General features: G+C 35.4%; 3 protein-coding genes across 3 annotated transcripts; 1 reads left to right on the top strand and 2 right to left on the bottom strand.

The window, feature by feature from the left end:
• Positions 1 to 22,553: 22,553 nt before the first annotated feature.
• LOC141388634 (filamin-A) lies at positions 22,554 to 35,983 on the bottom strand. Its single transcript, XM_073958688.1, has 4 exons — positions 35,655 to 35,983; positions 24,383 to 24,543; positions 24,112 to 24,310; positions 22,554 to 22,975 (listed from the first exon to the last, which is right to left on the bottom strand). The coding sequence occupies exons 1-4, from the start codon at positions 35,764 to 35,766 to the stop codon at positions 22,680 to 22,682; spliced, it is 768 nt and encodes a 255-aa protein (XP_073814789.1). The 5' UTR covers positions 35,767 to 35,983; the 3' UTR covers positions 22,554 to 22,679.
• An 8,925-nt stretch (positions 35,984 to 44,908) lies between these two features.
• gammaCOP (coat protein (coatomer) gamma) lies at positions 44,909 to 50,056 on the bottom strand. The gene is made up of 8 exons (XM_073958658.1): positions 49,824 to 50,056; positions 48,945 to 49,600; positions 47,559 to 48,669; positions 47,317 to 47,498; positions 46,123 to 46,297; positions 45,873 to 46,058; positions 45,649 to 45,801; positions 44,909 to 45,580 (listed from the first exon to the last, which is right to left on the bottom strand). Exons 1-8 carry the CDS (start codon positions 49,861 to 49,863, stop codon positions 45,450 to 45,452), a joined length of 2,634 nt encoding a protein of 877 aa, XP_073814759.1. The 5' UTR covers positions 49,864 to 50,056; the 3' UTR covers positions 44,909 to 45,449.
• Positions 50,057 to 57,691: 7,635 nt separating this feature from the next.
• Positions 57,692 to 59,184, top strand: LOC141390914 (NF-kappa-B-activating protein). The gene has a single exon (XM_073963848.1). It carries the CDS (start codon positions 57,811 to 57,813, stop codon positions 59,131 to 59,133), a length of 1,323 nt encoding a protein of 440 aa, XP_073819949.1. The 5' UTR covers positions 57,692 to 57,810; the 3' UTR covers positions 59,134 to 59,184.
• The last annotated feature ends 12,905 nt before the right edge of the window (positions 59,185 to 72,089 follow it).

The raw sequence follows: 72,089 nt of genomic DNA, 5'->3' as shown, positions 1-72,089 counted from the left end.
CGCTCATGTAACGGTGGCTGTCGTTTTTACGTTTTACATTCATTTTTCAATCGATTTTGATGCAAATTGGTATATTGAATTTTAAGCGGATAGAAAACTTATGTACAAAATATTTTCAATATAGGTTCGCGTTTTGGAATAGCCCCCACATGCCGGGTTCCCTCATATTGGGTATTTTAAAGGTTAAAGACAAAAATTGCAGCCGATTTTGATGCAAATGTAAATTTTAAGATGTTAGCGAATAAAAAACTTTCTCACACAAAAGCAGTCAACATAGGTCCACTTCTGGATGAAGCCCCACAATCCTACACATCTATTAAGGAGTAAAATGTCAATATTTTTTGTTTTCATTTGTATCTATAATGTTTATTGGTTCATTTAGCAGGTCTGTACCATTAATTTTGTTAATAATGTCTTTCAGATCAAGTTCAGGTCTGCACTGCAGTACAATTTTTAACGTATTTTAGTATTTGCACCGCAGCATCTAAAAATGTTGCACTATATGTAAATCACCAACATTTAGAGGTCAAAACTATGAAAAATTGCGTGAGGTTTCTTAATTTTACAGAAATTATCATTGTCAGAATTAGTGAGTCCATTTCTTCAAAACACAGTCAACAATGGCGTTCATTGTCGCGTTTACCTTCCACTTTTGGAAAATGCAACTGAATGAAATTCCCGAAGTCTTTTTAGAAAATCTTGAATATCTCCAAAGACCGCGCGATACCGCAGCAGTTTTATAGCTTTACGGACAGAGGAGAATCCAATCTATCAGATTATATATATCTTAACACGTGAATGTACGGAACTCACTTTTAAAATGTCCACGGAAAATAAAAAAAATATAATTTTGAAAACTTCAAAAAATCTCTTCTTTCCGACTAAAATTGCACGAAAACAAAAAGGGTTTTTGCATTTTTTAAAGTGTAAAATATGATAACTGTTTTGTACAATATTAAGAAAAATAAATCATGGCATACTGACTTACCACTTGTCCGCGCCACTCCATTTTTTTAATGAATCAAAAATACATGTCTTACAACAAAAAAATTATTAAACAAAAGTGCAACTTTAAGTGCATTTTTAAGTCGTTTCGTGGAGTAAATCTGCAAACTGAGTATGGACCATTTGCAGTGGAGTATTTAGCTAACGAATTCAATAAAAGTTTAATTAATTTCATGTACTTTGAAAATCCCTTAAAGTTCCACTAAACTTCCCAAATTTCGCACTGTGCGAGGACAAGTTGAGTGGAATATGCTGTGACTATGGTTTAGCGATGTCCAACTTTGTTGTTGTGTCTGTTCGTGCTTTATTTGCACTATTTAGACGGGTACGTACCTTTGCTACAACAAGGTGTTGTTCCGAGTCTATGTTTGCTGCTTGGAACGATCGTACATCTCTTTTTTATTTTTGGTTTGGAGACAGCCATGTGCCCTTCTGAATATCGCTAACTACCATGTTTTTTTTTGCTGCTGCGAAGTCTATCAGCCTCATTCGATTGTCAAGCGCAAATAAAGCTGATGTTGTAGAATTTTACATTTGTCCTTATTGTAACAAGTATTTCATTCGCTGGGGTGAACCCGGAGACCAGATTTTTAACCTCCGACCAACTACATCTGCCAATGCGTAACTGCACATTCTCCATACGGAGTGCGAACATTCCAGGTGCAGATTCACAGATCATGGTCTTTAAAACGTTTGCTGGGGTCAACTTAGAGGAGTTTCTTTTCCTTTGTTTTATCATAATATGTAGCTTTAGGGATGGGTTAGTAGTGCTACGCCCAATCCCAGTTTTTATTGTTCTTCTGGTTGAACGCGGACACATTTTAGCTCACAACTTTTAACGGGTGTTAAAGACAGTTCCCTGGTGACACCACGGGGAGGTCAGTGTCCACTTAACATGAAAGAGGGACCAAGATAAGTCCTGGGCTTTGCCATGTTAAAGCCGGTTAGGGCCGCTGCTTGGTATCCCCTACGTCACACAGGTACCTATGTATGTATATTATGATGAAACTCCACTTAAATGATAGCTATTATTTGGCAATAACGCAAACTTGCATTTGTACGTCATAAACATACATACATAAATATGTAAATACATATTTGCATACATGTTCATACCCAGATAGCATTTAGAAGACTGTTTTTTCAAAAATCACATTGAGGAGTCTTTTTAGAGTCCTTTTGGTGATCAAAAATTGATTAAGTCGCTTGTGTGATCAGAAAGGGACTCGAATGTGACTCCCTGTAATGATTAAAAAGAGTTCAATTTAAAATACAACAACAAATGTGTAGCAATCACAAATAAATCATTGAGGTGTTTAAAATGTGACAATTTTTTGTTATTTATTGTCACATTTTGATCATCTGGAAGATTGAAAAATGCTTAATCAAAAAAGGGTCATACAGGTGTTTGAAAAGTGATTATAATTATGTATACTCTGATCATATTTTGAACAGTTAGGTGATTAAAAACTGATTGTTTTGTTTTATTTTTATTTGGTTGTAATTATTTATAAATAAAAAAATAAAATTCTCATATACACTTTCTACAAAATGTTGATATAAATGTAACGTATAATATTAAAGGTACAGACAAACACAACACAACAGGTTTTGCCAAGTGAAATGAAGAAGCAGTATACTAACCACCAAGCAACATAAAGGATAATTAAAAGACATAACAAAGCAGAAAAGACTATAAAACAAAGGAAAGAAACAAAGAAGAATAAAAAGAAAATTTTTTTAATTTATTTCGTCTAACAAAAAGACTCATAAATGACTCCCTAAAGATTCATAAATGATTATAAACATGACTCTAAAAAGACTCGAAAAAGGGTCCGAAATTAATCAACAAAACACCAATAAATGATTGAAATACGACTCGAAAAAGACTCATTTGTGATTTGTTTAGAAGAGTCGCCTGAGGTTATGTTTTCCTACCGACAAAGGAGTCATTTATGATCAGAAAATGAGCTCATATTCTAGCTTTTTAATCGTGCAGTCGGATCAAAAAAGACTCGAATTTGATTAAAATTTTCAAAAAATGCTGACTGGGTACATACATATATAATTTCAAATAAAATTGTTGATTCTATTCATTTTGTCTGAGATCTTTATTTTCCGCTGATGAATTGGTAGTATGTATGTATATGTGTCTAAATATGTTTGGGTGATAACGGTTTTAGTTTTAAGCAAAATCTTGTAAGCAGCGGTCATCATCATTACAAGCAGTTCTTTAAAATATTTACTCTCTCGAACAATATGATTATCGTTGAGGTAACAATTGATGTACTGTGTATCAATGTGGGTAAGCGTATCTACCCAGTAGGAAATTGAATCTGCGATGACCATCTCATCAACGAAAATTTTCAAAATTATCTTTAAACAAGACAGTGTCACCAAATTTGTCACTCTTCCATGTGCGATGTGTGACAGTCTTAACGAAAATGTCTTGCAATGTGGCTTGGTACAAGTTAATGTTCATTCTATCGTCCATGAAGACAACTTCGCTTACCTAGTCGCTCAACTTATCGTGCACGAGTTTTGCGTCATTTGTGTGAAAATGTCGTCGATGATCGCAAAGAGCTGTCGTCGAGCCGTCTTTAATGGATTGGAGACAACTTTGAAGACACATAGCAGACAACTTCCAACTGGGTAAATTTCGTCAGCCACACACAAGAATATGTGTAGTGATCCTTATAGCTTTTCCACCAGAAATGCTTCTTTCATATTTTTCGAACCTGCACTACCTTGCAGATCATTGTACCATATCATATTTTCTCATCTAGAAATTTTAAAATGATGATCAGGGAAAAACCGTGTTCCTGTGTCAAGTTAAGTGGGTCTGTGCCCGCCTTGCACACAGAAAATTGTGAGTTTGTATCTCCCATATCTTTTACTCCTCTCCATCACCATCTTACACAATTAGTTGCCGCTGTTTTTGCATCATTGCATCGACCTCGATTTCGTCATCCTTGGAGATTCCTATTGAAGCGCCTTCCTTGTTACGGTTAGTTTGCTTTTGTATGCCACAATTCTATGTCACATATGGTGTTGGGCCAGAATATGCTGCATATGATCCTGAGGCATTTGTTTATGAATATCTTAGCTTTTGCTTGATGGTTGTTAAACACAATCCAGGTCTCACTGCCGTATAGCAGAAGCGATTTTATACGTGCATCTCTCCAGGTCTTCTAATTGTGACTGCATGTTGGATATCTTGTGAGAGAGAAGACAGCCCAGTAGGAAATTGAATCTGCGATGACCATCTCATCAACGAAAATTTTCAAAATTATCTTTAAACAAGACAGTGTCACCAAATTTGTCACTCTTCCATGTGCGATGTGTGACAGTCTTAACGAAAATGTCTTGCAATGTGGCTTGGTACAAGTTAATGTTCATTCTATCGTCCATGAAGACAACTTCGCTTACCTAGTCGCTCAACTTATCGTGCACGAGTTTTGCGACATTTGTGTGAAAATGTCGTCGATGATCGCAAAGAGCTGTCGTCGAGCCGTCTTTAATGGATTGGAGACAACTTTGAAGACACATAGCAGACAACTTCCAACTGGGAGATATAACCCGCATAATCTAAGTCTTCGAATTGTCGTGAGAGACTCCATGTTATGCCTCTTCTCTGAGTGCAGACTTCCATTATTTTTTCATACAGTACAATTGTGAACAGTAGGGGTGACAGATGGCATCGTTGATTTACTCCCGAGTTTAGTGAGAAACGGTTGGCTTATGTTCCCATATGGCAGTCCGTGTCGTCTGATATCCAAATTCTCTGTTTTTGAACTACGCCCAATATTTCAATGTGATCTTGATTTCGCCTTTGATGAGCAGCCAATGTAAGCTCCTCTTTTGTTTCTGACGTCTGATAGAGAGTTCTTGAGTCTTCTAATAACGCATATGTAATCTATTTGGTTGCATGCATTGCCGCTCGGTGATGTATATGTGTATTTATGAATCTCCTTGTGCGAGAAGATGGAGCCACCAATGACCAACTGGAACGTTTGACTCACTTCCATGAGTCCGAGAGGAACTCTTCAACTTCACCTTTTCTGAATTTTGTGTGGAGCCCGACCGATTCAGTTACTCCCTTCGAGAGTCGTCGTACGCACTATTTTAGTGATAATTGTTGAACTTTTGTGGGGAATGTACCGGAAGTAGTGGAACTTAAACTAAGTTGGAAAAAAATCTCGAATGCCAAATTTTTGACCTGATCGGTGCCTTTGTTCGAGAGTCATCGTTCGCACCAGCCAGCCAGCCGGACCCTCTTTAGCCCAATAACTGAGGGTGTAAAAATGGGACTTTAAAATAGAAAATATTCTTTTGCACTTAAATGGAATATAATAAAAACCCGCCGCCGTTTTTGGAGCGGCTCTTATAACTTTTTCCCTGAAACACTTTTGTAGATTAAAGTTATTTCCAAATCTTTTGTAATTTATTGATTCTGTAAAATCTAATCGAATTCTGATTCTATGATATAAAAGTGACGGGCATAGTTTATTCATTCATTCAATATTAGTTGTGATATATTTAAAAAGATATTTCCCGATTTCCCGGGAAATATGATTTTGTTTCCCGGGAAAATCCCGTAACCAAAAAACCGAGAATTCCCGGTGCGGGATTTTCCTACCCAAAACCACAGTTTATACAGTTGGCCATTCAGCCCAAACTAGTTAGCCCTGACTATTAAGTTTGCTGTCAAATACATAAAATTCAAAGGAAATCAAATCACAATAATGAACAATCTATTATGTTTGTTGTCAAATGTTGTTAACAGAACTCTGAATGGCCAACTGTATAAACTGTGCCCAAAACCCTATGTTAGGCGTAGATGTTAATTGTGCGTAAAATGTTATGTTTGGCGTAGATGTTAATTGTGCGTAAAATTCATCTTGAGCATCTTCTGTGGGCGCATAGCATTGTACAATGATGATGTGCCTTACATTTGCCCTTGAATCGATCCATTATAACACGATCAGATATTGGTTTCCATGTCTGCATGATCCCAACTCCGCATTCACTGCCATTTTCTTTTCCATTGTATGTATATTACATATGTAGTCGCCGTATTCTGTGGGAAGTTAATCGCTGTTACTCCATCTCATTTCGCGTATACCTAATTCTTCGATCTTATACGAAATGACAATTGCTGTTCTAGCTTTGCAAGTCTCGATGCTTCACGAAGTGTTCGTACATTCCATTGCGTAATGTACGTCCTATTTCGTATGCCATAGGTCATTGCCATAAGATTCCTTTCTTGTTGGTCATTTTACCTTGTGGTAGTTTCATTAATCATTGTTTTTATTCCAGATAAGTATATGTAGTATATATTTATCGTTGCCTAGAAACAACGACTCCTTGAATTTGTGCAGTGGTTGAGATCCTTGCTTATTTAGTTGTTTGATCTGCTTTAGCTTGCCCTAGGTGGTGAAGCTGCCATCTATCGTTGCCATGAAACAACGACTCCTCGAATTTGTGCAGTGGTTGAGATCCTTCTTATTTAGTTGCTCTTGTTGGTCATTTTGCCTTGTGTTAGTTTCATTAATCTTTGTTTTTATTCCAGCTAAGTATATGTTTGATCTGCTTTAGCTTGTCCTAGGTGGTGGAGCTGCCATTTATCGTTGCCTAGAAACAACGACTTCTTGAATTTGTGCAGTGGTTGAGGTCCTTGCTTATTTAGTTGCTCTTGTTGGTCAATTGCCTTGTGTTAGTTTCATTATTCATTGTTTTTATTCCAGCAAACATATACTTATGTTTGATCTGCTTTCGCTTGTCCTAGGTGGTGGAGCTGTCATCTATCGTTGCCTAGAAACGACTCCTAGAATTTGTGTAGTGGTTGAGGTCCTTGCTTATTTAGTTGCTCTTGTTGGTAATTTTGCCATGTGTTAGTTTCATTAATCATTAGCGGTATTCACTCATGGTGGTAAAGTGACATTGTAGTTCTTGTTAATATTGTAGATCTACAACAGTTTACAATACCACACCAACAAAATACATGAACGTTTAATTTACCACAGGGTTGTTAATTTACTCGACCTAAAAGTCTTGTAATCATTGCACTGTACTTTGCACATTCTTGTAGAACAGCTGATTGTTTTGCCGCCACTTTGTTGTGATTTTTATTTTATCAGCGTGTTTTTGTAAAAAGTTTTTGCCCATTCGTTCGTCGATTTCATGACACAATTTGGTTTTCATAGCGGTTGACGTTTGTATTCGTGTGACAAACAAATGAAAGCTTTTTATTTTCGTATTTTTTTTGGTTTTCGTAACAAAATCAGACGAACGAATACGTCAAAAATAAACGAATGGAAAAGACCCATCGTTTTGAATGAAAATTAAATAATTTGAGTAATAAATGGCACAAAACACACGAAAACTAGAAGGGAATGCAATTTTATTTATTTCCATAGAAGCACACGCGTATATGTACATCCGTTTCTTCATATTATCACAATTATTTTTGGACAAATTTGATTACATTTTTTTCTTATTTTTTGTTTGTCATCTGTTTATCGGGGTTGCCATCAAGTAACACATTTTACGTGCAGATGCCTATGCAAAATTCACAAAATAAGTATCATGGAAACCCTGAAATATAAAAGCTTTTATGAAATAGACGAAAGCTTTCAGATAAAAACGAATGGTTCGTAAAATTTTACAAGAACCAAATTTTGAACGTATACGTTTTAGTACGAACGGTAAAATAAACGGAAAAATAAAAAGAATGGAGGCCACAAAAAAAAAACAAATTTATATGAAAAAAGTTTAATAAAACTGAAACTAAAAGATAGACTGACGACGATGTTACGATGTTTTGATTTGTTTACAATATTCACAAAAAAGACGTTCACACTTCGTTGTAAAAAACTCTAGTACATATACAAGAGTTGTAAATCTACCACCATGAGTGAATTCCGCTATTGTTTTTATTCCAGTTAAGTATATGTTTGATCTATTTTAGCTTGTCCTAGGTGGTGGAGCTGCCATCTATCGTTGCCTAGAAACAACGACTGCTTGAATTTGTGCAGTGGTGGATCTCAGTGTTGCTACTTTCCTCTCTGGATAACACAAAATAGGAATGTCAGGAGAAAGCGCCACTGCCATTCCTATTTTGTGTTATCCTCATGTGTTGATGCCGAGTTTAGTTATTATAATGTCATGGGCCTTCGGATGGATTTCATTTGGAGAGGGATGTAAGCCTGACAAATATTTGAAAACCACTTTGACCCCTCGGTTTGTAGTCTGGCACAATATGCATTGCAAAACTGCTCCTCGAATGTACCATAATAAGAAGTTGAACTTCTTTATAAAATATTCAGGTAAATATTTTTTTCAGGAACTGATAAATTTTATGAGTCAGAGGGCTTTTGTAACCCAATCTAATTTATTCGTATATAGTCAAAAACACTCAAATGCGATGAGTTAAGTTTATACCGCGCATCAGCAGTGTGCAGATTCAAAGTGCACACTATGTACGTATTGTCGTTTCCTGGACAGAAGACAATCGTTGCTGATGTGAAATTTCAACATTACAGGTCATCATCATTATGTTGACTGAATGAATTGCGTGCTTCATTATGTGGGCATAGTCAACATGATGACTCGCGATTTAGCAGCCAGCCTAGCCTGTTGTGGATTGAGCGCGACACATGGAATAAAATGAACATTAGACCAAACAAAGGAGCCAAACGACCATACAAACGACAATGAATGAGAAGAAAAAAACTGCGCCACAGAAAAAACGATAATGTCTAAGGTAATCATCATTAAATATAAGAATGACTGAAGCAAAACAAAAAGAGCGGGAAATGTTAAGTCATTTGTGAGTCGCATACAGACAGCTACGTACATACATACATATGTATGTGTTGTATGGCCGGGACCCCAGTGAGGTTTGGGACGAAGTGCTGCTGCTGCTGCTATATGGTGTACTATTTATTCATCCATCCATCCACCCAGCCAAGAACCATCATCCCAATTCCAATGTTGCAATGATGATTGCTCCTGTTATTTTTCGTATAACTTTGTTGGGTTTTTTGTTATTGTTGTCGTTGATGATGATGATTCTGTGGCATTGCTGGTTAATGTTCCTGCTGATGTTGATGATACTCGGAACAAAAAAAGGAACAGCAACCTCGTCACTGCTATGATAATATTAATTCAACAAAATAGTTTTTGTTTGTCATTTTCAACGTCAATGGTTGTCTATGAAAGTAATTCGACAATTTCTTAAATATACCTATACAGCTGCGAAAATAAAAGTAGCACAACCGCCATTCATTTACAAGTGTAATTTTAAGCAATTTTAAATACGTCAAATTTTTAGTCAAACCCCGAAATAAAAATATGAAAAAAATATTATATTATAGCTTAACAATACACAGTGCACTGTAGCCCAAAAATCATCAATCGAAATTGCGTATCTACAAGGATAGTATAAGACCTGCCCTTTTCTATGCTTTTCCGATTTGGTTCACCAACATTAATGGAGACGAATCCATGAAAATGTTTGACCAATATTTTGAACATGTACTGATTTTCAAATAGTTAAGCAAGAACACGTGGTATTGTGGAACATATATTTTATTTCGAAAACGTTTGTTGGACTCTTCAAGGTAGTGGTACGGATGTTGGTAAAATAGCTTCGCTGAATATACACACTTGTGAATGTAAACGACGTTATCAAATTTTACATGATGAAGTGAAAGAATATTTTTCTCTGGATGTGTCGCAACTTAAATTCATACTGCTACACGAAGATCAAAAAGCCATTTATATTTTACTAGCAAAATGCCCGCTACTTCGTAAGCGGAAAAGGAATAATATACAAATAAACAATATTTAATATGGAGAACACTGAAAATTTTGATGTACTAATACCTATTTGAATTGATATTTACTTTCTTTCAAGTACTGCTCGTACACGTTTTGTTCGAATATCAAAAAAAAACCTTTAAACTTCAACAGCGGCCTACATTTTAAATTCCAGTCCATGTTTTATTAGAACGGTATGGGTATTTTGAAAATTTTATCCACATTTCCAACCGAATTTTGGAATTTTAGATATCAAAATGTAGAAAACCATTATTCGGAAGATGATACCCTATATAACAGTTAATTTTTGAGACATTTTCTTTTAAAATTACTTCCATTTATCCAAAACTATATCCCAGCCGCGATTTAGTATTTTTCGTATACATTAGTACGAATTTCCAAAACTTCCTCTCTATCTTCACTCTAAACGTCAACTGCTATACTAATACCGAATTTCACAATTTCAGCTCTACTCCTTTACACAATAACAATTTGGACGAAATTCTGTGCCACTTAGAGGTAGTTTACACTATCTATCAATGTCATATGACACGAAATAAAAACATTCCATATCTACCCACCATTGCCTGCGAGGAGACGTAATTTTATTACATTTTTGCTTGCGTGGACGCACAAAGTAAATGGCGTAAGGAAAATCCCCAATATTGCACATATATTGACGGAAAATTCCATGTCATCTGACATTTACATATAGTGTAAACTACCCTTAGTAATTTTCGTACACTTATTGTACTTATATCCACAACCACATCCATATCTCAACCCTACACACCAACAGCGGCTATAATACCAAATATACGAATTCCACCTCTATTCGTAATACCATTAACACTTTTCGTATGAAAGTACGAATTTCAATAACTATCTCCAACAGTAATTGCGAATTTTAGGATTCCACCTCTATCCGTCCACCCAAATCTAAATTGTTCCAAATTTAGTACCATTCATTACTTTTCGTACCCATAAGTTCGAATTTCCAAAACTTTCTCAATCCCACACTCCAACAGTAACCTTAACTCGTAACTTTAGGATTCCAGCTCTATTCGTTCACCCAAATATAAATTGTACCCAATTTAGTACCATTTAGTAGTTTCCGTACCCATAAGTACGAATTTCCAAAACTACCTCAATGCTACACTCCATAAGTAACCTTAATTATAAATTTCAGGTTTCAGCCCTATCTGTTCACCCAAATATAAAATGTACCAAACTTAGTACAATTTAGTACTTTCCGTACCAATAAGTATGAATTTCCGAAACTACATTCTACACTCCATAAGTAATCTTAATTCCAAATTTCGGGATTCCAGCTCTATCCGTCCACCTAAATTTAAATTGTACCATATTTAGTACCATTTAGTACTTTCCGTACCCATAAGTACGAATTTCCAAGACTAAGTCAATCCTACAGTCAAACAGTAATGTTAATTCAAAATTTCAGGATTCCAGCTCTATTCGTTCCCAAAAATCCAAATTGTACCAAATTTAGTACTTATCGTACCCATAATTACGAATTTGCAAAACTTCCTCAATCCTACACTCCAACAGTAACCTTAACTCGAAATTTCAGGATTCCAGCAGTATCCGTTCACCCAAATATAAATTGTACCAAATTTAGTACCATTTACTACTTTCCGTACCCATAAGTACGAATTTCCAAAACCACCTCAATCCTACACTCCATAAGTAATCTTAATTATAAGTTTCAGGATTCCAGCTCTATCTGTTCACCCAAATTCAAAATGTACCAAACTTAGTACCATTTAGTACTTTCCGTACCCATAAGAACGAATTTCCGAACCTACCTCAATCCTACACTCCATCAGTTATCTTAATTCCAAATTTCAGGATTTCAACTCTATCCGTTCACCCAAATATAAATTGTACCAAATTTAGTACATTTAGTACTTTCCGTACCCATAAGTATGAATTTCCAAAACTATCTCAATTCTACACTCCAAATTTAATTAAATTCCAAATTTCAGGATTCCAGCTCTATCCGTTCACCCAAATCCAATTTGTACCAAATTTAGTACCGTTTAGTACTTTTCGTACCCATAAGTAAGAATTTCCAAAACTACCTCAATCCTTCACTTCATCAGTAATCATAATTCCAAATTTAAGGTTTCCATGTCTATCTAAATACAAATTGTACCAAATTTTGTACCATTTAGTACTTTTCGTACACATAAGTATGCATTTCCAAAACTACACCCATATCTCAATCGCACGCTTCAACGGTAATCTAAATTCCGAATTTCAGGTTTTCAGCTCTATCCGTTCACCCAAATCCAAATTGTACCAAATTTAGTACCATTTAGTACTACTCGTACACATAAGTACGAACTTCCAAAATCATTTCCTTATATCAACACCACTTCCCAACCTTGATTTCCATACCAACAATGAACATTGTAGCTATATCCGCTCAAAATATACAATTGGTACCAAATTTAGTAACTTTTCGTACACTTATTGGTCGAATTTCCAAAAACCCTTTGGTACATCTTTCTAACTCTCTATCAGTTACCTTCATTCCAAATTTCAGAATTCTAGCTCTTCCCGTTTGCGTAATACTAAGGGTACCATATTTAGTACCTTTTAGTACTTTTCGTACCCTTCTAGGTCGAATTTCCAAAAACCCAGCCTTATCTCACCCCTACACACCGACAGCAACCAACAGTCAAAATTTCAGCTTTCTAGCTTCAGCGGTTTCGTCTGGGCGATGATATGTCAGTCACTCAGTCACTCAGTCACTCACTCACTAAGCTCTTTTATATATATAGATAGTACAACTATTTAAAGAAGAACCAACAATTTGAAGTGAGTCTACTTTGGAAAAATAGTGATCCCAATTTACCTGATAGCTACAATGTCGCAGTTCATAGACTAATGAATCGTATAGACATATATTTGCTCTCAGCATTTATCTTCGAAATTGGTAGATGGCGTTAGTAGTTTTATTTATAGTTACTATAGATTTTATACTATTTATTCTGATAAAAGACAACATGTGGATAATCTTTGGCCAGATCTACATCCTCATATAAACAAATTCAACAAAATATTGTAATTTACCCCAAAACATTGTGCAAATGAGTGAAGATATTAAGCACTTTTTATAAGGGCGACATCTACAAAAAAGAAGCACACTACAATATCTTTGTCTATACGATTCATTAGTCTATGGTTCATCGACTAAAGTGTCTCATGAGGTAGTTTAAGAAAAATTATGAATTAAAGCACACTATGCAGACGGAAATCGACAAGCTTCTCTCAAAAGGATACGCAAGAAAAGTTTTAGACTTCGAAATTAATAACTATCCTGGTCGCACCTGGTATATTCCAATGTTTTTGGCTCTTAACCCCAAAAAGCCTGGTAAAGTTCGTCTAGTTTGGGATGCAGCAGCCAAATCCAATAATTGCTTAGGTTTCTCTTCAACGTTTTAATCGAATTTTGCTGATGTTTCCATGGTACAATTACCCAGGTTTTCATAAAATTTTGAATATGCTATGTCAAAATTTGTATGTTGTTGGGGAAATTACAACAAAAATATTTTTTTTATAAATGGACTTGACATTTCATATTCGAACAGCTGGTGTGATACCACTACCTTTGTAATTTTGTCGTGGATGTTTCATAGAATCAACTTCAAAGATGAAGACATGCATGCTCAACGATTTATCTGGTTCGAAAATAGGGACGCAAACAAAATCAGTGTTTATGTGATGAATTAGTTGCGCCCCATGTATTGCACATTTTGTGCGCAACAAAAATGCATTCGAATTTTGTGACAATTATCCCAGATCAGTAAAGGCAGCAGAGTCGTACCGCTACATGGACGATTTTATGGACCAGGGACGTACGCAGGGGGGGGGGCACGGGGGGCCCGGGCCCCCCCCGAAATTGTTTGGTCGAACAAAATTTTTTAAGCTACTGTAACTAGTTATTATATTTTTTTCTCATAAAAATGTTTGTATATTTGAAGATTTCAAATTAAAACTTATATTTTCTTAAGTTTCTGAACAGAAAATGTACATCATTAACAAGTTTTGTAAGAAAATATTTTAAAAATTTTTGTTTGTAAGCTGTTTTTGAGAGAAACTTCCAATGAAATCTGAATTACTTCTTTATGTCATATCATACCACTATCAAATGCTAATTCCTTAATGAATATACCCCATGTCTATTATTTATTCGAACTGTATAGAGCTCTCTAGGCTTAAAACTCATCCGGTTATAACAAAAATAACGAGTTCAGTATTGTGGCAATGGAAATATATAAAAAAAAATCTATTGAATACAATGTATGAAGGGTCGGTCCTTCGTGGACTACATATTGAAAGCCAATTAGAAATTTGTTTTACTGTCATCGCCAACATTTTGTTATTCTGCTTTAGACAAATTTGCTGCTAAACAGTATGAAAAAATAATGAAGACAAATGAATTTTTGTGCGTCACTTGGTTTTTACTTATCATCACCGAAGTATAATTGTAACCTCAGACTTTAGATTACGAGATAATATACACTAGGATTGTATCGTATAGATTTCATCAAAATAATGATTTAAGACTTCACATATGTTTGGACGATATTCGTTTCAGCCAAGATGGAAGTACTTATAACCGTCCGTCCGTGTGTATCTCTGTTTGTCTGGCAGGTTGGAACTCATAATAACTCACGGTCCAAGTTATGGATCTCGTAATGTTTTGTCCAAATTAAATTTAAGTCATATCGGTGCCTCCGCCATAAACGTTCAAAAAGTTCACTAACCGATTCGGTCTAAAATCGAACCTAATATGGTTCGCAAGATTACTTCCAAAAGTACATCAAGCGAATATGTTTGGACAACATCTTCAGGTCTCTTATACAAGTCTAACATAACTGCAGTTTAAATACTGTTCGATGATTCTTTGGACATTTTGTAGTCTTGTTTATAGCGATATCATACTTTTTGTGGACAAGTTTATGCTTCCTGACAAAGCTCTAAATACTACGGTGGCCAACTAAAAAACTTATGGGCGCGGTAACTATCGAGAGGAGTATCTCTCAAATAATTATTAGTGAATAATTATGTGGGGTTCAATAAGTCCATCAAAGTGTTTGTCATCGAGTCCAAAAACTTCTAACCGTACAATTAAGAAAACAAATTATATCGCTTCTTTTCTAACAAAATATTAAAAGTAAAAATAATCCTGGTATCAGAATCTATCTCTTTCGGTAAATAAAACTGTGCAACATTTTTAAGGTAATCTTGTGCAAATAATTTGAAGTGAGGATTTTTTGAAAGTACAGACCCAAAGTACAAAAGCCCTAGTTCCGTTTTGTTGAGTCAGATACAACTTGGATTTTATGGTCCCATATAAACATTGTTAAATATCGACTTTTTAAACAACTCGGGGCTATATCTCTGAAACCAATGCAAATCTTCTTCTAACCTTTGCAGCAAATTTGTAGATAAGGGCCAAAATAAAATATTTGGAGGAATGAAAAAAAATTAATTTTATAATATATCTAAAAATTCCATAATTTGTATACATTTCGCACCATATCTCCAAAAATGTTAAATTTTTCTTAATGTTTTCATTTGGAAACATATCAAAGACAACGACAGCCGATGTTCTTATAAATTAGGCTAAGATCATCGAAATAGTGAAAATCTTGCTATAGCAAAGACAACGGCAATTCTTTGTGGTTGTAAAATTCTGCGATAAACCATAACGTGGACCTGTATGATTAGTCCCGATTTACATTAAACGATTTTTCTTGCGGCAATTTTTCTCGTTCTCTTTTAAACTTCCCTCTTGCGTTTATAGGGGCAATTCTGTTTAGTCAAGATTTGTTTTCAAAACAATGAAAATAATGTCAAAAACGAAAAATATAAAAGGAATTGCCTGAAAATTGCCGGTACGAGCAATTTTTTTCCACTTCCATACCCCTTATGTGTCTCTCCTACAAACTGAGACTTGCCGCACGTAAACTCGCCTAATGTAAATTGGGAATAAATATTATGAATTCTTTCTATTGAATTTATATACTTTGTACCATTATTTCATATAAAATATAGAATAGAATATGTGCCAAAATTTCCAGTCCATCGGACAAAAATTTACCGAGATATGAGCTTTCGAAGAGAAACATTTATTGTGTTTTGTATGTAGCATAGTAAGTAACAAGTAAGAAAAGCGTTAAGTTCGGTCGGGCCGAACTTTTTATACCCTCCACCACAAATTTCAGCCATTTCGGTGGATTAATGTGGCCACAACCTTCAAAATACCGAAATTCGGAAGGTACCGTTCTATGGGGGCTATATGATGGCGTGGACCTATACCTGCAAATTTCAGGGGGAAAGTTTTATACGCCTAAAGAAGACTAAATACCAAATTTCAGCCATATCGGTGTGATAATGAGGCTAAAACGTTCAAAATATCGAAAATCGGGAGATATTGTATTATGGGGGCTATATCAACACGTGGACCTATATAAACATTTTATGGTAGAAATGTTTCTTAGCCTCTGGAAACACAAAATACAAAGTTACAACAGATTCTTTGGTCAAATGGGTCTAATACATTCAAAATATATTAAAATGACGCGTACTTTATAAGGGGTCTTATGTGGGGACTATACCAAAACGTGGACCTATATAACCCAACTTTGGTAGGAATGTTTTCTGGCCTCTGAATACACAAAATACCAAATTACAACCAATTCTGTGGTCAAATGGGTCTAATACATTCAAAATATATTAAAATGACGCGTACTTTATATGGGGCGTTATATGGGGGCTATACCAAAACGTGCACCTATATAACCCAACTTTGGTAGGAATAGTTTTTGGCCTCTGGAGACACAAAGTACCAAATTACAACCAATTCGGTGGTAAAATGGGCCAAATATCTTAAGCATTCCTTAAAACGACGACGCGTCACGCGTCATTTTGTATGGGGTCTATACGAAAGCGTGGACCTACATAGCCCGCTTTCAATACCAAAAGTCTTACGTAAATATAACATATTTTCCCAAAATTTCATCAACCTACGTCAATCCGTTCGGACGCTAGAGTGATTTCCACAGACGGACAGACGGACAGACAGACAGACGGACAGACGGACAGACGGACGGACATGGCTATATCGATGTAGAATTGCACACTGATCAAGAATATATTTTGTGGGGTCTACAATGATTATTTCGAGTAGTTACAAACGTAGTGACAAACTTAATATACCCCCATCCTATGGTGGAGGGTATAAAAACGTCTTTTCCTCGAAGTGGCACTATATATGTTTTTGTGGGACTATTGTACACATAAATCATGTGCTTAACCGAGAGTCTTTAAAAAAACTGTTGACGGAGTCAGAAAAAATATCAATTTTGTACAGTGTTTTGTTTTTGTTAAAATCGAAATTTTGATTTTAACTGTTCAAAATTTTTAAAAATTGATTTTTTTAATTCCTTTTCGATAATGGACAAGATTATTAGGTTCGTAATGGTCCCACAAAAATATTTGCTGATCGGTTTATTATTTTTCAAACTACAGTGGGTACTGCAAACTGCTTTAGTAAAAACAAGATTTTTCAAAAAAAAAAAGATAGAAGGTAACTTAAGGTTTAATAGATTTTTTATAAAAAATGCATGAAAATGGCTTTTCTCGTGCTTATAAGTGGCCATAATCCCTTAAAATAGCTTTACGTAACGCTACAAAACACTTGAATTTTTCATGATTTTTGGTCAAGTTGTGCCCCCCCCCCCCCCGAAATGAAATCCTGCGTACGTCCCTGTTATGGACAATGTGCAAAGTGTGGAAGAAGTCTTTAGAGTTAGCACTACAAGTTATAATAATTCATGCTACTGGTAGCTTTCACATGAGAAATTGGATGTCAATTTCCAAATGGGAGCAAGAAAAATTAGGCGGTGGAGAGCAGACATAGAATACGTTTGGAGCTGTTGAAAAATGTTTCAGTAAAATTGCAGATTTTCACGGCTCTCGAGAAACATATTCGAGTCGAATGTGGTCCCTACCAATAGGGAGGTTCTTCAAGTTCTGATGTCCATATTTGATTCGCTTGGGTTCATCTGCCATTACACGATTGGGTTGCAAATACTTCTGCAACAAATTTGGGATCAGCAACAAGTGGTTCTCATGGTTGTCCAATTTGGCGAAGATTTCGCAAGTATAAATTGCACTCAAGAATTCCAAATTCATACCTTGTCGACTCTGGAGAAGACGGATACGCCGCGTTGTGCTACAATCGTATTCAATATCAATTCCAAATTTCAATTCTAAGTTTGCAACTCCAAGCAGCCCTCATTGGTGTGCGCCTGCAGTAAAAATGACACTAATTTTCTTCTGGTCGGACTCAAAAACTGCGCAGAGCTGGTTGTTCATGGATCCGAAGAATTTTAAGACATTCATCGTGTACAGAGTTGGAGAGATTCTAGAGTCTACAAATATTTACCAATGGAAATGGGTGTCCTCAAAATTAAATTAAGCTGATTTGGGTCTTTTCATGATGATATGTGGTTCCATGGTCCTAAATTCCTCAATGAAGAGGAAAGTTCTCCCAACCCAAGAAGAGGTACGCCATTATCTGTTACATACATATTTCGAAATCACATAAAATCACCATAAACTTTGAGTTTTTTCATTCTGGAAACAAATTTATAAGCGCTGTCGCTATTTCTACATTATATAGGGAAGTTAAAAGCTGTGTCTTTTTACGTGATAATTTGTAATAATTATTACGAAATGTTGCTAAATGCTGTCTTTTTACACACAAGTTCAGTAAAAGAGAGCGAAGTGAGAGAGCAATTTTGACAGTTGTTTGCTGAGAAATTGCTAAAAGTTGCTGAAAGAATTTTTCCCAGCAACATTTAGCAAGTTCGATCAGCTGTTTTTTAATCATCTGCTAATGGTCAGCTGCTCAATGTTTATCTGATTTTTGTGGAAAAAATACTATAAATATTACGATTTAGCTATTTATTGTTCATTTTATTAATATATTAATTAATTTTTATTTATTTTGCTTAAAATTGAACAACTTTTTCATTGCTTTGGAGTTAGTTTTTCTTCCATACATTGTCGCCAATTTTTTTGTTTTGGTAATCGACTGTTACCTTGCTAAAGTTTACTAAATGCTGTCTTTTTACCTTTTCTCTATTTTCGTATCAAAGAGTAAAATCTCTCTTACTCTCTTAAAAGAAGTTACTGAATAATTATTACTGAAAAAGTTAAAAGGCACAACTAATATTTGTTGAGGTTCGAATGTGTCCAGAAAATCAAACTTGTTTTGTACAAATATGCCTAAAAATTCGGTTTTCTGATGAGATATGGTGCCTCAAGTATAACAAGCCAATAGAAAAAGGCAGTAAACTGAAACAAATGAATATCTACCTAGACGAAAAGGAAGTTTTACGTGTCTCATGAAGAGCTGAGAGCCCAGATTGAGAGCATTTTAAAAGTGTGTACGGAGTAAGTGTCAAAAGTGCAAGAATTTAGCAGCAGTACATTATCCACCTGAAATTGCAGCGTTACCGCCAGCCCGATTATCCAGTTTTGAACGTCTATTTACTTACGTCGGAGTCGATTTCATTGGCCCATTATAAGTCACAGTTGGGAGGCACAAAGAGAAGATATGGGGTGTTCTGTATACATGCTTAACGATACGTGCAATTCATATTGAAGTGCCTCATAGTCTTGACACGAGCTCCTGCATAATGTGCATTCAATACAAATGGTTTTTAAAGTGCCTTGTCGTGCCATCTGTGAATGTTGGTACCTATAATTTTGAGGTAGTAAAGGACTTCGTCTACCTCGGCACCGCCATAAACACAACAAATAACATCAGTTGTGAAATACGAAGAAGAATAGTGTTGGCTAACAGATGCTACTTTGGGCTGAGTAAGCAGTTTAGGAATAAAGCCACCTCTCGTCAAACAAAAATAACACTGTACAAAACACTGATACTACCCGTGCTAATGTATGGTTCCGAAGCATGGGTACTTGCTCAAGCAGATAAGGCAGTGCTTTGTGTGTTTGAGAGAAAAATTCTACGAAAGATCTATGGGCCAATCTGTGTTGACGGCGAATATCGGCGTCGTATGAACATCGAGCTGTATCAACTATACAATGACATCAATATAGTTGAACGAATCGAGATACAACGATTGCGATGGCTAGGCCATGTTATAAGAATGAGTGATGATGAACCCGCTAAAAAGGCGTATAAATACGGGCCGCATGGAGGTTCTCGCAGATCTGGAAGGCCAAAGCTTCGTTGGAGCGAACAAGTGAAACGAGATATCACAAAGCTACATATCCCAGATTGGGAAAATACAGCAGCAAATAGAGAGGATTGGAGATTTTTTCTTAGTTCGGCTTATGGAACAAATGTTCTGTAAAAGGCCAGCTAAGTAAGTAAGTAAGTCGTGATTTAATAAAGATTTTATCTGAAATTATTTCAAAGTCTTTTATTTTACAAAGGCTACTCTTAAAAGTTGTAAAATATCGGCCGAACTCAACACATTGCAATACAGGAATTTATTGATCTCGAATTTTTTATTATGTAATATATTATTGAAATGTTTGCAAGTTTTTTTACGGGATCTCACACATCAATGCATATTCATATAAGGTAAATGCATGAATTACAACAACTGACCAATTTACAAAAACAACATTGTTGTTATTGAAAATTAATTGTCAAAGATAAATATTGAGTAATAGGGTCATTCCAAAAATTTGTTCAGGAAAAACATAAATACATTTTGAAAATCCTCTGAAATAGAACAAATTTTAATCAAAATGTAAATATTATGTGCGTTCGTTTACTCAAAATTTGTACAAATTGTTACTGAATGTTGTTCGTTTACTCTACAGTATAATACAAAAAACCTTAGCCGATTACAAAAAATTACTGAACTTGTGCAAATTTGTACAAATTGTTGAGTAAACGAACACACCTATTGTTACGAATGTAACTGATAGGTTTAAGTTAGTTTAGTCTAATTTCCGTTAATTTAAAAATTTGAATTGTAACGTAAAGTTTTATTACGCAGTTACTTTATTTAAGCAACAACAACAACTACCATGTAGAAATCTCTTCATTATTCTAGTTATTTACCTTTCATTTATGTGCTTCTGTTTTGTTTTGCCACAATCATGTAATTATTGTTTAGTTTGTTACTTCGTTATTTCTTGCATCTGTTGTAGTTACGTCATTACTGTGCTTGTCGTCCAATTGTATTCCCCCCCCATGTATGTATGTGAGTATAGTTGTTCGCTTAGTGCGAATGTGCGTCTGTGTGTTCGTTGCACAGATTCGAGATGTTGCCAGATTTTGTGGATACTTCTAGAACAGGGAGACTTTGGGGTATAAATACAGGGGAAATGGCAATGACGTTTTAGTTGTGAATTTTATACCGAAGTGTAAACATCGACTAGTAAAGAAGTAAAGTAAAGCTGTGTACTTAGCTATAACAGTCAGCTCCGAATAAGTGTAATAAAGTAAATAAAGCATTGTAGAAACGTAATCTAAAACGAACCCTGTTTTATTTGGTACAAATCGTATCGGGGAATAAAACAACGTCTACACGGAGATTAGTTAAATCTAATTCCGTAACAATATAAAGCATTCAGAACTGTCTTATGTCATGTTCACACGAGCGTTTCAATTACGTTGTTCGCCTGTCGAACGACGTACTCGAATTAACCCGTTTCCACTACACCGTTCGTAATTAACAAAAACATATACAAAATTGCCTTCATTTTTGTTTCCTTGTTTTTACGAAAATTTTTAACCGAAAACACATAAAATTTACATTAAATGAATAGGAAAAGCAATAGACTTTCCTTCAAATGTATCTTCTATATTTAACTACACACATTTCATTCATTTTTTCCATAAATTCTGAATAATTTTGTATTTTCAATATATTTTTATATGTTTCTATTTTCAAAATTAAAGAGAGAGAGAGAGACATGTCAAAACAATGTTTGTGTATGCAGACTTTCAGTTATTTGTTTCCTTTTGGTTCTGATTTTTTACGCGATTTTGAACTAATGGACAAGAAATGTGTGTGGAATTAAGAAGGAAACACAACCAATTTCCTTCTGCATCTATATAAAATGTTTAGTTCATTAATTTCCATTCATCTTTTTCCTTTTTTCTAAAAATTTTTGTGTTTTCAACAAATTTTTCAATTTTGAATTTAGACATGTCATAATTAATTTTTTCGATAAATTCTCTCATTTGTTAGGGATGGGACATACTTTTTCGTCGTTCAGAGAGTATTTCTAATCGAACCACGTAGAAAAATCGTCGTTCGTTCATAGAATTTTGTGTGGGGAAATATGTAAGTAATTTATTCGTAGTTATGGGTCGAACAACGAATGGAGAAACGAACGACGTACCGTGGAAACGAGCTATTAGGTCATTGTTATTACACGTTTACTGTGAAAAGAAGAATTTTATGGGTAGCAAATTTCGAAGTTTCAAATTTCATGAGTAGACCCTATTACATTTTGAAAAATAAATTTACAAAAAAGTACGAATACAGCTGATTGTCACTTCTACCTTGTATAAATATGCCTTATCACACACTATCTTAAATTGTTTGTTTTCTTGGTTCGAAAACATTACCTTGTCAAACTATATACATATTCTATCTCCTTTTTTATAATTGATGTGTTCTAAATTCTTCTTAACAACAAATATTTTTTTTATTTTTAATAGCTATGGTTAATAAATATATTTGGTTTATTTTTTATTCTACAGAAAACATAAAACTAATTTAATTAAATCTACTTCTTATTACTTAAAGCTTTTAATTGGTACTTAATGAAAACGGTGAACCGGGTATATGATCATCGCCCCATTTTGCAGCCAATAGATAATCTCCTGGGTCATCAACTTGATAGGTAACTTTGTAAACATTTTTACCCATATGTTTGACGACAACTTCATCACATTGTCCTTTAGGACCAAAAATACCCACAAATAGGATATTGTTTCCCGCCGAAGAACCGTCGATAAAGAATTCATTCTTCTCATTTAATATAATGTGGCTCAAGCCAAGACCACGGTATGTAACCTTTGATGCATCTGATTTGAATACTGGCACTAGAAAATAAATGAGAGAGAGAGAGCAAATATTTAGTTATTGCAGTATGTTTTTGTAGCAAAAATTTTCGTTCGAGAATTCATTTGTAATTCGAATTGTGTTATTTGTAATTCGAATTATTGCATTTGCAATTCGAATTATTATATTTGAAATTCGAATTATTCCATTTGAAATTTTAAACAAAAAACTTTGAATTACAAATGAAATGTTTCGAATTACAAATATAATAATTCGAATTGCAAATGCAATAATTCGAATTACAAATAACACAATTCGAATTACAAATGAATTCTCGAATTACGAATCAAATGTTACACATTACATATGGAATTCTCGAATTACAACTAAAATGATTCGAATAACATCTGAAAAAGGTGTAGATCGTTTTAGTTTCTCATTACAGCATTAATTAAATACAGATCTAAGATTCCATTGTGATTTGTTTTGTTAATAAATATGTATGTTTAAAAAAAATTAACGTTTTTAAATTTCATTACAGGCCTAAAAATCTTGTAGTGACTATGTGGTTCAAATGTCTCCATATAGACCCAAAAGAACTACATATTCAATATAGTTATGGTCGATAGTATCTTCCCAAAACGGTTATTGAAATTTTTTGCAAAGACATAAAATATAACAAGATGGGACATTTATATTGCTACTATACATCGGCAGATGGAGCTGGAGGTCTAACATAATGTTATGTTCCAATATGGTGACATAAAACTATGTTATACTTGTTTTTGTTGCCGTCGTGTTCTGTTAGTTGTCTGTTATACACAAATACCCTCTATGGTTTAATATTAAAATTGAACTGCATTATGCACTATGTCCAATCTTTACAGTTCTATGTCTTTGTTTTTTGAAAATTGTTTTCAAAATTTGTCTGTATATTGAAAATTTTTTTTGGATTGCCACAAATAACACAATCAATCAATGAGAACAATTCAAAAAATCTCCAAAATAAACATATTGGAAATACTGATATGAAAAGCTTTTCGGAATCAGACGAATGCTTTTCATTTTTTTATAAAAACCAAATTAAAAACAATTCGTTTTCTTATGAAACATTCGTTTTAAAAACTATTTTTTTTTACAAAAACAGGCTGTTAATTGTTGTTAATATAATACTTACATTCGACTTTTGTTTTCGGTTCCAAATCAAATCCACTTATGGCCACAATTATAAATGGTGATTTTGGTAATGTTACTGAATTACATTTTATGTGAACTTTATATAGACCAGCCTCGACCAACGAGAAGCTAACTTCAAATCTTTCGGGATCAATTATTTTTAATGGTACGAATATTTGATGTCCAGATGGATTTTCCAACTAAAAATTTAAAAAATAATTAATATAATAAGTTTTATTAAAATGTTTAGCTATTTTAAATGAACTACAAACCTTAACTTCAAAGTTGCCTTTAACTCCATTTCGTTTGATTATAAAATTAACATGACTGTTTACACGTAAAGCTCCATTGGGAAAATGAAGCAACTGCACAAGACTCGGATCTGTCAGCTCTGGCGCAACAAATACTTGTGGTGGTTGCGTAGAATATCTATCTGTATAAAAATAAATATTAACAATTTAAAAGATTAATTAAATCGTATATTTTATACGTATAAAAAACAATACCTTATATATTAAATGGGCTCTGAAAAAATAACCGAGCAGTTTCTACAAAACTTATATTCTAAATGAATATGTACTCGTATGAATGTCCCACAATTAAACTCACGGTGGGTATTAATTACCTCTCCCAACCGGTGTAACAATCTTGACGCGATGCGAAAACATACGTTCAAAAATATAAGGTTTTAACCTACGAGTACCATGTTTTTCAAGGCTTGTCGCCTGCAGCTTAAGATTCTGTGTGTCACAAAAGCCGACTGTAGTTATGGGTTGAGACCACACCCCTCATCGACTACATGAATGGCAACATAAACAGACAGAGCTCAGTTCTCTTCATGGAGGAGAAAGTCCATCAAAGTTTCAAAAGACAGCATAGAAGAGGAGAAAACTATAGACAGAACAGTGATCCGTGTATGACAAGAGGTTAGTAAGCGAGAATCATACATCAAAAATATGTATGGTTTGCTGGTACTTCCGACCACCAAAAATTCCAAAACCAAAAAGCAACAGATAACAAATCGTAGCGAATACAATGTAGTCGTTTTTAAAATGGATCCAAAAACCATCTCAAGCTTATAAGCAGATTTAAAAAAAAATCATCTTGAGGTTTAGCAGTAAAATTCCCACTTCAAGAAGGGTGCAGAGGCTTCAAGGCTGTCTGTTACCACCATAACCTCAAACGAGGATCCCAAGCTGATAACAGATTTGGAACCTGTGAAGATTGAGAAGGTGTTAAAACCATTAGATCCCCCAAAGATCTCTGAGACGGATTCATTGGGCTCTTCAGCAAAGATGTCGACACGGTCACAATCGGCGGAACTCGTTCTATTCATCAGGAAGGGTAAAATTTACGATTTTCAACCACCATCATTGGTTTGAGTTGCATTAGAACATTCCCTTAAAGTTAAATACATGAGAAAAATGCTGGACTACCGCATGACCTTAAAAACCTAGCAAAATTTGATGGAAGTGATTCCATGAAATGCCATGATTTCACTGGATCTTTTGCATTGGTTCAAATGAAGTCGTGAAAGATCCGATCTTTTTATCAGCATTTGAACCCATTCAAAGGAAGTCGTGAAAGATCCGATCTTTTCATCAGCATTTAAACCAATTCAAAGGAAGTCGTGATAGATCCGATCTTTTCATCACCATTTGAACCCATTATATTGATCCAATAGAGATGAATTTTGTGTTTTTATTTATACACATGTACATATATTTTCTTTTACTTTTCTAAGATTTATTAAAGCTATGTAAGATTTATTACGCTAGGAAGTCCCAATCATTGAGCAAAAAATAGAGTCGGACTGCAATCTTTGGTATTATAAAAGTGTCCTTGCCTGCTCTAGAGAGCCCTGGTTTACAAGTCGATTTGTAGACCCCTACAAAACAAAAGAGTGTACATTTCCAAAATGTTCTTAAATTAAAATTCATGAAATAGTAATTTGCAGTTAGAGTCCATGTCGAAATCTTAACTGGTGATGGGAACTGAAAAACCTTTTGCAAGATGAATCAATCAATCAGCTGCGGAGGAATTAAACTATGTTGCGAGTAGCGGCGGTGTTTAAACTGCAACAGCTGGACGGCCAAATATAAAGTATCTCAATAAAGTTCTCACACACACATCGTTCCCGAAGTCTGGAAAATATACCAGCTACTGAAGCCTAGCAAGGATGCCAGCAAAGGTGAATCGTTCAGACCAATTTCGCTTTATTCGCCCGTAACAAAGTCCCCCAGCATCAGAAATAATTGTCTAGTTGCCGATCAATAACATGGGATCCGCAAGCAGCACAACAACTGCTGTCATCCCCACACATATTAGTCGAGGACTCAATCAAAATAAGCCGTGTGATAGAACAGTGATAGTATCCCTTTGAGACTGTCAAGCACTCCACGCTGTTTGAGTTCATCGAGCAGACTACGCTCCAGCTAAGTTTGAAACGTTGGATAATAAATTATAGTTTGAACGCCTGTCATGCGTAGAATTTAGGATCAAGATGTCCGAGACCCGTAGAGTGAAACTTGGAGTTGTCCGAGGTGATATTACAGGAACTGTCTAACCTATAACGTATGCGGATGATTGTACGATCTTGGTGTCAGGTGCCTTCCCTGATGACATTTGTGAATGGCTGAACTCATTTTGTCTGATCTTACCACCCTTTTCCACGCGAGGAATATACAAATATCAGCCAATAAATCTACGGCCACTTTGTTCACCACTTGGGCGGCAGAGTAAAGAACAATAGAGTTGAATGTCATGGTCGATGGGAGTAGATACAGGATCAACAAGCCTATCAAGCAGGTTTAAGAAGTATTCACATGAATGCAGTCGCAGGTTCAATAAAAAACTATCTATCGTCTGCATGCGGTCCTCGGAGAATATCCACCATTTATCTCAGCTGTCAGGACAAAGCAGAGTATTTTTGGTTCAATACGCTCGGGATGGTGCTGCCGTCGAAATTTCTATAGGGCAAGGTTTCATGATGCAAAACATCTGCTCAGCGTCAAATCTACTAACAAACTTCAATATTTAGCCATTATTATTTCATAAATTGCTTTCAATAACTAAAAACGCCATGAAAATCATATTTCAATACAGCATTTTCCGAACAAGGCGTGAAAAACTCATGCCAAAGGGTTGGTGAAAATGACATGCAAAGATTAGCGAAAATGCCATTCTAGGGAATTAGTTAAGATGACATGCCAAAGAATTGTTGAAGATGCCAATCCACCGAGTTAGTGAAGATGACATGCTTAGGATCTGAAAATGAATTGCATCTTTTGGGGGTCACGAATGAGTGAAGATGCTAAAAAATGACATTCCATTTCACTTGCACCCATTCTTGAATAGCATCTTTGGCATCGAACATTTTGCTGGGAAGGAATAACGAGGAGTGGAGATAGAAAGGTTTTATTGCGCTCTACGCCTGCTAAAACATAATTGGAAAAGATTCAGGGACTCAGTGGATGCGTCCAAAAAATCCATGTCATCATTTTAAAAATTTAAAGTCAAATCGCTTCTAAATATTCCTAATTTTTCAAAATCCAACTTATTTTTACCATTTTTTGCGATCTCATTATTAAAACCTATTCGGTTTGAATATTTGTTTATAAATCATTTAAGGAGTATACCAAACCATGGATCAATACTGACAATTTTTGCGGGGAGGTTTACTGAGCCACAAGAAGGCCTGGTACCGGATTACCACAAATTCGGTTGAACAATGTATTGGTAACAGCAAAATACTTCAAATCAGGATGATTTGTTACATGGGAATCACTCGAAAACTTGGACGACCTAGGACTGCAATTTTTTTGTTAGAGTGTTTTTGGCCACAAAGATCAATCGATAAAAATTTCTGTTCGATATATTATCTAGAAATATTTTTGTCACACCTTCCCATGTAAGTGCCACCACTGTGCACTGGTTGCATGTAACCATGGTTCTGCCCATTTCAACATATACTGGACTTGTCTGATTCAGACACTTGGAAATAAGGCACTAGTGTCTGAATATTTCTTTATTTTTATACCCTTAGCATTTATGCTAACGAGGGTATATACACTTTTATACGGCCAAAATGTGATGTGCCTCATCGAAATCTAATTATAGTTGTTTCGAATCGAGTACTCAAAGTTGGGATGACAACATTCGTGTCGAGTAAAATTATCGCCTTTTTAATATAAATTTGCGAGTAATTTTTAGTAGCTAAATTGCCAATCGTAAACAAACAAAATTAAAGAGTTCTTATTGTCTTTTTGTTTAAAATGTAAAAATTGTTGTTTATTGTCGATTTATAGAAGAAAAATAAAATTAGTAAATAAATGTCTGCATTTTTCACACAAAATAACAAGAGAAATTGGGAATTGTCTTTTGCAGTCGTTTGAGAAATTAGAATTAAAATAAATATACAAAATTATTCACTCATTAGCATGGTAGAATAAGAAAAGGTAGCAGCAATACACAGCTGACTGAACTGGGTTGTAACGTTAGTGTCAAATTTCATATGACATTTTATACATTTATTTCTATTTCGATGTACATTAGGGACATATATTTTTTGAGAAAAAAAATATATCATACGGAAAAAAACATTTCCCAGAAAGACTTCTTCATATCAATGATATGTAACCTCCTCCAACGACGAACGATAAGCCGCGCAGTAAATCACCGCTTGTAGAGGCGATACAACGTTTGTTAATATGTGAGGTATTTTGTTAAAATTTAAAAAAATAAAGCCCTAATAAACATGTGCTTCTTTGATTTCTAAAACAAAACATTGAAACAGCTTCTCCTTTTTCTATGAATTTCCAGCGACCCCAAACTTTTCTGCAAGAATTCTACTTTCTGCGAGAATTTATGCATTTAGTGGAATGATGTGGAAACATAAAAATTGAAAATGTAAAGAATTTTCATTCATGTTTTCCAAAATATTGAAACAAACGTGAAAAATTATTAGTTTTTTTAATTCCAATAATTTATAGACATTTCCTTGTTTTGTTTACAAATACAACTGGCAGTAACGTTACAAACAAAAACAAATTCCTTTGTGGTTGTTGTTCGAGTTGTATTTGTTGTAGTATTAACTTTACCTTGTATTTGTTCTACCATGACTCATTAGACAAAATTGACTGTTTGCAGTCGTTAAAAAATAAGTTGAAACAAGTGGGAAAAGCGTTAAGTTCGGTCGGGCCGAACTTTTTATACCCTCCACCACAAATTTCAGCCATTTCGGTGGATTAATGTGGCCACAACCTTCAAAATACCGAAAATCGGAAGTTACCGTTCTATGAGGGCTATATGATGGCGCGGACCTATACCTACAAACGAAGACTAAATACCAAATTTCAGCCATCGCGGTGTGATAATGAGGCCAAAACCTTCAAAATGCCGAAAATCGGGAGATATCGTCCTATGGGGGCTATATCAAAACGTGGACCTATATAAACATTTTATGGTAGAAATGTTTCTTAGCCTCTGGAAACACAAAATACAAAGTTGCAACCGATTCTGTTGTCAAATGGGACTAATACATTCAAAATATATTAAAATGACGCGTATGGGGGCTATACGAAAGCGTGGACCTACATAGCCCGCTTTCAATACCAAAAGTCCTACGTACAAATAATAGATTTTCCCAAAATTTTATCCACCTACGTCAATCCGTTCGGACGCTAGAGTGATTTCCACAGACGGACGGACATGGCTATATCGATGTAGAATTGGACGCTGATCAAGAATATATGTGGGGTCTACAATGATTATTTCGAGTAGTTACAAACGTAGTGACAAACTTAATATACCCCCACCCTATGGTGGAGGGTATAAAAAGTAGGAATTTCTGTACAAAATATTTAATATAAGGGCTGTCTGGTTAATCTAAAAATTGTAACAATTTGTACCAATTGTTGCTGGAAGTCGTCTGTTAACACAAAAGTCCAGCAAAAGAGAGCGATACGAGAGAAACTTTTTCACAGTTCTTTTACTGAGAGTTTGCAAATTCTTGCTGGACAAATTTCTTCAAGCAAGCACTTGCAACTCTTCTTTCTGAAAACAATCAATCATTTGTTTTTAATTATTAGGTGATTTATATTTGTGAAAATTAACAAGTAAGAAAGCCGTTAAGTTCGGCCGGGCCGAACTTGTTATACCCTCTACCACGAGTTATATTGAAGTAAAATGGAATAATTAGTTTCCTTCGGTTTATGAAGAAGACTAAATACCAAATTTCAGCAATTTCAAAATATCGAACTTCAGGAGGTACCGTTCTATGGGGGCTATAACAAAACTTCGATCTATACCGACAAATTTATGGCGGAAAGTTTTTAGACTCAAAGAAGACTAAATACCAAACTTCCGATATTTCGGTAAGATAATGTGGGTACAACCTTCAAAATACCGAAAATCAAGAGGTACGCTTCTATGGGGGTATAGAAAGACGTGGACTTATACCGACAAATTTCATTGGGACAGTTTTATACACCCAACGAAGACTAAATACCAAATTTTAGCCATTTCGGTGGATTATTGTGGCCACAACCTTCAAAATAATGAAAATCGGGAGGAATTGTTCTATAGGGGCTATATTCTATTGTTTTATGGGGCTATACCGACAAAATTCTGGGGGAGAGTTTTATACCCCAACGAAGACAAATTTCAGCCATTTCGGTGTGATACTGAAGCTAAAACCTTCAAAATACCGAAAGTCGGGTGGTGCCGTTTTAAGGGGGCTATATGAAGGCGTGGACCTATACCGAAAACATTCTGGGGGAAAGTTGTATACCCCCAACGAAGACTTAGTACTAAATTTTAGCCATTTCGGTGTGATAATGAAGTTAAACCCTTCAAAATACCGAAAATCGGGTGGTACCGTTCTATGGGGGCTATATCAAAACGTGGACCGATATAGCCCATTTGCAATACCAAACATCCTAGGAGTAATAGAAACTTCTATACCAAATTACAATGCTCTATGTTAAAAATTGCGAGCTGTATCTTGATTTCAACAGACGGTCGGACATGGTTATATCGACTTAGAATTTTACCCTGATCGAGAATATTTATACTTTATAGGGTCTCCGATGAATATTTCGATGTGTTACAAACGGAATGACAAATTTAATTATACCCTCCATACTATGCAGTGTTCGAAAATAAACACTATGGGATCGTACCGTACCGCTCTGTACCGTACCAAGGTGGATAGGTTCACTACGACAATGTACCGCTCCGGTACAGTATCACTAAAAATATTTTATTTTCTCTCATATGTACATATATGAATATAATACGATCCTGCTTTCAGTTTATATAGTTTTGCGTTTTTAAACAAAAATCCTTATATTTATTATAGTACGATTATATATAACCGGACTTTACAAAACCACTGGGTTTCAAATGTCAATTCCAGTACCAAAAAGCTATAATATAAACAGCCTACTACATTTCTTCATTAATCAGAAAACGCATATATGGAACACTACAGGTACATTATTTTTATACCCTACACCACCTTGTGGTAAGGGGTATTATGTCTTTGTGCATTAGTTTGTAACATGCAAAAGGAATCGAGGTTTACTCATAGTTCCTTTTAGGGATATACATAGTCGATAGTTTTTTTGGCCAAAGGACGAACGCTATTTATTTTGGTAAAAACCGGTTCAGATTTGGATATAGCCCCCATATATATCTTCGCCCGATTTAATGCATTTGGTGCACGAAACACGCTATATTTTTCCGATTTCAATGAAATTTGGAATGTGCGACGGAATTAAGCCTAGAAATAAGTGTGCCATATTATATAGAAATTGGTTCAGATTTGGATATAGCCCCCATATATTCTCGGCCGATTTTAGGTATTTGATGCACGAAACGCGCTATAAATGTGCGATTTCAATAAAATTTGGGGCATAAAACTCTCCATTGGAAATTTGTCAGTATATGTAAATGTATTAATATAGCGCTTCCATAGAATGGTCCCTCCAGATTTTCGGTATTTTAAGGTTTTAGCGTCAATATCAAAGCGAAACGGTTGCAATGTTACATTAAATCTTCAATGGGAGTGTAAAACATTCCAATTGTTGGTATAGATCCACGTCTTTATATAGCCCATATTTTCGGTACCCCCGATTTTCGGTATTTTGAAAGTTTTAGCCACACTATTCATCCGAAATTGCTGACATTTGGTGTTAAGTCTTCGTTGGAGTTACAAAACTTTGCTTCATGAATTTCTCGGTACAGATCCACGTTTTGATATAGCCTATGGGGAGCAGTACTCCCGATTTTCGGTTTTTCTTACAGTTTTAGTCACATTAATCTGACTAAAATGTTTTAATTAGTCTTCCCTAGTGGTATAAAACATTACAACATATAAAAACATCCTTTGCAAAAAATCAGACAGGATTGTTCCACGTTTTGGTATAGCCCCCATATAAGGGCAACACCCGATTTAAACTTTTTTGAAGATTTTAGTCACATTTTTAAGGACTTGTTAATTGTAATTCTGTGTTCCCGGAAGATAGGAAATTACTAGAAGATAAAAACTATTCATATATATCCAGGTTTTAGTCTAGCCCCCCCCTGAGCTGGTATTGTCCAATTTCATGTATATCGAACGTTTTTTATTAAATTTTCGAACAGAATCGCTGTAATTTGTTGGTATTGGGTGTTGTCAGAGGATACAAAAGCTCAATTCGGATAACTGTAAATATTGCTGAATATTTTGGAAAGAAAAACGATGACGCCCAATGTGAGCTATTTCTAAGGGTTTTTCTACATTTTCCTTATGAAGTGGATGTAGCTCTACATCCTTTAGTCATAGTTTTCAGCGGACTTTCAACTTTAAATTACAACAGATTATCTAGATATTATTTCGTCATGGATTCTTCTGTAGTACAGCTTTGATGTCATCAGTGTACATATATGAATAACCTTGATTTCGATAGAGTAACTCTATAATTTTGGTTCAGTTTGCCGTAAGTCATCTGTTATTATAAGGCAATGTGTCAAATAATTTTATTAGCTTCTTAAAAGAATTGTTTGCTGGGAATCTGTATATAGACCAATAAACTCAAAATCATTGATTAATGACAAATTCGTATTAGGCATATGGTAACATGGGGCGGCTTCGCCACTGGGGCGCCTTCGCCAGCACCGATTTTCTTGATAATTACAACTGCTACAGAAATGCCGTTAAAGGGAAAATTGTGAGTTTAACGAAGATCTTTCATCTCCCAAAAATTGGCATTTCTATCAGATATATGATTGCTGATGCACGCGGTTTCATGTTTTTGGGGTATTGCGAAAAATATTCTTGGTAGGTATATTTTGTGATATCTTGTATACCTTTTGTGATATCAAAATTATATTTTATACCGTTAATAGACAAATACTGAAGAATATAAATCCAAATAATTTGGATGATAAAAGTAATTATAAATGTCAATATATTCATATTATGAACTATGTAGGGGGTGGGGCGGCTACGCCATGATAGGGGTGTTGTGGGTTAATGTGAGAAATATGTCAGGTTTAACTTAAATTGTTTATGCTATTGATATACCACGCTAAAATATGAAGTTGAAATCAAATATTGTGCTAAACCTATCTAATTTGGCAAAAATTTCATTTTTATGTCTAAATTCAAGGTACCTACTTCAATTAACGGATGGAATATGTTTCTTTTCGTAAATTTTAGAATCATTTTTGATTATTAAATAGAAAACATGTTCCTTTTATGCATAATGTTGATATTTGGGGACGAAGTATGGTAAATGCCAGTTTTAGAGCCCGTTGATATATGTCCTATGTCGATGGCGAAGCTACCCATGGGTGGGGAGGCTTCGCCACTTTTAGACATTTTGTAAATTCTCAAAAATAATATTTTAAAAACAAAATTTCAATCATTTATATATCAAAACCTCTAGTCAAGACATGCTAATATTCTTACCAAAAATAATATTTGGAAAAACTTTAATGATGTCGATATGAGAACATTTTGAAAAAAACGTGGCGAAGGCGCCCCATGTTACCATATATGTATTTTGGTGATATGAATTGGAATTTTGTACGTTGGGCGCCAAATGTTCTAAACGTAAAATTAAGGCATTTTAATATAAAGTTTGTAAAGTTGTACATATAATTACCCAAATATTTTTGAAACAACTACAAAATGACACCAATGATATTTTTCCAAAATACAGTATGCAAAGTTCATATTCGTACACCCCCCAAAACTGAATAAACTTGTTATTTATTCAAAAATTTTTATGCAAATATGAAACTATTGATGGGAATTACTATGAAGAAGAAAGATTTAGAATTATCAAAAATAACTTTTAATATCTTCCGTCATTTAGGTATAGATGGCGCCTATGTGGGTGGCAAAGTTCGTATTCGTACACCTAGAAGCACAATATATTTGTGGTATTTAGGGATTTTTTAAGCCGAAATTCCACTATTTTTTGTTCTTTTCGTCTTTTAGAATGCTTGTTCTGTAGAAAAATGTAAAATAGCGATATTTTTATTGCATAAATAAAATTCGGACAAACATTAACTATGACTATATAACTAAAAATAGCTATTAGCAGTCCTTCTGCAACAATATTTGAGGTGTCATATGCAAATAAAGGTTGCCAGCGCTTAGAAATGCAACGAAACCTAATCTGGGCTAGGGTAATATAAATAAATTTTTGATTTCTACTTCGTAAAAATCGCAAGTTTCGTTCTATATTTGGTCTCAAACTTATTGTAATTTTAGAATACAGTTTTGAAAGTCATGCTATGTCAAGCCATATCGGAAATAACGAGGAATAACAGAGTATTAAGGACGAAAATTTCCTCGAAAACAATGCATTTCTTCAATAGGTTACCCCACGTTCATTCTTAGGCATCTTACTCCTTTCCTTTATAATTTATGTATTAATTTTGGACCATTCGTTTTGTTGCATTTCCAAACGCTGGAAACATTTTTTTTTTTTTGCATATGAGACCTCGAATATAGTTGCAGAAGGACTAATACTCGCGAATGTTCGTCCGACCTTTTATTCATGCAAAATTTTTAATAAAAGTGTCGTTATTTTTACATTTTTCTATAGCACAAGCATTGCAATAGGCGAAATGTACAAAAATTAGTGGTACTTTGCTTAAAAATCTTTAAATACCACAAACAAAAACTGCTTCTGGGTGTACGAATACGAACTTTGCTAGCTACATAGGCGCCATCTATACCTAAATGACGGAATAAATTAAAAATTAGTTTTGATATTTTTAAATCTTCCCTCTTCATGGTAATTCCCATCAATTGTCTCACATTTGCATATTAAATATGTAATTAAAAACGATTTTATTCAGTTTTTAAGGATGTACGAATATGAACTTTGCATACTGTATATGCAAATATTTAGGTTTAACAAAAAGAATCGTAGGCTACGGGTTGTATTTTTTTATAAATATCATACCTATTACTAGTCTAGTCTAGGTTTTATCAACAATTGATGTTGTCTATTGACCTGTCTTGACAATGACGCAAATACTTACCCGAATCTGGTGTTTTATAATACTTTCCAAAACCGGAGACATTTTCACCCCGATTACGTTGATTTGAGGATGCTGTCGTATTTAGACGAATTTCCTGTGACGTCTTGAACATTGTTTTGTCCTTCTTTTTAATAGAAGTTTCTTTTAACACAATATTCTTTCATTTATCATATAATCAATAATTCTTTATTCAATCGTGTGTTTTTTAATCATCCACTCGTCCGTTGTACATTCATACAATTGAAATGTTCACATTCAGCACACGCGACTGTTGTGTATCGTTATTTTTGATAACTTTTCCATATGAGTTCGAAAAGAGAACTAAAATGAATATTTGTTCATAAAAAATACACACATTTTCCATCCATATGCTCCCCAAATTATAAGAGCACATTCATTTTTAATTTTAAAATTTAAGACACATTCTGAGTGGTCGGATTTGTTTGAGATACATAGACAAGCGTTTTGTTTTTTTATGTTTGTAAATTAAACAGAAAAAGAACAGAGAGATGAATAAATATGATTAATTTTTTTTCTTGAACTATGCAGAGTGCACATTAATTTTCGAAAATATGATGAGAACATTTCCCGATTATGCAGAAAGTGGCGATTGGTGCATGTTACTAATAATAACTAACCCTGAAAAAAGTATGCACCCAAAGATGCAGTTAAATGATGGGTGTAAGTGATCTGGAATGGCATAAGTTTTGTGCTTTCACTCATTCTATTTACAAGAGTGTGACCCCAAAAAGATGCAGTCCATTTCTGATCATAAGCATGCCAAAACCCCAGGAAATTATTAACTAAAATATACCCATTAAATTAAAAACAAAAAGGTGTTAAGATCGGCCGATCGAACCTTAGATCATCCACTATGAGTTGTATTGACGTCAAGATTTATTCCTAGGAGAAGTGGAATATTCTAAATGAAGAATATAAGGCATCGATGTTCTTTACCCATTCAAGATTCTCTTGGTCCGTGCCGGGACGGAGCATTGGACCAATTTGTTTGTGCCCAGTTTGCCACATCCACCACACTCAAACTTCGTTGAGATGCAATAGATGTCGGGAGTGGGTGCATCGCCGGGGTTCTGGACCCGTCTATGCGAGGGACTATGTTGCTGCATGCTGCGTGAACACAGATCCCAGTGAGTCGTAGCCATCAGAATACGCGATAGCTTCTGAGAGTTCTTTAAACACCGCTTCAGAAATCTGCCTAACCTTTGTGATGTTTGGGTAGCATAAAGGACGTTCCGAGACATCGCCGGAAAAAGTTAATTATGGGCAATGGTTAAGTCACTCTTGAGCCCTGGAAAGTAGGAAAATAGGACCACAGTCACGTATGGCTACGTTACGCAGACTGATTCGGAGAGGTGCTCAAGTTATTTTAATCAACAGTTTGTCGAGCACTCCGGGAGTTACAGAGGCGAAGAGAAGAGCACTACGTCGCATTACATATTATCCTGCCGAGGACGGACCACACAATTTACATCATAAAATAACTATACAAATGTCGATCATCAGCATGCGTTCCGTAAGCACGACAGCAGCGCTGCACGCCATCTCAACAGGACTCGAGAATTCAACCAGAGCAAGCCGCGTGATAGAACAGTGGTGGTGGCGCTTGACTCATCAAAAGTCTTTGATACTGTCAAGCACTCCACGCTGTTTGATGACATCGAGCAGACTACTGTCCGATCAAGTTTGAAACGTTGGATAATCAATTATATGTGTGAACGCCAGTCGTACGTGGTATTAAGGAACAAGAAGTCCAAGATGGAAGGCCCGACACACGCAAGCACATCAAGAAGGGTCTTCTCGTTCTAGAGAGGGAGGTCCAACGATGCAAGAGAGAACCCCTAGATCAACAAACATATCAAGCAGGTTTGAATAGCATTCACACGGGCGTAATTGCTAAGGCCATAAGAAACTATAGTGTGAATAAAGTCCTCGCAGTCCATCTATCACAGCAGAGTAGCATCATCTGCCACGACAAACCAGAGTAGTTTTGGCTCAGCTACGCTTGGGATATAGCAGTCGCCTAATTTCTTATAGGGCAAAGATCGATAGCACCGTGTAAAACATATGTCCTGTATGCGGCAACTGCCCTGCCAAACCTACTCATCGAACAGTGGATCTGTGGCAACATCCCAACGAAGCAGCCGCATTCCTGGAACTTGGGATAAATCCAGAGCCAGATTGAACAGAAGACACAAACATACAATAATAAACACTGTTACAACAACAACAAAGTAGAGTACGTTTGGCTTAACTACGCTCGGGATGATGCAGACGTCTGAATTCCTATAGGGCAAGGATCGATGACGCCGTGCAAAACATCTGGCCAGCATGCGGCGAAGGCCAGCATGACACACTGCCCTGCCAAACCTACTCAATCAACTCCAGTAGATCTGTGGTCACATCCTATTACCACATTCCTAGAACTGGAGATATTGTTACAACAACAATAACACACATGTGTAATTCGAATAGTTGTCACGATGCTCTTAAAGCAACTTTAAATGGAAGGTGCTTAAACTTGGGACATTTTTGCGGATTCTGAAACTACAATGTTCATAGATGAGAAAAATCAAAAAACAAAAAAATCGCCGGAGCGATTTTTAAATAAATCGCGATTCATGTTGACATTTTTAAGTTTTTTTTAATTTTCACGATTTTTTCTTCGAAACGGCAAGTCCTATCGGAATAAGACTAAAGAAAATGTTGTAGCTATAAAAATTCTCTATTGATTCTATTGAGATATAGAAGTTCAAATTGGGACAATGCACAATGGTCCCAAACTCAAATTTTCTGGCCAAAACTATTTCAACGTCCATTTTGTATTGAAATTAATTATTATTTATTATAAATGTATACAAACAGCAATTCTTACGTTATATCGACCAAAATGACCAAAAACGGCCAAAATTTGTTGAACAGTGTGGTCCCGTTGTGTGGGGTCTAAACCAAAAATTTGACCTATGTTAATAATTTTTGGTACGAAGGATTAATATCTTCCAAGAGGTCAAAATACCAAATTTCAGCCGAATCGGTCATAAAGAGTCGCTAAAATCCAGAAAACATCTAAAATCGGCCGGTATTTTATGTGGGGGCTATGACAAAAAATTGACCTATTTTCAAAAAAATTATACATACTTGTTTTCTACACTCTGAAACCCTTAAATATGAATTTTAAGGAAAATCGGTTGATAGATGTCGGTATTACCGTTCTATTTCAATTGGATACTACGTACAGTCCCAACAGGTATTTACAAAAAATTCTCCCATCTTAAAATAGAAAAATCCACTTTATTTTAACTGTGGCAAATTTGAGCACGATTTTACTTCTGAATTTATTAGTACAGACCCCCTGCTATCTTTTAAATTCGATTTGGAGGTGGACATATTTGGACATTTTTTAAAAGTTTAAGTATATTTAAAAAATATTTGTAAAAAATAATTTTTAATATATATAAAAACATTGATTTTATTACGCTAATTTTACAAATTTCATCGTTCTTTTTGTAAATATTATGAATGTACTCATTAACAGCTTCCCGATTCATAATAACTTTGGTCTCACTTCTGTATATTTATGCAGCGACGCAATACAACAAAAATTGTATATTTTGCAGCACAAAGTCTGTTTTATTTTTACATAAAAAAGTGTCAACTTTGGTTCTGCGCCAATCAACGAATACTAACGTTATTTACAAAAACTAATTATTTTCAGATGACTTGGTGCGTTTTTTATTATTCTGCGCAAAAAAAAATAAAATTTCGAAACTTCAAAAATAGGGTTTTGGCCAAAAATTTCCTGATTGAAACCTATGTGCATTGCATTGACTGTATAGCTACCATATAAAACAATGTCATGTACGGTGCGCCTAACTAACTAACTTTAAGTGAAAACCACTTACACCTGGGAAGTTTATGCGGATTTTTAAACAGCATATTCATAGATTAGAAAAATCCACAAAAAATCGATTGAGGGATTTTTAAATAATTCGCGGTCAAAATTCACATTTTTAGGTTTATTTTATGTTTTCGCGATTTTGCTTGGAAACCGCAAGTCCTATCGAAATGGGGCTAAAGAAAATGTTGTAGCTGTGAAAATTCTCTGGAGGATTGGCCGTTATGACTTGTTCCTACGTGTTACTATTTTTGAGATATATAGATGTTCAAGTCACATTTTTAGCCTTTTTTGTTAGGTTTTCACCATTTGCGAAAACGGTAAGTGTTATCGAAATGGGACTAGAGAGAATCTTTTAGCTTTGAAAATTCTATGTAAGATTGGTTTTCGTAATTTTTCGTAGGTTGTAAGCACCTTCCATTTTAGGTTGCTTCAAGAGCACCGTGTTGTGCTGCAAAAGAATTCACTTGTAATTTGAGAATTCCATTTGAAATTCGAATTATTTAATTTGTAATTCGAATTTTTCCATTTGTAATTTGAATCTTTTTCATTTGAAATTACATACAAATGAGAAACTTCGATTTACAAATAGAAAAAATCAAATTACAAATTGAACAATTCGAATTACAAATGGAATAATTCGAATTACAAATGAAAAGTTCAAATTATAAATGAAATTTTCAAATTAGAAATGAAATAATTCGAAATTCAATTGGAATTCTCAAGTTACAAGTGAAATGTTTCGAATTTCAAATTTAATAATCAAATTACAACTGAAATTCTTGAAATTACATGTGAAAATGGTATAGTTTTTTCAAATTTACTGTATTGAAATTTCTAGTTCACTTCCAGTTCCAAGCTCTAACAGACTTTTATGTTTGTTGTTATGTGTTGGCGGATGATGATGATGATGATGCACCCATGTGGGCCTCTCTTTGTCAATTAACGATGAAATATTTGAAACTTTGAATACTTTTGTTTCAACAATTTTGCATACTTATGATATATTTACAAATGTGCACAAAACTTTATAAATAATTTAATTAAATATTTAAACGAATTGAAATGTTACAAAACTTGTCGTTTTTCAATACGATTTTTGCAACGAACAGATGATGTTTGTATGATCATGGTTGGTCTAAACATCAATATTACTCATCCATATGTTCATATGTTGTCGTTTTTCTTTTTATTCCACTTATGAAAGCTAATGGGCAATATGCCAGACGCAAGTTTTGCCTAAACGAAAGAACATGTCTACAGATCTTAGTGGGATACGGAGGTGAGGGACATGTGTGTATGTGTATTGCTGAGAGTAGTTCACTACCCAGCTAACATTTTTTTCCGAATTCTTTGCGAATTCGGTCAGAATCTCTGCACAAGTTGCCGATTCTGATGCCGAATTCTTTCCGAATTCGGTACAAAAGTTGTATGGACGTGTCCACCGAAATCGGAAAGAATTTTCTAAGAAAATTCTAACAAAATATTAGAGTTTCGCAACGAATTCGGTCCGAATTCGGAAAAAAATTCTGGAAAATTCGGTGGAAAATTTAGATTTTTTGAAGAAAATCGGTCCGAATTCGGAAAGAAATTCTGGAAAAATTCGAAGAAAAGATTAGATTTTCTGGAAAAAATCTGATGAAATTCTTGGCCGCTGACGCCTTTGATATTGACACACAACACAGAACAAATCCCCAACTCAGAAACAATTCTCTTTTAATGCGCTATTTATGGATGATTCTAATTTCAAACTTCCTAATGATTTTCCCTGTTGTTATCATATTGTGATTAATACATAGTAGAAGAATGTGCACGAGTATGTTAAAGCTATCAACACTAGCTTGAATTATTATATGTTGCATTTATATTAAAACAATTCAAAAACTGTATATGCGAATTTTATAAAAAAACACTTTGTTTTTCGACAACAATCGAACAAAAAGATCCCTTAGAAAATCGATTAGAAATCGGAACGAATTCGGAACGAGATTCTTAAGGTTCTTCAGAAAATGTGCAGAGATTCTTAAAAAAAAGTTTTAGAAAATCGGTACAATTTCTAGAAAAACATTAGAGAAATCGACAAATATCTAAAAAATATTCAGAAAATTTCGGATAAAAATCGGAAATCAGAGCCCTCGGAAAAAATTGTTGGCTGGGTACCCAAAACATTTACTTATGTGGGTGTGTTTTATTCCTTCAGTTTGTTATTTCTTTCATTTCCTCCGCTAGTTGAAAGAAGTGAGATTCTTCAGTGAACTTACGAAGAGGCCGAGAGAGTAGTGATGAGTGCAACCGAATATCGGAATTTCTACTCAAAACCACGAACAAATCGAAATCAGGCGATACCGTTATATAGTTAGAAAATAGCGTATAATCGGATCCGAAATCTTAACGAAAATTGTATGGAGTGGTTGACATATGTAATTTCCAAACGAAATCGGATAGAATTCGTTACGATTTCGGAACGAAATTCTGAGTGGGATTTCGGCAGTAAAGATCGGGGCCAGAATGCTATCAAAGCAATTATTTAATTTTAAGTTTTCCATTTTTCGGAATGGGTTGGGAGAAGATATCGTGAGCATTGAACGACTCAAAGCTGCCTATATAGAGCGGAAGCAGCAACATCGTCCGAAACGGCCTCAAGGCGAAAGCTCAAAGTACGTTTCGCACTGGAAGGGGGTAATGTGGCAAAGCAATCATTAAATTTAAGTTTTCCATTTTATTTTAAATTGTATACACATTTTTGCCTTATCCCAGAACCTGCAAGGAGCTACTATTTTTACTACGATAGCATTTTTCCCTTTATGTTATCGGAAAAAATAGTAGATTCTTGCAGTTCTGGAACAGACCATTTTAGTCTTTCGAAATTTGTTCATTCTCGTCAGAACTTTCAATCATTCAATTTGTTTCAACAATTCTTTTAAATAAATATTCATTTGTTAAATTATTTTTTTAAAACAGACACGTTTTAATAAATGTTAGTGCATTCCACACAGCCCAGCCGAAGTACGTCAGAGCCATTTATTGTCTGGATAGGGAAATCTTTCGATTCTTTATCCTGAAAATCATTGTCTTCGGGCCTCTAGCATGCTATGAGGTTGTTGTTGTAGCTGCGTGAAACCTATGTAGAAGCTGAAACACTACCCAGCAAAATGTTCGATGCCAAAGATGACATTCAATCATGGGTGCAAGTGATCTAGCATGTCATCTTTTTAGCATCTTCATCGATGAATTTTATATGAACGTGGACCCCAAAAGATGACGTTCTTTTCTGGATCCTAAGCATGTCATTTTAACCAATGCGTTGACATGTCATTTCCACCAATGCTTTGGCATGTCATTTCCACCAATGATTTGACATGTCATTTTCACCAATGCTTTGACACGTCATTTTCACCCATGCTTTGACATGTCATTTTAACCAATGCTTTGGCATGTCATTTTCACCAACCCCTTGGCATGAAATTTTCATGTCTTGTTTGGAAAATGGAAATGCTGTATTGAAATATGGTTTTCATGAAAAACAAAACTCTTTATTAATTCAAACGAATTCATGAAATAGCTACAATTAATTTATCAGTTTAGTTTTTCAAAAGTTTACATCCAAAATTGCAATGTAATCACCACCGCTACAACGCAAAAGATTACTTCCTCCGTTCTCCGCAACTGATATTCTTTCATCTTACAAAAGGTTTTTTCAATTATCTTCCCATCACCAGTTCAGATTTCAACATGGACTCCAAATGCACTCCTTTAAGTATTTTTATTTCGTAAATTACTTTTATTTTATAATTTTGTTATTTTATAACAACATGGTAATTTATATTCTTTTGTTTAGTGACGGAAATATGTAGGGATCTACAACCCGGCTTGCTTTAGGGATCTCTAAGAACAAAATGTAACGAACGGGGAGGAGAGACTTTTTATGGAAAATACCATTTATGCTTAATTAATTTATTTTTAATTGTTTCTTTCCAAAAGTAGTTTCTTCTTTATTTTCAGATTCTTGTTCCTTTTCGTTTCGGACTTTTTTTTCAAATTCCAAGAAGCGAGATTTGATTGATTTCATTCTATGTCAGATTTAGAACAGACAAGGGAACTTTTAAAATAGCAATGTGTGCAGTCCGATTATTTTTATCTCGATGGTTGGGACTTCATATAATACCAATTGTTTAGAAGTTTTAGTTGTTTGATATGCAGGAAATGTAAGACAACATCACGACGACAGTTCTAACAACTTTGGTCTGTTCCAGAAACTGCAAGAATCTACTTATTTTTACTACGATAACAATTTTTCCTTTATGTTATCGGAAAAAATAGTAAAAATTAGTAGATTTTTGCAGTACTGGAACATACCAAAATGAAAATAAACAGGTGTGTAAATAAAAACACAAACATCATCTCTATTGGATCGATGGAATGGGTACAAATGCTGATGAAAAGATCGGATCTTTCACGACTTCCTTTGAACCAATGCAAAAGATGACATGAAATCACGTCATCGCAAAGAACCCCTTCCGTCAAATTTTGCTGGGTACTTTATAGGAAGAGTGCATGCGACGATCACAAATTTAATACTAAACTATATTATGAAAACTAGCTAAAAAAATGCCAACCAAAAACGGACTGTTATTCCGCTTAGACTGATGCAAAACAAATTATTTTAAATGCAGTTGCATTCTGTGGACATCTTAGATTAATACTGCAACAATCATTTTTAAATTGGCGTATTTGATTTTTTTGACTTTTGGCGCTCTAGATCGCTATTTTTTTCCACTGTGCAACGGACCGTTGTGCCTGGCCCCGAATTTTCGGTCTTTTCACCAGATTGCAATAGCAGAAGTCTTCAACAAGGATGCTTCATTTTGTTCTGAGGTGTTTTTTGTCTTTGTTTTAATTTTCAGATCATGTATCAACGAGGCTCCGTTCTATTAGAAGACCTCTTTTTAGATTGGAGATCACTGGAATAGTCAGTCCACCTCACTGGTTCGCGACGAGATCCTTCCCTCCGCATTGTGGTGATTTCGATTCGTATGCAATGCAATATTCCAGACATAAATACTCATTTAATTACACACCTTTAAATATGAATTCAAAAGATTCGGTTACCAAGTCAATCATAAATGCACTCAACACTAGGGCATATTAAAAAGTAAGGGGCATTAGCCTCAGTGCCCAACATTGTAAATATAGTTTCAAATGTTTTAAAGACGTGGCGTATATGCAAAAATAATTTGCTACAGACCAAACTGATCAGCACAAATACATGGCACACACAACAAGTCTTTCAGTGTCAATGACAACACACACACACCCAATTTAGATAGAATTAAAGATAACATTTTGATATTAAGTTTCTGGTGGTGTTTTTTTCTGCTTTTCAGAGCTGTTATAATTTTTGTTTTCAATTTATTTGTAATGTATATTCACTAAATAGTTCTAAATGCCTAATTTATAAATGTTTCAGATATCATTTTACACAAAACAAAGACGAAAAGGAATTAAATAAAAACACACACATACGTGTTGCGTATAATCGTATATATAAAAATGTATAATTTTGCAGGAATATTATGTATGTATATTAAGAATGAATGTTTAGTTATTTCAAATTACTTGCTTCTTTCTCTTGAACAACATAAAAAACTGAAAACGAATTACATTCGATATTCGGAATAACAGCGCAATGCAAACAATAATAATAGTAAAGTAATGCTTATATAATAGTGCACTTTGTAAACTTGTAATGTTGTTGTTTTTTTTAATCTTCAATAGAAAATACTTGTTGTTTGTATATTTCATTCATTCTTTCGCATCCATCAAAATATTGAATATGTTAATTGTGAAAAACTTCCCGGGGAATGAAGTTGGTCAGGATACTTTTATCCTATAGCAGCTGTAACTAACTCTGCAACTTCTGGGTAAGTGGTACGAACGGTCAGCTGCATGGTAACACCATCAGCTAAAGCCAATTTGGCTCTTACAAGAATCTCAGCACCTCCTCTAAATGTACCTAAAATATCATAGCAGAAAATATGTTATTGAAATTTTCTGTTTTCAATAAACAGATTTATGGCATACCAGAACATAATAAAGTGTGTGTTGCAACACCCTCTGGCACTTTTTCGGAGAGATTGGCGGGTCCTAAACCTAAGAATTTAATTATTGTGTTAACGGCCTCTTGCAGTGTGCTTACAGCTGATAAGGAATATGTGTCTTCAGCTTCCACCCATTCTACAATAGAATAAAAACATATATTGAAATAATGATAAACAAATAACATAACATCAATATCAACAAAATACCTTCCGTATCGGCAGCATCCCACACAGCTTGGAAATTACTCTTTTTCGTCTTTTGTATTTGATCGGCCAGTGTAATTTCCATATCTTCAAGCATGTATTCATCATCATAGCCGTCTTCAGAATCAGGTTCACCGGTATTGGGATCACAATCTTTGACCACAAATCTCAAAGTAGCTCCAAATGTAGCTAAAATAGTTGAATAACTTAATTTTACTTTCATTGGGCAAATTTGATGTGATTCGCCCCTTACCTGTGGAACTGCCAACATCTTGAGGGAATTCAACAATAACAAATGTAGTTTGCAATTCGTTGTATGGTAGTTTGGGACATGGTATTACAGCACGAGTTATAAAACCATCCGGTATTGTTAATTCTACTCGTACATTTTCCAAAAATTGATCGGACAAAGTGTTGAGACAATCGAACTGAAAAAGAAAATTAAAATTAGATCATTAATAAGAAATTGAACATTTTATAATGAAAAAGATAATTTCCACGAAGGTATTTCTTCTATCTAAATTTGTTGCCAGCCTATATATTTAACTGACCTACCAATTCACAGCCACTTTCTCAAAACTTGCATTTTTGCAGTAAATTCGCTCTTTCTTCCGTTCACTTCTAGGTCGACCATGGTTCAGAGAAGTGTTGATCAGTCAGATATAAGGCCTGACCGCGGATCACATAGTTATATGAGCTGGTACTGATTACAACGATATAAAATTTGTTTTGCGGAAGTCCATATCTCTCGATTTATGGGACTTCAGTAGTGCGATTCTCTAATTCATTTTTTGAGTTACCGACAAATGTCGGTAAAATCAAAATGCAAAATTATGTATGAAAAGTTAAAATAAAAGTTGAAAACACTGTTGCTATCGGTAGAACTTTACGACATTCTTTTGGTCGTTAACTTACCGAAAAATATGGTTAATTGCCGAATTTATTACCATTTTAATTTTACCGATATTTGCCGGTAAGTCAAAAAATGAATTAGAGAATCGCACCACAGTTCCGCAAGTATCGACGAAAACTTGCACTTTTTAAAAGGAAATTTAATCGCGAAGCCTCGAAGACCGGCAACCAAGAAGAAATTATACCTTCTTAAAGAAATATTATTGCGTAGCCGGCATTGGATTCTGTTCATCGGTGAAAATTCTAAAAAATCACAGGCAAGGGCGGCAAGCCATTACTTGTGATTTTTAGAATTATGTCTTCACAGTCTTTAAAATGATACCAATATTGCCTTGGTTGACTTTCGAAATGAAAATAAAAAATTAGGGGTATTTCTGGAACTTTGAAGGTCCATATCTTGGGAAGCATGCACGTTTCTCACACTTTTACTATCAATGATATGGTTATTATCTATGCTCACTGTTTGTTCATTGGGAAAAATCTTGTCTGCAATTCTTCCAAAAAAGTTTCAAAAGCAACTTTCACACAAACTTACCTGGAACACCACATGATTCGGGAAAATATGTTTGATACATGAAACGGTGTATTCCGTTTCGCTCTCTGTAAGTTGTATAGCTGGCGCAGTACGATGTATGGGACCCAAAGCATGTATGCCAGGCAACTGGGCCAGGCGTGCAGCACTTTCTTCTTCGCGTGTGATTTTTGGAGCCCGGGGTGCTACAAGAGAAAATGCTCAATTAAATATGCGTTTCTTTTTAACTCTTTTACACTTCTTACCATTTGTAACCAACATTGCCTCATCCTTAATATCCTCCTTGACAATAGCAGCTTTAGGCACAATGGAAAGATCAAAACCGGTATTGCAATCACCGTTCAAATGTTCGACCAAAGCCTTCTCGAGCAATGCCAAAGAACATGTTTCACGTTCAATGATATAATGTTTATACAAGTCGAGTTTTTCGGTTTGCAATAAATGCAAATAATAGGTGGCACGATCACGCACCTCATCATCGGGATCCATTTGACAACGACCCAAGAGTACAAGAATATTACCCAACAATGCCGGACAGGATGCCCCAAATTGAGCTAAAGCAGTGACAGCAGCTGCTCTTACAATAGGACTTTCCAAAATTACACGATTATAGATGAACCGTATATATTTGGATGGTTGATTGGCGAATGGACCCTCCTTGCCCAAAAGATGTAATATGCGCACGGCCAACGAAACATGTTCACAATCTTCAATAAATTCACACAAATGCGAAAGACCAGATTCCTTAGCCTCAGCGTTCTCTTCAATAATGGTAATAATCGTGTCCACAATAGATGTCTTGTATTCTAGGCCACCTTCTTCGCGCAACATGCCACTCAAGAAGTTCATTAAGACTGTATGTTTGCGGGGATATTTTGTGCACAGCGAACAAATGGCTTGTACAACGACAACTTTGAATTCATCGGAAATTTCTGCCACAAAAGAAGAAATTTGTTTCATTAAACGTTCCACAGATGACTCGGCACCTGTCTTAAGTAAAGTTGTAATGGCAAGTGTTGCTACCGAGCGATTTGAATCAGCAATAAGTCCCTCTAAATCCAAATTGCATGTGGTAACAGCAGCAGGATGGGTCATAGCGACTTTATTTAAAGTGCGTACAGCAGCAAAACGCAAAGTGGCTTTGGGTGAACTACAGAACAACTGCAGAATGGAAAATGCTGGCGAAAGAACACGTGCATTGGTGTTCTTTAAGTTTACAATGGCATGGGCAGCCTCGTAGATAACCATTTCGCTCTTGTGGCGTAAGCATGATTCAATAAAAGTGAACATTGGAGATTCGGACATCTCATCGGCGGAGATATCTTCCTCTTCGATGAGTTTACAAGCAATGCGTATCTGAAAAAAAGCATTTATTTAAATTAGGAGGGTTGGCGTTTTTTGTTTGGGATGACGACTTCTATTTTGTTTTTCAAAACAGTCAGGCTTAATCCCATAGTCGTTGTTTTAATATTTTATTAAAACAACTTTAATTTATATAAATTAATTTAACATTTCACTGGCATTAATTTGATCAAATGGAACATGCCTATACAACCACTATTTTACCTGTATGAAACCATTAGATCAAAACTAACGGCCTCGCAATGCTCTGTATAAACAAAAAAACTTACCAGCATGCAAACAGCATATGGACTCTTCATTGAATTACGTGTCAACTTATTAACCAACTTGGTTACAGCTAAACGATCTGATTTTCTGATATGGTATAGCAAACCCAAAGCATGGTATTGCACCATAATGTTATCGCTGTTAAGGGCTTCTTGTGCTTCGTTGGCCCAACGTTTGACCACATCACCGGCAGTACCAGCCAATCTCAATGAACTAACCAATGCAGCACAGGAGACGGCAGCATTCTTATCGACAATACATTGTTTCATGTAACGTTCAACAGCTTGGAGCATAGTATTGTCGGTAATACTGCAGAGAGCACGTATGGCAGCAGCACGATATAAATCCTCCTTGCCAGTCATGTCTTTAGTCAAGGAGCTGGTGACAATAATTACATCCTCGGCAATCGAAGACAACTCTTTGATACCCAAGTAGACCATGCGACGTAAAACTACATCTTTGGACTGGAATAGTTTGGTCATGGCAAAGAAGCAATCGGTTGCTTCACGAGTACCCAACTGTTCGCCCTGATTGATCAGGTATAATATTTTGGTTAAAATGTGAATACATTTTCGTGGATTTACAGGTGTGTCGTTAAAGGCTCGTGTCTCCTGCAACACTGATGTCTTCTCCAAATTCTGATAGATGTTGGTAGGTCCTGTAGAATAATTTTGATTAATTTTAATAGATATCATGGTGATCGTGATCGCAAAAAATTCTTCGCTTTTATTTTCGTTTCGTGTTTGACATAAGAATAACAACAAAATAGTAATTCAGCCAATGCAATATCGAAGTAAAATGATTTGACAGCGGTATTTGCTCAACACCCAATACATGATAAGCTATCGATTAACTTGTGACCGTTTTTTCTATTTACTTACCCTCTTCTTCATCTTCTTTTTCTCTGCGGAGTGAGCCCATTTTTATTGTTGACACCTTACGATTATTTATATCAATTCAGTTAATAATTGGTAGTTATTTTTTTATCTAAATCAATGAAAATTTACAGTCAATGAATGAAATTTTACACGTCACACAGAACAGACAACGAAGCCGACCGATTTTTTCGGCTCGCTCGCTAACGTCTGTGCAAGACAATCGGCGGCGGCGCGCCGACTTATTTACCGACTCGCGGCTAAATTTCAGCTTAAACATAGTACACACGGTCCAACAAAACTGACAGTCAACGTACTTTTACGGCAATTTTCTGGCAAATAAAAACTTTTTGTTAACTAAAAGTGATTGAAATACAACATTTAAGGTATAATTTAGTGATTAGGAAAGTAATTATTCAGCTAGACTTTGATATTAACGAAATAGACCTCGATGACTGTCAGTTTTGTTGGACCGTGTGTACTATGCTTTAGTAAACATGTAGTTTAAACATAGTCCCGGTACACACTAGAATGAATTGCATTAAAAAATTTCATGAAATTATACCTAAGAACGTCTAATTTCATGAAATTTTTTAATGAAATTCATTCTCCCCACTACAGAAATTTAATAAAATTACTAAGAAAGCAAAATGTCATTTCTTGAATAGGATCGTTGTTTTTGAACATGTAAGCTTGAAATTTTGCCAGAGCATGTATTTTAACTTTATGTATCAGATCCCATCAAAAAACGAATTTCGATTTAGGTGTGGGTTTCGCCTTCGAGCATATTTGGTGACGATATCGCAACTGATCAACAAAAGGACAGTGGATGGAGTTGAAAATTTCAAAATTTGAGTTACTACCCTTTTGTATCAGGGTCCCAAGGGAGGGCTGCGGCTGAAATCTCAAGACCCATATCTGCATGTATATACCGATGCCGATACTTACTTGTGGTCACTGTCGGTAAACATTTTTCTCTCCAGTTAGCTAGTTATCCAATCAAATCTAAAAAATCCAAGGATTTTTTCCTTTATTTTTGCCGTTTCCTCCAGTCTCCGATTGTTCCGATAGCCCGTCCTCTTCTCGCATTCCCATAATTCCAAAAAAAATCGTTGATAAGATAATTTCCCTTTGCGGAATAGATAAATCGCGTAACGGAGAGAGAGAGAGATTAGGGATACGTGAAATCGATTTCGGTTAATCGATTAATCGGTTATTAGCCGTAAAATCTCTAAAAATCGTAGTCGACTATTGACTGTGCGAAAACCGTATAACCGATTATTCTTAATCGACTTCCGAAAGTCGGTGTCAACTATTATTCGTAGTCGACCATTAGTCGTAGTCTATTATTATTCGTAGTGGACTATTAATCGTGGACGACTATTAGTCGTAGTTGACTATTGGGGGTGCTAAAACCGCGTAATGGACGGTACTTTTTTGTACATATGTTACATACATATCATCACAGATTGCATCAACGAAAATGGTCGATTATATTCGATTATGATCGGTTTTCCGCGATTAACGAATAATCGAAACTCGACTTTTAGTACACTCTCAAATAATCGACTAACCGAAAATCGAGTTTTAAGTTTTTCACGAAAACCCTATAATCGAATAACCGATTATTGCAGTTCACTGAGTATCCCAAAGTCCCTGTTTATACAGGGAAAGTTGATGGGAAAGAAAATTGAGTTTATGGGCAAGGGAGTAGAGAGGAATAAGAGGGGGTACACACACCTCTGTACTGGCAAATTCTGTTTTGTTTCGTTTTTCTTCATATACAACCTGAAGTTGGATGCAGATTTGTTTTTGCATTTTCTTTCATTTTATTTTCTTTGTCGAGAAACAAACAACAGCGGAGACAGTTGAAAAAAAAAAACATTTGGAGGAAAAACAATTTTTTTAAGCAAAAACAATTAGAAATAAGTGGAAATATCAAAATTAAAATGCAATTCAAGGGTTTCTTTAATAATTAATTGTTTATCACACACGTCCATTTTTACTTTTCATTACAATTTTGCCTTGGCTTTGGTTTTGAACGGCGCAATGAGAAAATGAGTGTGAAGAAGAATAAGAAAAATTATAAAATTGACACAAACATGATTTCCGTGTCTAAACAACAAGGAAATTTTAAAAGAAATTGGGAAGACAAATTTTCTTTCCAGTTTGAATGTCTAAACACGGTCTAAGAGAGATAGGAATAGTTATCTATGGGAATTGGAAATTGGAAATCAACGAATTTAATTTTCGTTGCTTCCAGACGTTGTTCCGTTTTGTGTTTCCATTCGTTGAAAATAGTGAAAATAGGGATGTCAACACTGAACCTTGCTGAATAGGGAAATAGGGATGTCAATACTGATTTTTTTTTTTTTTTTTTTGAATATTTAATTTATAAACGTCGACTTTAAGCCGCCGCCGACAAATTTCCACGGCGCTGGTCTCTGCTTAGCAAAAACAACAGGGGAAATAGGGATATGCAAGTCGATTTTCGAGTAATCAATGAAATTTCATGAAATTTTACACGTCACACAGAATTAATCGAATATAGTCGAGGCAGGGATACCTAAATCGACAAGAAAGAGGGATGAAAGAGGAACGATAAATGGTGCCAATCAAGAAGGGTGTTCAAAGAGAAATGGAAATGGGAGCCTATTAGTACGTTCATGCCATGTTCATACCAGGGTCGGATTCTTGTTTTATGAAAATTTGAAATGAAAAATATTTCCTTTACAATTTTTTCATTTGACACTTTTCTCCTTTATAAAAGTTCTCATTTCACATTTTCATAGAAACAGAATTGAGCCCCAGTACTTTAATTACGTTGTTCGCTCTCACGTTGTTCGCGCAATGTTCACTAAACTCATCAAGTTGAATCCTTATGCTAAAGTTGTCCTCCGCTTTGCCAAGGTTGTCGCCAAGAAGAACAACGTTGAATTGCCTAAGAACAACTTTACTGTTTTTGCTACGAAAGCTATAAAATACTACAGAAGGCACTTGAAGCCAGCAAGAAGAAAACCGCTGCCGCACCAAGAAAAAGTAAACTTTTGAACAGGAATGTACGGCAATATTTTAAAGTACACCTTTAAAGCCGCAAAATATATGAAAAAATATATAAAACCATGTTAAGTTATGCAGCCGGATCACTTTGTTGCATGTATTGTCTAGTAAAACAACATCCATGTAGTTTGCCTTTTACAAAAATAAAACCTCTAAAACGTCCAAACTATTTATAGGGCTATTTTTATTGTGATACAAAACATCAGGTTCATGTTGCTGAAGATGCGGGAAAAAATTAAAATGATCACATTATTGGGACATATAACATTTCTGATTTATCTCCTTCTATGTCATTGTTATCCTAATTAAAACGCAGTGAAGACACCTTGTAATAGAGTCTTATGTTTTTTTATCAGAAGCTCTTCTATGCAAAGATCTTTAGCTCTTCTATCAGAAGGCTCTTATCTGTTGTATACTAATAACAGAAATGCGATTAAAATGTATTTCAATGGTTTGTATTTAAGAAGAAATGAGGATGAATATTGAAACACAGATTAAATCTACAGCGGTATTTTATAAAGATGGTAGAGGTCAATCTTAATTTGAATTATGATGTGTAGAATTTGACGTATTATAGTGATTATTCTAAATTTTTGTAACGACCCAGCATGAGACATGAGCGACGGCAGGAACAACATACAGACAAAACATCAGGAACAACAAAATAGTCAATATTCCGAACAGTTTGAGATTAACGTTAAAATTAATTGAAGAGCACCAGTTGAGACGGAGTGCCTGAAATTACATGTACACATTACTTAATATTCTAATGGAATAGTTCCTCAGCGATAATTACACGTGTAGCCGTTGTTAAATACATGTACATACTTAGGCATATGTCCAACAACGGGCTATATATGCATATACAAAAAAGTTCGTCCGACATACACCACTTTACTTACATTGGCGATATTTCCTCTTCACATTTGTCGTCGCAATCCCTTGAACACTGGGAACATTTCCATTTTGCGGAAACCACATATTTTATTTGTTGAGAATTTGAGATACTTAAATATTTATTTATAAATTGTCGTTTAATTTTCAAATTAAATGTAACTGATATATATGTATGTATATGTTTATTTACATACACATATACAAAGTTTGTCAAAATAATTTGTCAATCAAGGGACGGCAAAGCGAATACAACGCTGTAAGTTGTGAGCGTGAGGTTACCTTGTATCATGTAGGGATACGTATTACCAAGCAAAAATCGATCTTTCGATCTTTTGATTCTTACTTAGAACTCAAGAATCGATCTTTCGATCTTTTGATTCTTACTTAAGCTGGGTACACATTGTTAGTTTTGAATGACAGCATTGTTGTTGCTTGCTAGTGTGGCAGTTCATTTTTGTCATTCATCAGGCAACCACAAAATATTTTGTGGTTGCTGGACGGTTGGACAGTTATCGATAATTGCAAAAAATCGTCATTCAAAACTGACAATGTGTACTGTACTTTAGAACTCTGGTAAATGGTCCGATTATTGTTATCGACGTAACACCTTATTATTCCACCATGAGATGACTCACTCCTTAGTTGAAAATGTGAAAGTTTTAGTGTACAATGCTTCGCGTTTAACACTGCCGTACCGTTAGATTAACTTTGTTCATCAGTACAACAAATAATATAATATTGTTGTCTTGCTCTTACCAATGTAATCTGTATATTTTATTTTCGTGGTACATCAAAAAGTCAAAACAGAATTGATCTTTCGATTCCCACTGCAAGAATCGAAGAATCATAATAGAAAATCGATCTTTTGATTCTCTATGAAGTCAAAACTCGATTCCGATTTTCAGATTCTTCAAGTCAAAGAATCGAGGAATCGATTACTCGAAAATCGACTTGTGTATCCCTAGTTTATACGACATGGTACATACCATGATAGAATATAGGGATACGTATTACCAAGCAAAAGTCGACTTTTCGATCTTTTGATTCTTGGTTAAAACTTAAAAATCGATCTATTGTTTTTTATATATGGCCCCGGCACATACAGTCAGTTGTGCGTCCCGCCACGCTTTAAAAACAACAACCACGTGAAAAAAGTGTAAGTGATGCCAAGTTTGTTGTTGAAGTTTTCATGTGGTTGCTTTAACGCAACGCTTAACGGGCCGTATGTGCAGAGGCCTTTAGAACTCAAAAATCGATCTTTTGATTCTTACTTAAAAATCAAAAATCGATCTTTCGATTTTTTCCTAGAACTCAAAAATCGACCTTTCGATCTTTACTCAAAACGGAAAAGTCTACTTTTCGATCATTCCAGGGTTTAATAAGAAAAGTTAGCTAAATCTTTCTGTAAATTTAAATTTTTTCTTTCGACTGTTCCTAAAACATCAAAACTATATACACAATCTGTGTATGTGTGTGTGCTGTTTGAATAATATGCCAAACAATTTTAAAAACAATCGAATTCAATGATTTTTAAATTCGTTTTTAGAAAATTTGTATGAAAGAAATCAGCTGTTAGCTGTGGCCTACCTTTACTTTATTCTACCATGGACAAATGTATGTATGTGTTAGTAAATCAGAGTTGTATTTGAAGACAAAATGTCTAGTGTAAAGCTGAAACCAGATACAACTGGTCAGTTCCTTTACTTTTGAAAATAGTAAAACCGGCAAAAGTAGTAAAAGTTGTGAACTGCTCCCATATGAATTGTACGGTCTCTAAAGTAAAGGAACGCTTTTCTTGTAAAAAGTGGTAAAACTTGAAGATTCTTGCACGTAAAGGAACAGAGCTAACGTTTGGATAAAGTTTTGTGTCGTTTTGGCCGTTTTTACACTGTTGGGCATGATGCCGAAAAATTCAAATTCATTTCAAATATATGCCGGCAAACACATCAACGCCGGATTTTGGTGTCGGCGTCGCCCTGTTGTTGTTTTTTTGTCAACGCCCAACGCAAAACTTTACTCAGACGTTGTATGTGTTTTCAGCTTAAACGCCTAGTTATCGGATATGACTTCAGCAAGAATGCCATGTTTCTTATGTGTCGAGGCCTTATGGGTACTTTACACGACATGTTTTTTACATATGAGTTGTCACTTTGCATATACATTTTGTATGGGAGAAGTGACAACTCATATGTAAAAAACATACCACAGTTTATACAGTTGGCCATTCAGCCCAAACTAGTTAGCCCTGACTATTTAGTTTGCTGTCAAATAGATAAAATACAAAGGAAATCAAATCACAATAATGAACAATCTATTATGTTTGTTGTCAAATGTTGTTAACAGAACTCTGAATGGCCAACTGTATAAACTGTGAAACATACCGTGTAAAGTACCCATTAACATTTATGATTAATATTTAATAGCATATTTAATATTTTCATCAAAAGTCGAAAATTACAAAAAAGTCGATTTTTTGAATAAATTGGGTTTTAGGTCAATTGCGTAGAAATGCATAGGTCAACTGACGCTTTATAAACCTGAAATGACAGACAACAGATAATACTATAATAAAATGAAAAAAAAAAAACAAAACCGTACAAAAATATTCAAAAACGTCAATTTTTGCAACCATTTTTTGTGGCGTTTAAACGGACAGTGGCTTTATCTGGGTTAAAGAATTTTTTATTAATCTGTCAAGTATACCATACTATATTTTTAGCTTTATTTTTGTTATCTCCAATGCATGTATAATAGTACGTTTACATATAAGAGGATTTAACAAACAAACTGGGTTTCAAATGTCAATTCCATTGTGTATACGTCAAATTAATCCTCATAAAGAAGGTTTAGACCATGTTTATATTATGGCCTTTTGCAGGGTTAACCTTGTTTATGAGGATTTATTTGAAATATAAGCAATGGAATTGACATTTGAAACCCAGTGGATTTGTTAAGTCCGGTTACATATAAACGTACTATAACCCCACAAAAAGCTATAATATAAATAGGCATCGAAACTTTCTTTGAATTGAATAAATAAATAAAATGAACATAAAATAATTTATTCCAAACGGCATACGAAATACACATCTGACACGTGAACATACATATATGCGTACAAAGTTAAGCCCTCGGCACATACGGTCCGTTTAGTGACACGTTGGGACACCCGTTGTCCCAAAAAAGTTAAATTATGTTGAACTTTAATGCGTCAGCCACATTGTTGTTTTTCAAAAAACTTGGCATCACTTACACTTTTTTAATGTTGTTGTACCGCGACGCACAACGCACCGTATGTGCCGAGCGCTTTAATCAAATTCAACGGAATTGATACTTTAAAGCCTTCGGCACATACGGTCCGTTCAGTGACACGTTGGGACACGCGTTGTCCCAAAACAGTTAAATTATGTTTAACTTTAATGCGTCAGCCATATTGTTGTTTTTCAAAAAACTTGGCATCACTTACACATTTTTCATGTGGTTGTTGTAGCGCGACGCTCAACGCACCGTATGTGCCGAGCGCTTAAATCCATTGGATTTACTAAGTACAGTACAATGTAAACGTATTATAGCCATTTAAGTTTACTTTAATTTTTAAACAAGCTCTGTTTCAGAACCTTCAAGAAGCTACTATTTTTTACTACGATAACATTTTGTATGTTTCAGAATCTGCAAGAATCTACTAATTTTTACTATTTATTTCGATAACATAAAGGAAAAAATGTTATCGTTGTAAAAAATAGTAGCTTCTTGCAGGTTCTGGAACAGAGCATTTAATTTTTAAACATTTTCCTTTATGTTATCGGAAAAAATAGTAGATTCTTGCAGTGCTGGAACAGACCAACAGTTTTAAAGCAACTGCTAACGTCGAACATTGGCAGCACTCATATAATTTTTGCTGTGACACCTTTCTTAAAAAATAAAAACACAAACATATGACAACATATGACAATAGTTCACAAGATATATACTTTTTAACAAACGTTTCTTCATTCGATGGAAAGGGAATTAGACTAAAATTGTATCCTGCAGCAGAATGAGGTCACATACAAGATCAAGAAGTAGACAAAAGTCTCCAGCTCACAGACGTTCTAAATCCCGGGAAAAAAGTCGAAGGCATAGACGTTCCAGATCAGTGTCCGCCAAAAGAAGAAGCCGCCGATCCAGAAGTAGATCTGGAAGTAGAAAACATGATCGAAGTGGAGATAGGACTCACCAACGAAGTCCAAAAAGAACAAACAATCATGAACGAAAACGAAGAGATTCTGAAAATGATGACCACTATTCCAATATGAAATCACCAACAAAAGCAACGGAACGTTGGCCGAATGATAAATATCGGGAAAACAACCGGGAAAGATCTACCAATCCATTTAGAGGACAGCCTTCGGTTAATGTGCCACACGAGGAAAGGCCTCGACATGGACTTGGATATGAACGGAAATCAAATTTCAAACGCGACCCCAAATACCTACAGCAGCGGCGAGAGGAACGCGAGGCTATTGGGGTCAAGGGAGCTGAAGAGGTATGGGGCAAAACTCCTACACATCCTGAGAAGTATTCGGATGATGAAGATGACGAAGTTCAACTATTGGAACACACATATGTAGGTCCCAAAAAGAAAAAATCAAAGAAAGGCAAAAAGAAATCTTCCAAAAAGTCGAAGAAAAAGAAGTCTAAAAAGAGGAAGAAATCTAAAATGAAAAAGAAACACATTTCATCATCTTCTGAATCGTCTTCAGATTCAGACTCCTCGTCTTCTTCATCTAGCGATAGTTCTAGCGAATCGTCAGATAGTGAATCATCTTCCAGCGACAGTGAAGAAGTTTGGATAGAGAAGACTGCAGATTCTGTAAAGAAACTAAAAACATCTAAGAAAAAGAAGAAGAAAACAAAGAAGCAAAAAAAATCTAAAGAATCTGATACAAAGAACATAGCAAAACCAAGTTCTAAGGCACAAAATAAAGCAGATGTCAGCGAAGAAGAGGACTTTGGTCCTACATTACGTCACACTGGTAGTCTTAATCAAAAAGATTTCGGGCGTGCATTGTTGCCGGGTGAGGGTGCTGCCATGGCTGCCTATATTGCCGAAGGAAAACGTATACCAAGACGTGGTGAAATAGGTCTTACTTCTGAAGAAATTGCCAATTTTGAATCTGTAGGATATGTGATGAGTGGTAGCAGACATCGTCGCATGGAAGCCGTTCGTATACGTAAGGAAAATCAAATCTATTCCGCCGATGAAAAACGTGCATTAGCCATGTTTAGCAAGGAAGAACGACAGAAGCGTGAAAATAAAATATTGGCGCAGTTTAAGGATATGATCAATTCAAAATTACATGCTAAGGACAAAAAATGAAGACGTTTTTTAAATGCAATAATTTCAATAAAAAATATATTTTAATAATAATATTTGACGGCTTCTCTAAAACGGGAATAAATGCTGTGCAAAGGTATTTTGCGTCATGTTCCGCAGTATTTGGCTAATTTATGCAGTTTAACCATTTGTGTTGCTCTGCAATTGACATTTATTTTGTACTGTTATGCCAACTGACATTTGCGAAGAAAACAAGAAAAATGCATAAAAACTATTTTGATAGTGTCAGTGTTGTCACATACAGTTACCCCATGCCCCAGTTTTTGTAAAAACTTTTATTCTTCTCACACGAATTGTCAAATTTTGTAGATCGATTTACTCGCTTTAGCGCAAATGTAGAGCGCTGATTTTTAAATGAGGAATCCTTAACGATATATGGAACGGGTATACGAAAAATTAGATGTGTATGTCATCTGGGGGCTGAGCTATGAATGCTTAAATTATTACGAATATAGACGAACGAACAAAAATAAGTTACAAAAACTGGGGGTTAGTCAACTTAATTATTGCAAAACCAAAATTATTACAAAATTTGAAATTAAACATCATTTTATTGATATAAATAAATATAATTTTTGATATTTTTGTTGACAGTATAATTCATACAGATGTTTATTAATATAATAAAATAAAAAACAGCTAAATTTCACTAAACATTTTCTTAAAATTAACAACAATGAAAACAACTCATTATTTGCACTGTCAACTAAAGAATTGCAAAATCCACAACTTTTCAGTCTTTTACGGTATTTTTCGAAAAGTTGGTTCTAATATTTCGCATGCCCACCTTTGGCATCAAAAAAAGCTTGTAAACGTATCTGAATTTAATAAATAAGTTTCGTAATGTCATATTCCAATGGCATTTTTTGCCATTCTTCTTTATTGCATTTTATTTAGTCCCCCAGGTTAGTGGGCGGCCTATTCCCGACTTTTTCCTTCAGGCGTACGCATGAATTGTCGATGGGGCTAATATTTAGACATTGGAACGGGGTGTAAATGACTTTGGTACAGTTGTATAACAACCAAGTCCTACATAAATTAGATTTATGCTTAGGGGCGTTGTCTTGGTAGTACTTATATTGCAATTTGTTTGAATTTTCAGGGCCAACAGGCCTAAATTTCTTGACGCTTTTGGTTAAATCATGTTTTGAAACATCTAAATAAACTTCATCTGTCATTGTTTCTTCCAAAATCTGGATGTTACCAACGTCACTGCTTGGTAAACAACCCCATACCATAAATAACACTTTTCAGAACTTTACGGTATGTATTAAATTTTTGTTTTCCATGGCTGTAAAGGGGTTTTCGCAATACTTTTTGAGACCCTTCGTGATAGTACAGCATAGTTTTGCCTCATCAGAAAATATAACGACATGCCAATACTGATGATGGCGTGAAAAGTTGTCTGTAACAAGTCTGAATAGTTTCTATATATTTTACTGGGAGGACGATGGTTTTTACCTAGTCACTCGTGATGAGTGCTTGTTATTATGTAGCACTTTTCTGACTTTTCCATGTGACGCACTTACTCCCAAATCATTTTTAATTTAAAAAAATCAATTTTCTCGTGCTGCTTTGGGCTCTTTCGTCAAGTTCTTTAATCATTCTCCTGTCAATTCGCGTGGTTACTATTTTGGGTCTGCCTTGTAACGCCTTCAGTTTGAGCCTGGCTTCATTCTCGGTGCGGTAAATGATGTTGTATACACTTCTCAGCTTACAAGTGGTGGCTTTAAGGATTTCTCTTTCGGATTTGCCATTATTATAATTAGAATAGACAAAAGGTAGCATATTTTCCAAACCCGTTTACCTGACTTTCTCTTTCTCTGAATATACTGTCTATGTTGCACACACAAAAATTTATTTATGATCAGAAATTATGGATCTACATGTCCACATACCATAAAAGTCATAAAAATCCTTAATTCGAAAAAATCGGGGGGAAAATCCCACGATTTTATTGCACATTCATTAATTTTGTTATTTCCGACCGATTTCTGCATTTATTGGTTTGATGTTGTCATTAACAAGTAAATCAACAGATATTTACAAAAAGCCCAACATTATTGAAAGAATTACTTGTAGTAATTCCTAATTAAATATCTAAATTTTTAAAAATTCATCGTTTGCAATAATATAGTTGACTAACTGTATGTTTAATTTGTCTTCATAATACATTTTCAAAATTTTCAATGTAAATGTTGCGCTTATTGAAGTCAGCTAAGTTAAATGTTGGTCGGTATCGGACAGATCACCCGTTTTTTATTCTTACAAGTTTGCTTTAAGAATAAGTGTCAGATAAATTAAAAGGAACTTTTGGACTATTGCCTGCAACCAAGCCGCGGTCAATGATGACATCAATGCCTGTCAGGCCATCAGAGAAGCCATCTATGTCCGTGTTTGGACACACAAATTTCTCGGGAAAGTAAATTCAGTTTTTAGGCAATAGGGGGTAGGAAAGAGTATTGAGGAGCTCTTTCCGCTCTCTCTCATAAACGCAATTTATTTTCCCGATAAATTTGTGTGTCTAAACACAGACCAATTAATTGATTCGGTACAATTTTTCTTATGCTAAGTTTACATTTACGAAATCCACTCGATTTCAACTGTCAATTCCATAGCTCAAACGTCAAACGAAATCTCATCTGGATTTCATTTGACGTTTAATCTATGGATTTGACAGTTGAAATCGAGTGGATTTCGTAAATATAAACCAAGCATTACGCATCGTAATACAGAGTAACCCCCCTGATTTATTTACCAGCATTCGACCAGAATTTGTTTTTTGGCCTGTTCCAGAACTGCAAGAATCTATTAATCATGGTATAAGTAAAGAGGTAGATTTAAATGAAAACAATCTATAGAACCCTTGTTCTTCGTGAATTCCTAAAACGTCAATTGGTCTGTTCCTTTAAGTCCAATTTACATATGCACATTAAATGATTTCGTTTTACGAAATCCTAGAATCAAATGAAGTGTATTTACATCTGTTTTTATGCGTCATTTGCTTACGCACACAATCGCACATACACACTTATACAATAACACAAACACACGCACACAATATATTGTTACGGAATTAGATTTAACTAATCTCCGTGTAGACGGGGAATAAAACACCCCGATACGATTTGTACCAAATAAAACAGGGTTCGTTTTAGATTACGTTTCTACAATGCTTTATTTACTTTATTACACTTATTCAGAACCGACTTTAATTACAAAGCACACAGCAAGTCTCTAGTTAGCACGCAGCTCTTATTTAACCGATCTGTTCAGTTCAACGCTTAAAACACAACAACTCGTCATTGCCAGTTCCCTGTATTTATATCCCATAGTCTCCCTGTTCGAGAAATATCTAGAGCATATGGCAACACCTCGAATCTGTGCAGCGAACACACAGACGCACATTCGCACTAAGCGAACAACCATACTCACATACATACATGGGGGGAATACAATTACGTAATTACAACAACAAATAAATGTAAGACAAGAAGTGACAAACTAAACAATAATTACATGACTATGGCAAACAAAATAAAAGCACATTAATGAAAGGTAAAGAACATCTAGAATAATGAAGATAATTCTACATGATAATTGTTGTTGCTTAAATAAAGTAACTGCGTAATAAAACTTTACGTTACAATTCAAATTTTTAAATTAACGGAAATTAAACTAAACTAACTTAAACCTATCAGTTACATTCGTAACATTGCCTCCCGCTTAAGCCTGTTCGTCCCGAATAGGCACAGTTCCCTCTCTGTGGTATGGGCATTGGTAACACTGCCTCCCGCTTAAGCCTGCTCCTCTGGACTAGACGCAGTTCTCGCTCCGTAGTGGTGGCAACCGATTTAGATGTACCCTCTACTGCGTCAGCTCTGGACTTCTGCTCTTCTGGACGACGTTGCTTTCTCTCCAGGAATCTTGACGTTATACCTTCTTTCTTTGTGGTCACCTTCCTAAGTGCCACCTGGTCTTCATCGGACTTGTCCTTCCTTGTTGTACGGCCGCTTTTCGATGGACGTTTTCTCGACGTACATCTTCGCTTTTTCCTCCTCGTTGCGAGATTTTTCCGCTTTCGTACTGGCCATTTTACGGCGGCTTCCACCTTCAGCGTACGAACATCTACAGCGATTTCGTCAGATTCTGCGCTAGGACGACCCATGCTTTTCTTCTCTTTGTAGCCCACATTAATCGGTATTTCCACATTGGACCAAGTCATCACACGGTGCTTTATGTCCAGGTTTATATCGAAGGCAATCATGAAGTCTACACCAAGTATAACTTCGTCCATAATATCGGCCACTACAAAATCGAAATTTACAGATTTTCTACCCATGCTCAGCCTTTGGTAGGCCTTTCCATGCACCGTTGTAGTCTCGCCTGTGGCCGTCCGCAATTTGACTCCATTTAACGGCAATACCTTCCCTTTTACCAAATCCGGTCTAATAATGGACTTTGTTGCACCGGTGTCCAATGTCAAGGTACGCAATACACCATTGACGAAGCCTTTAACCGTTAGGTTGTGATTCTCCTGCTGGACTATGGCTATAGAAATTGTGGGACCACCGTTTTCATCCTCTGCCAGCGGCGCCTCGTGATTGACGGAATTCATTTTATTTGATTCACCTGATGTCTCTCTTTCCAGATTCTTGGCCACCGGTTGGTCGTCGCTTTTTGAAGGCGGTGAGGTGGATCTGGGCCTTGGTCGTTCCAATATGCATTCTCGTGCAATGTGTCCAGCTTTACGACAGTTATAACAAGTCTTTTTCGTTCTAGCAGCCCCTCGTTTCACACGCATCAGTGCATCTTTCAGCAGGTCGACAACGGTCTGGGAATTGTTGTCCTCAACTTGCAGCCTCCGCACGTTGTAAGCTTTAGGTTTCACCAGCATCTTCGCGGTTTCTTGGGCCAGGGCAAATGACACGGTTTCTGCAAATGTTCCTATCGGTGCCGCATACGTCGCAAATTTTATCTCTGGATCGCGAATACCACTTGCAAATGTCTCAATCTTTATGCGGTCCACCAATGGATGTGTCTCTCCTGGATATGCCAACTGCGCCAACCGCTCTATATCAGCCGCAAAGTCTTGTAAGGGCTCATTTGGCTTCTGAACTCTTCCCCTAAGTTCCATTCGGTAGATCTCTTGCTTGTGTTCACTACCGTATTTACGTTCAAGAGCAGCCATTATATCTCCATAGTTGTTCATAGAAGCGGCGGGAATACTCTGTAATACGTCAGCAGCATCACCCTTCAATGCCATAAGGAGTGATACCGCCTTGTCGTTGTCGTTCCAAGAATCTCTAGCAGCCAATGTCTCGAACTGTAATTTGAACACATTTAAAGAGGTAGAGCCGTCGAACACTGGAGGCTTAATTTTTAACGCGTTATGGATAGCTCTCACTGGACCACCTTTGATTTCCAGTTCCGACATTTTCTTCTCAAGGTTCACAAATTTCTCATCATGGGCCAGAACTTTCTCGTCAACAGACAAAATCTTTTTATCCAACTCTTTCATTTGTACCTCCACGTTTTCTACTCCCTTTTCAATCACCATCGTGATGTTCTCGAGTTTCTCGTTAATTTTTCTAGAATTCTCTTCCAACTCCTCTTTTAAGTTTCTTGAATTTTCTTCAAACATCCTAGAATTTTCTGCCATTAAGTTTTCGGAGATTTTTCTAGAGTTCTCCTCCAACTTTTCCTCTAATTTTCTGGAATTTTCTTCGCTCTTTCTGGACATCTCTTCCAACATCTTACAGTTGCCAGATTTCATTTCCGCCATAAGTCTGGAAGTTTCTTCATTTTTCTTATTCATTTCCAGCATCATCATAGCCAGCATTGATTTCAAATCGTCACCCCTGGCAGCTACCGACGAAACTTCCTCAACGCTGGATTCGCCCTTTGCCGATAACTCGACTTCCTCCTTCTTGAACTCATTTTCATCGATGTTCATTCCACGGCGCTCGAACTCTTCCAACAAGCGTTTTTGTAGTTCGGCCTTGTTGCCAGTAGAACACAACTCCAACTTACTTAGCTCCTTCTTCAAGTCTTCCACTCGTAGATCCTTAAACTTCATTGTAGGATGATCGTAATCTCACTGCTGACACCAATTGTTACGGAATTAGATTTAACTAATCTCCGTGTAGACGTTGTTTTATTCCCCGATACGATTTGTACCAAATAAAACAGGGTTCGTTTTAGATTACGTTTCTACAATGCTTTATTTACTTTATTACACTTATTCAGAACCGACTTTAATTACAAAGCACACAGCAAGTCTCTAGTTAGCACGCAGCTCTTATTTAACCGATCTGTTCAGTTCAACGCTTAAAACACAACAACTCGTCATTGCCAGTTCCCTGTATTTATATCCCATAGTCTCCCTGTTCGAGAAATATCTAGAGCATATGGCAACACCTCGAATCTGTGCAGCGAACACACAGACGCACATTCGCACTAAGCGAACAACCATACTCACATACATACATGGGGGGAATACAATTACGTAATTACAACAAATAAATGTAAGACAAGAAGTGACAAACTAAACAATAATTACATGACTATGGCAAACAAAATAAAAGCACATTAATGAAAGGTAAAGAACATCTATATATACTCCCAAAAGATATTTAATGAGTCAATTGAAGGAGAACGAATTGGAATAAGAGTTCAGGGTAAAATTATAAATAATATACGCTATGCTGATGATTCCACAATTATTGCTAGCAGTATATCTGGGCTGCAACAACTCTTAGACAAACTCACGTACGTAAGCGAATCATATGGCCTCAAAATAAATATAAAGAAGACAAAATATATGATTGTAAGTCGAAAATATGTCAGTTGTGAAACGTCACTAAATATCAAAAACGAAAACATCGAACGCGTAAAATCTTTTACATACCTCGGCGTTTTAATTAACGACCAATGGAACACATCAAACGAAATTAAGCGTCGAGTGGAGATGGCCAGAAATGCCTTTTTTAAATACAAAAAAACACTTACAAACCATGAAATTGGTCTCAAAACGAAGGCAAGATTTGTCAAATGCTACATTTGGTCTATACTACTATATGCAGTAGAAACCTGGACCCTAAAAAGTGCAGATGAGAAAAAAATTGAAGCATTTGAAATGTGGGTATACCGAAGAATACTGAAGATACCCTATACATCGCATATTACGAATCAAGAAATTCTAAGACGAATGAACCTCGATAGGCAACTTTTACGCACCGCAAAATCAAGGAAAATCGCATACCTGGGGCACCTGATGAGGAACCATAAATATAAATTTATACAAGCCATTATTAAATGTAATATAGAAGGACACAGAACAAGAGGCAGAAGAGAGACGTACTGGTTAAGGAACATCCAAGAATGGACAGGATACTGGGATGAAACGAATCTAATATATGCTGCGAAGAATCGAGAGCTGTCAATAATTTCATAACATAAAACATTAAAATATATTAATTTGTAATACATATAGTATTGTATGATCGCTTATATCCGAATAACGGATCCGCAAATAAAGAAGAAGAAGAAAGAACATCTAGAATAATGAAGATAATTCTACATGATAATTGTTGTTGCTTAAATAAAGTAACTGCGTAATAAAACTTTACGTTACAATTCAAATTTTTAAATTAACGGAAATTAAACTAAACTAACTTAAACCTATCAGTTACATTCGTAACAATATTTATTCAGAGAAATAGGAATTTCACAACACAAATGTGTATCAAATAACTTAAATTAATTCTAAAAACAAAAAAAAACATAATTTTTGCAAGTTTTTTATTTTATTTTATTTTTACTTTATTTTCACTTTTGTCATCGTTTGAGTATTTTTGTTTTTCTACAACACACACAAACAAACAAAGACATCATAAAACAGTTGCATTTTTTGGTAGTTCATGACATAAAAACTGGGCTGCTTATAATAGTAAGGTGTTTTCGTGCGTTGTTTAGAATAAATGACGCAGCTATCGTCATTTATTTTTGTATGGTAAATGACGCAAAATGTTGCCTGTTTAGGAAATAAATGACGAAACAGCTCCAAATGACGAAAAAGTTGCTAATGTAAATTGGACATTACTTTTGAAAATGGTAAAACCGGCAAAAGTAGCAAAAGTTGTAAACTGCTCCCATATGAATTGTATAGTGTCTGAAGTAAACGATCGCTTTTCGAGTAAAAAGATTCTTGCACGTAAAGGAACAGAGCTAATATTAGTAAACACAAAAGCAACAAGTGGGTTTGAGCATTTTATAAAAAACGCGAAAAATGAATGAAGTTTCAAGGTTTCACCACATATCCGAGTTGTGGATATGATAAAATGTTTGTTTCAATGCAAAGCTGACGAATTTCTTCCATACAAATGTTCTAAAAGTCCCGGGCCACACTAGAATAATTTCACTGAAATTTTTACATGAAATTATGAGTCTCTAGATTGAGTTCCATAGTAGAGTAAAATCATGAAATTGCTGTAATGGGGAATTCGGCCTAAGAGCACCTAATTTCATGACATTTTTTAATGAAATTTACTCTAGTGTGGACCGGGACAAAACAAATTTAAAAATCATTGAATTCGATTGATTTTAAAATTGTTTGGCATATTATTCAAACAGCAAACACACATATACAGATTTGCTCTGTTCCAGAACCTGCAAGAAGCTACTAATTTTTACTACGATAACATTTTTCCTTTTATGTTATCGGAAAAAAACAGTAAAAATTAAGGTCGAGTTACATTAGGCAAATATTTGCTCCAGCGACCGGCAGTGTGCGCTTACTGAGAGCAAGTAACATAAATTCAATGTATTAATAACACTCACTTGATCTCAGTAAGCGCACAATGCCGGTCCCTGGAGCAAATATTTGCCTAATGTGACCTTACCTTTAGTAGATTCTTGCAGTTCTGGAACAAACCCATTGTGTATATTGTTTTGACGTTTCAGGAACATTAGAATGAAAAAAATTAAATTGGCAGAGGGCTTTAGCTAACCTTTCTTATTAAACCATGCTATTAATTTTTACTATTTCTTCCGATATCATAACTGGTAAACCTAAATAACGACGGGACGTACACAAATACTGCACCAACCTACCAAAACAACGCTCTCTGAGCGTCCGTATTACCCAAATACGTTGAGTCCCAAATCACATTTAAACACACAAAATCCGCAACCGAAATTTACTTAAATGTTTTCATTCGTAAAACAAATAATTTTCCTTTGCAATGAATTGTATTTCATGTTTTGTTGGGCTTTTGTTTTTAAAATACAAAACACACACACATACAAACAATAATGTTCTGTCAAAGTTAAACTTTTTCAACTTACAAAAAGTATACGCTCGACGTATTTCGGTAGTTCTCATAAGAATACATGTGTTCTACCATGGTACAATAATTCATAGGTAGGCCAGGTATGAGAATCGCCAAAAACATACAACCCTATCGCTATGGCTTAAAACGTCAAAATAGTTTTGATGAATGATAACGGATGAGTAAACAAAGAAGAAGAAGAACGAAATGTTAAAATGAAAACAAAACAGAGTTGAATTTGTTGATCAATAATAAATATCAACTCTGCATGTCAACACGGTTTTGACAGATTAAGCCATAACAAAAAAAATTGTAATCAGCTGTTAGCTGTGGCCTACCTAAGAATTATTGTACCATGTGTTCTACTTTTTTCACCACACATGCCCTGGGTATACGTCCGTATATAGGTATGGCCTAAAGGAAAAAATGTTATCGTAGTAAAAAATAGTAGACTCTTGCAGGTTCTGAAACTGAGCATTTATTATTAAAAGATGTTAAAAATACACAGTTAATTCATGAAATATCAAAATCCTATAAAAGTTTATCTACTATAAACATATTAAACGTAGAAAAACAAACTGTGGAGAACAACAAATTCGTCAACACGATCTGTGAAATATGTAAAACAATTGATATTAATATTTGAAAAAATACATGTCTTCACATGCAAAAAAATGTTGATACACATAAAAGTGTTAAACTTAACTTTGGTCATATACAAATAAAAAACATATAGCTTTCCACGGAATAGTGTTGAAGTTTGACGAAGAAAATCTTTACTTTCATTAACTTCATAAAAATAAAGAAATATGTATGTATGCAACCGATCACTATGCACAAAGTGGTAAAAGTCGTAAACTATTTTCATATAAATTTTGTGTACGGGAACGCAAAATGTGTAAAAGTCGTAAAAATTGTAAAAACTTTTTAGTTCTGGAACAGAGCTAAAATTTAAGCACTATCATGCATTAACACGCATAACAAAAATAAACCAAATTTGTTGTTTGAAATTAAAACCCGAGCACTCAATTTTTCGTTCGTACTGCACAGCGAAACATGTAAAATTTTTTCCCTCTGCTTATTTACACTTAATTTTGCCAAAGCAGCACAAGAGAAAATAGAAAAAATCCCTTCAGAGAGGGAGAGAGAGGACGGGAAAAAGTTCGTCAGACTAGTCGGACAGAGTTCGGACCGAATTCGGTCAGACGCGTCGGAAAAAACTTCTGACATTGTGTTTGCTGGGAACCTGTAACCAGCAGCGTCGCCGTGCCGTCGAAGTTCGCAGCCGCAGCGTTTGAAAACTTGTCCATATCTGCATCTACGAGTGCATCCTCTGCCGCGATGCCACAATTGCAAGCAGCGTCAACTGCAGCCAGCAGCAACGGCCCTACTTCAACCTCTTCGCTGCCAACCTGGGAGCCATTACAAAATATTCGACAATTAAGTGACTTTCTAAATTCAAGTGTTTCAACCATAATACCAAAAAAAGTTCAAGATTTGCCAGAATTTAGTGGTGATCCTCTACCGCAGTATATGGGTACACAAATTTGGAAAATAATCAACTTTTACATAAATGCCTCAAGGGTGAAGCAAGAGAAGTAGTCAAATCATTATTGATTTAACCTGACAACATCGACGATATAATTAACCAACTCCGTTTAAGATTTGACTCCGTTTTTAGAGCAACTTATATGTACTAGAGTTGTGTCGTTCATGAACGAGCCGGCTCAAAGGAACGATTCCGCGAAAAGAACGAACGGATCCGTATCCAGCTCATTCTTTTATATCGTTCATTTAGATCCCCGATGGACGAGTCATTGCTGCTTACAAAATTAGCAGCATTGGTTTTGCAGTCAAACTCTAAACAAACGTTGCGCTAGCGCAAGCAGCACACATTTCCACACAAAACAAACAATGATTCAGAGAGATACTCTCGCTCAGTAACTCATCTCATTCAGTAGCACATCTCGGTCATATCTTTCTTTTGCATCATTCGTTCATCTGGTTCTTTCATATCAAAACCACCACCACTACGTTCAGAAACAAAACCACCCCCATTAGCACACAATGTGTCATTCGTGAACGAACATTTTCAAAAGAACGATTCGGTGAAAAGAACGACGGAGTCATATGCAGCAGAGAACGAACGACTTCAAAAGAAAATAACACAGTCAAATGTATTGTTGAACGAAAAAGAGCCAACGAACGAACTAAACGACCCGGATCTTTTTGGTGAACGGAATGAAAAAGATCGATCCGCTCAATGAACGAGATTGCCCAACACTAATATGTACATAGCCAGAGAGTTGCCATATATTTCGGAGAACAATTGAACAAAATTAGTGCAGTTTTCAACCAAGGTCAAAAATTTAGCAGTCTTCTCAAAATCGGTGAATGGAAAACAACATATTGCTAACGCTACACTACTGGAAGAGTTAAGTGTCAAAGCTCCCCATGAGCAACAAATTGGAATGAACCCGGATTGCCACTACCATTCAACCATATCCTACGATAATACATTTTAGCGATTGGCTTTGTGAGACCGCCAATCTGATTTGCATAGTGCAGGATGTGGAAAGTAGAGATCAAAAGCGCCGTGTGTTATTACATTCTACACAAATACAAAGCCTATTTGCCGGGGCCAGCATACGATTTAGGATAGCCGCCGCTTTTTAAATATGAGTGTACCGGATAAATGGATAGAATTTAAGAAGATTCATGCTTGTTTTTCCTGTTTGAACGTGGGCCATACAACTCGAGACTGTCGTCGTAACGAACATGCCCTGTAGAAGGATGCCAGCGTAAGCATAACAAATTGCTTAATGATGGCAACCCCTGTGTTTCACAACCTAATTTGCCGACACCTCAACGAAATGTTCTCAGAAAAAGCTTCTCTTTCGTGTTTTGCCTGTTACGCTGTATGGCGACAATTGTTCATTGGACGTATATGCCCTCTTCGATGATGGATCATTCATGACCATGATGGACAGAGATTTATGTAGCTGAGTAAATAGGAGTACGTGGAAAGAATACATCGCTCAATATCCAGTGGTATGGAGGTCGATCTGCCAGGGAACCTGTTACGTCCTTAGAAGTGAGTGGTGCTGGAAAAAAGAGTTGCCACCTTTTCAAAAATGTGTATGCTGTATCAAATCTTAATCTTCCGATGCAGATCTTGTGCCAAGATGAAATTTTATCAGCTTTTAAGAATTTTAAACATCCTCCGGTGAAACCCTATTGCAATATAGTGCCGAAATTGTTGATTGGATTAGATCACACGTCTTTAGGGTTACCATCGAGTTGTAAATTTAATAATGCATCAGGACCATTTGCTTGCAATACGGAATTGGGATGGGTCGTGTTTGGACCATGCCATTCCTTATCCCCAATTCAATTACATCAAATGGTACCTGACTATTTTAATTGAAAACATGGGTGTTCGAGCAGCCCCGTTATGCCCGTAATTTCTACGCGTAGTTATCTATGAGTTCATGGATATCCCCCGTGTAAGCAAAATTTCATAATTTCAATCCATAGGCAACGTTACCGAGTCGAAAAAGGCCGTGTTACTTACACCAAGGATTTTGTAAAACACTTATATGTGGC

The sequence above is a fragment of the Musca autumnalis genome, unplaced genomic scaffold, assembly GCF_047663935.1.
Source record: "Musca autumnalis isolate F117 unplaced genomic scaffold, ASM4766393v1 scaffold_1, whole genome shotgun sequence".
NCBI lineage: Eukaryota > Metazoa > Arthropoda > Insecta > Diptera > Muscidae > Musca > Musca autumnalis.
The sequence above is the reverse complement of the archived record's forward strand: the minus strand, read 5'-3'. Positions and strand labels throughout refer to the sequence as shown.

Excerpts from the sequence above, each read along its gene's own strand:
- LOC141388634 (XM_073958688.1), bottom strand. The coding sequence starts at position 35,766 with ATGTTCAAGACGTCACAGGAAATTCGTCTAAATACGACAGCATCCTCA. Across the intron at positions 24,544-35,654 it reads TTATAAAACACCAGATTCGG|ATAGATATTCTACGCAACCA; the intron begins GTAAGTATTTGC and ends ATTTTTATACAG. Across the intron at positions 22,976-24,111 it reads ACCGAAAACAAAAGTCGAAT|TGCCAGTATTCAAATCAGAT; the intron begins GTAAGTATTATA and ends TTTATTTTCTAG.
- LOC141390914 (XM_073963848.1), top strand. The coding sequence starts at position 57,811 with ATGAGGTCACATACAAGATCAAGAAGTAGACAAAAGTCTCCAGCTCAC.
- gammaCOP (XM_073958658.1), bottom strand. The coding sequence starts at position 49,863 with ATGGGCTCACTCCGCAGAGAAAAAGAAGATGAAGAAGAGG. Across the intron at positions 49,601-49,823 it reads AAAAGAAGATGAAGAAGAGG|GACCTACCAACATCTATCAG; the intron begins GTAAGTAAATAG and ends ATTATTCTACAG. Across the intron at positions 45,581-45,648 it reads ACACACTTTATTATGTTCTG|GTACATTTAGAGGAGGTGCT; the intron begins GTATGCCATAAA and ends ATGATATTTTAG.